Consider the following 71,137-nt stretch of genomic DNA (forward strand, 5'->3'; position numbering starts at 1 on the left):
AAATGAGGGCACTTGCTGTTCTGTTCAGGAGGGGGAGGACTCCTCCACTGCCTCAAAGCCTCCAACAAAACCTCAGGGCTCGTAAGCGATCCCTTGAAGACCAAGAAGACTTGGTATGAAGATCATGTCATTAATATAGTTGGTTAGAGGAAATTGTATAAGAAATTGTTGTTTCAAAATCGGACACTAAAATACCGCAATATACGTATAGAATCTCTGAAGCTCTATTTGATTCATGCCATATGCCAAATTCCCATGATTTAATTGAAAACTAGTCCAATTTGATAGATACTAAGTGCTTGCTTCGTTTGTTTCTTTTTCGCAACTTTCATACTCTATTTTTATTTTCTGCCTTTTTGTTTCAATTTCTGTTTTGTAGTTTTGGAAAATGGGATTGATTGAGTTCTTTGCTTCATTTCCACTAGATTCTGTTCATTTCCAATCACAAGCAGAGCGGGTGAATTTTATTAGATTCCACGCTTTCAGGTCTTCTATCCTCTATCCTGATCAGAGCAGAGTTTCAAAAGAATTTCATATTGACATACATTGCTTGGCAATCTGACTAGAGTTTCTTTAATTTTTCTGTCAATTGTAATTTTGTCTGCATACCTGGTAAAATTATAATAGGCATGTGTTCCACATCATTTGCTCTTTATGTTCTTTTCTCAACCAGTTAAAAATGTGCTTCTCAGACTTGTCAGTGTGTTCCTTGTATATACTTGATTTGATGACCTTGCAGAATATTATTTTTGAAATTGCATTCCAGCTGATTGTTTTTGTTAGTGAAGTATCTGCTGTGTGAATCTATTTGATTGAGTTCCCTGGTTTGCCATATAACTATTTGATGAGATATGTTGTGTAGTCTGCGTTTAAAACTTCACTGGGCATCCGCAAATTGAAGGTGGTCGTTAACTCATGCCATAACACTAGTATAATAAGCAATGGAGCAGCCGCATGGCTTTATCACAATCTGGTATCACCCTGCAGATCTAGCAAATGTAAAGCTTTGTTTGGTTCAATGATTGGAGATAATCCTTCTGCGATTATTTATTAGCATGTAAACTAAGCAGTGCAAGCGCAATTGAAGCCGTGAACCCTGTTACTGTTAGCATAATGGAGCTTAAATATTTGGTCTCAGAACCGTAATTGATACCATCACGTATACGTAGAACTTACCCTGCATCATCAAAGAGCTCGAAAATATGAAAGCAGGGAAGGGAAGGTCAGTTGCCATTTTTCTACGTAACAATGAACAGAATTTGATTGACAACTCATTCCACAAATTTAGTAGGAAAGGGGGCAGCAGCCTTCGTTATTTCAACTCTCCATGTTCACTTCTAAAATAAAAAGACAAGTAAATAACACAACTCCTGCAAATGTCGATTTGAATCATAAAAATATCCATCAAACAATCTGATATCAAAATTATTATTTTACAAATACATTAGTACGATATTTTTCAAAGTACAGAGGAAATTGCTTTTAACTAATCCAAATCAAATTAAATGATCTTCTTCTTCTCAAAGAAAGTCTTCAAGTGCCATAGTTGCAAGCCTGCCACTGATAAGCAAACGACAAGTGAAAGAATACTCAACGTGGCCATCTTTGAGTTTGTAGATCGGTTCAATTCCTGCATTTCGTCTTCCCTGGAACAACCACGAATCACGTTGAAGCAGATTCCAGATCTAAACAATCCTTTTTTGAAAGGACAATTTATTATGTCAGCATAATTCCAAAGAGAAATCTCTCACCTTTCCCGAAGATAGAACATTTCCTCATGGATGGAATTTACAGCGTCGTACAATTTCTTAAGCTCCAACTCCATCACCTGCATTCACGGAAAGAAAAAAGAGGACAATATTAAACAGTACCTTGCCAAATTTCAGTCTTGGCCCTAAACCTCCTCTCATTGTTATTAGTTACAACCAAGATAACATTGTAAAATAATCTAACACAAACACAAAATAAATCATGTAAAAACTAAAAAGGGGTGCAAGAAGGACTTGGTGACGTTATTATGGGTGAGGAAAAAAACTTATACGCAGTTAAAAGGCAGCCAAGTAGTGAGTACAAGCTTATAAGAGCACATGCAAAGAAAAAATGTAGAATTGTCAACTAAGAGACCCAAAAAACTCAGGAGTAAAACTGGATTGCCTTGGGGATTACAGATTACAAATCTTAACATTTGCAAGCATAACATTAATTTTATGAATATGAAACAAAGTTAGAGAATAAAAGAAGCCAAAACAATAACACATATCATATTAACAATGACTAATCTCCAATCATTCCAAACCTCAACTAAACAATGCAGATGATACATATAGTATGCATAAACAGATAGAAATGACTACAAAATTCGTATATGTGATGGCCTATAAAGGAGGGGCTTTATATATATTTTTATATATTTTCCCCTTATTTGAAGTCCTCTTAATTTATCCATGTAAAAGAAATGGTTTTTGAATGCTATGGCAATACCATAAAGCTCTTGCATACGTATCTAATTTACAGTCGAATACTTCAATGCAGATTTGATTTTTGTTTAGGGTTTAGGGTACAATCGTTTATGTGGTGGAGACATGTATTCCTCTCGAGCCAGTAATGCCTACGGTTGTATAAATCAAATCTTTGGTCAAGTTTTTTTCACAGAAATCAGCCCGTTCTCTGATAGTAGGCTTCCACAAACTATAAGGACCGGACCATTGGTTGGGTGTTCTCTTCAAGAGGTCCTGGTTATCACCAAACCAAAGAACTATGAACACCACAATTTCGTAATCCTAACGTTGCATTCCTCCATTATAAGTATAACCATACACCAAAATTTAAGCCCAAAAAAGGGGGAAATATCAATTGAAAACGAGAAATCACAACAAAAATATGAATATTAACAAAAAGAAAAGTGCAACAAGAAAAGAAAAGAGAGGCTTACATCGATTTGGCCTTTCTTGGCAACTTTAGACCAGTCCTTGGCGGCCACACCGGTTCGCCAATCAAATTCAATCGTCACAGTCTCTTGGGGCTTGTGATCAGCCGTCCAAAAGCAGGCCATATAGTCCCCTGCCTCCGCCGCCGTAAAAGCAAACTGCCCCGACTCCACGAGCTCTGCGTAGTGATAGTTGTTCCCGTAAGCCGAAGTCACCTATAGATAAACAAGTAGAATTAGAAAAATTTAATGTGCTCACAAATACAATAAAACTCAAAGAAAAAGACGATTCGATGTTTGTTCCAACCTTGACGGTGACTTTGTGGTTCTCAGGCAGGGGTTGGCCCTCGATCGGATTAACGACGTGGTAGTTGCCGACGGTCATGGAGTTGCTCTTGATGTCCTCCGTTACGCATTTCACGTGGCCCGACTGCAACTCGAAGCGGAGCGATTGAGACAAAGAGAACAGAAACCCCAAGGTTATTGCCACCAAAAGAAAAGAGTTTGGTCTACTCATGGCGACTAATGCACAGAATTTGTGTTGCTTGGTAGCTTTGTTTCGTCTCTGGCAATCGAACGCGATCCAAGGAGAAGGAGAAGGAGAGTGGGCAAGTCCAAGCCAGGTGGATAGTTTTCACTGGCTACGACACGCAATGTTGTGATTTACGTATATGCCATTGCCAAGGCAGTTCGGGGCCCCTGCAGTATCACATCTAATGCAGGCCCTGTATTATTGATCTGGACCGTCGATCAAGGGGAAAAAAATTCAAATGGTCCCAAATTTAAGAAGTCAAAAGTGGAGAGAAATATTTAGGGATAAGTATCACAAAAACCCTCAGACTTACCAAAAAGGATCAATTCAGCCCTCAAGCTTTTTTTCGTGTCAAATGAGCCCTTCGACTTCAACAAATGGTTCACATTTACCCTTCCATCCATTAACCGTTAAAAATCGCTGATGTGGATTCCATTTGCTGACATGTCTTTTAATTTGTTAAACAATAATAATGTGTATTTATTGACATGGCAATATGGCATATTAGAAGAAAAAAAACCTAAAAGAAAATCAAAAATTTCTCGACATCGGCATTGATGGAAAACAACAAAGAAAATCAAAAATCAAACAGAAATAAATCAAAAACCAAAAATCACCACCACTACCACTCTTTGCAAAACCAGCTCTTCTCATCGCAAAACCAGATCTGGACATTGTCGCTCTTACCTCCCTCTCCGACCTCCAAAGCTAGCTCTCCTCCACCGCGTCCCTCTCCTCCTCCTCCAAGTACCGAGCTTCTCTCAGGATCCGATCTGGACGGGAATCTGGGTTTTAGGGCTTTGATTTTTTTATCCCGATCTGGACGGAATCTGGGTTTTAGTTCAACAAGTTGATCTCTCTCTTCAAATCTCTCTCTTCTGCAATTTTATGGACTTCAAATTTCAAGCCCTAACTAATTTCATGACTGATTTGGTGGATATCCTATGAATCTTGATGCTCATCTTCTCGTCAACTAGTGTTTATGAACTTGATCTCTTATGAATCTTGGGCAATTGATTTGGGTGATCGTGAATAAGAATGAATTTTTTTGTGAAAGAGTTTGGGAGATGGGTTAATGATTATTGCCGGAGATGGTGTATTGTCAACGGAGATGGAGTATTATCATAAATTTAAAATGACATGTGTCACCATTTCGTTGGTCGATGCCATGTATGCCACCTCAATAATTATAAAAAAAAAATGAGATATATTTAACAGCCATGTCAGCATCGTTTTAACGGAATGAGTCAAAAGGGCTTGTTTGATCCATTCTTGATATATTAAGGGTTAATTTGACACAAAAAAAAGCTTAAGGGCTGAATTGACCTTTTTTGGTAAGTTCAAGGGCTTCTGTAATACTTATCCCAAATATTTAAGTGTCAACAATTTTTGTTTCCCTCTTTTTTTGCACATTCTTTCTTCCCTCCCTCCCGGCCATTCATCTTCATGTCAAATATCAAAGATCTATTTTTTATTTTCATGCCGAGTAAATTATTTCACCATTACTCATCTATTTTCTATTTTCACATTCAATTTTCAAAGATTGTGGTGAATCTCCAGCAAGTCTCAGGCGACTCTCTACCCTTTTTCTTTTTTGGGATAGGTTGGATTTCGGCAAATGGGTATTTACATGTTTGACATGGGTTTTGTAATTTTATTTTGCATAAGTGTGCACGTGGATTTTGTTGAGAATTGTCTTTCATACATGGCTGAACAATCAGTTGTTGAACCAAAGATTGGAATGATGTTTGCTTCAGTAGATGATGGTTGGAAATTTTGGGAAAAATATGGAAAATGAACAAGTTTTGGTGTTAGAAAACATTACACTAATAAGAATAAGGATGGGTTAATTTCAAATTCTGTATTTGTATGTTCAAAAGAAGGCCACAGGGAAGAAGATAAAAGAGTCTTGGGCAATCATCGATGGGAAGTTAGAACAGGTTCCTTAGCTAAGATCAATGTGGGGTTAAATAAAGAAACTGGAAATTACGTTGTAAAGGCTTTGGAGATGTCACATAATCATGATCTTGAGCCTCCTGAAACTACTCATATGTTGAGGTCATACAGAAAAATGAGTGAAGCTCAAGCCTTTGCAATTATGTTCGCAAATGATTCTGGACTCAAACCAAAAGCAACTTATGAATTAACTAGTAGGGAGGCAGGTGGGAGGTTGAATGTTGGGTATGTCATGGAAGATCAAAAGACATATTTAAGATCAATAAAAAAAATGATGCATGGAGAGCTTGGGAGTATTATGCGGTACTTTGTAGAGCAAAAGAAGAAAAATCCCTCTTTTTTTCATGTAGAGCAATTTGACAGTGAGGGGCTAGTAACTAATATTTTTTGGTGTGATAGTATAATGACTGTTGATTATATAGCTTTTGGTGATGTCGTGGTTTTTGACACTACGTATGGCAGCAACAAAGAATTGAGACCTGTGGCTGTTTTCACTGGATCTAATCATCATAGAGGGATGGTGATTTTTGGGGCTGCATTGTTATATGATGAGACTGTAGAATCATTTATGTGGTTGTTTGATACATTTGTGCAGGCACATGGGGGCAAGAAGCCTAGGACAATCTTTACAAATCAAGATATTGCAATGGCAAAATGGTTGGCTTGTATGTGGCGAGAAACATATCATGGATTATGCACATGGCATTATGCAAAATGGGATCAAGCATCTGGGTTATCGAATGAAGGATGATGGTTCCATGTTACTTAAAGATTTCAAGAAATGTATGTTTGAATATTTGGATGAGGTTGAATTTGAAATGCAATGGAAAATGATGCTTCAGGCTCATGGCTTAGAGGACGACAATTGGTTGAAGAGGACGTACGACTTGAAGAGAAAATGGGCTAAATGTTATATGAAGAATGCTTTCACGTTGGGCATACGAAGCACGCAACTAAGCGAGAGCCTAAATAGTTATTTGAAAGATCACTTAAATTGTCAATTAGACATTACTGACTTTTTCAACAACTTTGATTGAGTAGTAGATGACAAGCGATATAAAGAGTTAGAAGCTGAATTTAAAGCAAGGCAAAAAATTCCTCCATTGGGATTTTATGATTCTCCTTTATTGCATCAAGCACTAAAGAGGTATACCCCTGCAATTTTTACCATCTTCCAAAAAGAACTTAGTCTTTCTATGAGAGTGATGATAAAGAATCAAGCCAAGTGTGAAAACAAAGATGAATATGTTGTAGGAGTTTATGGGGTGATGAATAAGGAGTTTAAGGTGCCTTTTGATCCCAATGATAAATCAATATCTTGTAGTTTCATGAAGTTTGAATCAATGGGAGTTTTATGTTGTCATGCCTCGAAGATTTTGATTAGACTTTATATCATGAAAATCTCTGAAAGTTATATTATTAATCGATGGACAAGAGAAGTAAAAACTTCGTATATTTTGAATGAATGGAGACCTACTATAAGAGAGGATAATACTCAATGGGTTAAGAGAATTCAGTCTCAATTATTGAGGATGACATATCAAGCTTCACTAAATGATGATACAAGAGCTTGTATGGAGAGGGTGATTGAAGAATGAAATAATAAATTGTTTGAATTGAGGTGGAAAATATGAAGGGGCTCAAGAAAAAAGCAGGAAGAAAGGTCACAAGAAGATTCAAACCTGCACATGAGTTGCGTAGAGGAAAGGCTAAGCAACCTTTACGTAAAGGAAGTGTTGCCCTTGATCAAACGGTCCAGATCAATAATGCAGGGCCTACATTAGATGTGATACTGCAAGGGCACTGAACTGTTGCCAAGGTTCAAGCCGAGGAATGGCGTTTGAAACTCTATGGTTTTTTAATACCAAAGTGCCCTGTTTGAACTCTGTTTTTTTTACTAAATACACATCAAATTGGATAAACTCCAACTAAAAATATAACAATATCAAATGCACTCCACTTTCTCCTTCTTCAAGTAGAGAAGCATGGTTGTGACTACCTTGCTGCCTTTTCACCAAACTTATCAACAATCACACAATTATCCATTGGCTATGCCCTTGCTCATGGTTGTTGTTGATGCAAGAATTCAACAACCGAATTGTTGTGAGTAATTTGGAGAAAGTAAAGCAAGACATAAAGGTTTACGTGGTTCAGCGTTGAGCCTAGGTCCACGATGCAGAACTATCCAATGTTCTTATTATTTCGTCCTGGTTGTAAAGTGTACATGAATCAAGTACATAACAGTAAATCTGATTCCACCCCCTTTCTCTGTTGCTAATGACTTTTTTTATACTTATCTTGTGCAGTTATCAGTAGTTTGTAACGGTTGAGGAAGTTGGTAGCAGTTGAAGAAGTTTTTTGTCAGTTTCAGACATACCTGTTGGTGTGGAACTATCTTATCCTTCGCTTCATCCTTCGGTAGCCTGATCGGCCTTCGTGTATCGGTCTTTTGTATTCGTATCGGCTTTGTATTGTCTTGTTTAACCAAGTCCTTTTGGACCGTTTGTTTTGGTCTCAAATATGTTGGGCTTTGTTAACCTTGTCTCTGTGGACTTATGTTTTAGTTTGACCCATTTGTATTTGGATTGGGTTGAACATGACCCTTATTTGAATGGGGTTGAACTTGACCCCTACAATTGCCAAACCCCACTTCATTACAGAACCACTGTTTGCTATCGAACCTCCTCCACTGGATATGTTGTTCTGCCAGGAGCACATTCTCCATCTCAATTGACCATTCCACATATCCATCTTAGTAGAAGAGACAGTTGAGCATAAAAAATTTAGAATTATGGGGGGTGTTGTTCAGATTGTCAATGTTAACTTTCCTTCTCACCATTCTTTCAAATAGAGCATAATCTATCTCGATTTTGTTAGGTTGACAAACACATATCTAATGGTTAGAGTTTCTTCTCCGATGTGACCCCATACCGTTGGGGCAACGCTATGTGGTGAGTATGGTAGGGTAAGTGGGGTGTTGAAAAAATTACGTTTTTGCAATGTTAATAGAGTGTACTTAATAAAACCGTTGAGGTAACATTCTGTGGTGGGTATTTGAAACGCTTTGTGGTGAGTATCTGAAACGCTCTGCGATGAGTAGCTGAGGATGGGAATGATAGGGTCAATGAAGTGTTTAAAGATTAAGTTTTTTGCAACGTTAATAGAGTGTACTTAATAAAATACGGTGTGAAGCTAATTATATTTATATCTATCCATTTGATGGCTTTTCTACTCATTTATTTACATCTATCCATTTGATCGCTTTTCTACTCATTTTTTAAGGAAGTATTGTTCTTCTAGTTAGTTAGCTAGATTGTGGAAAAACAATATAGATAGATGAATACCTTCTTAGATTTATCATGACCATTTAAAATATATGTTTTTGATTGAAATCGAATATTAGACACACATATACCTACCTAATCGATTGGCAATCGAGCCACCTATCTATTAATTACTTTGTGTTTTGACATTCGCTTTAAAAAAAAACATCATTTGCGATATTATCAATTGGATAGAAAAATAATTAATTTATGATTATCTATCATCAACCAATACCACCTTTTTAATATCTAAAAATAATTAATTTATTATAAATAATAAAAGTAAAAGCCCCTCCCAGTCCCAGTCCCTGATATGATCTCCCTCCATTTCATGGCTATGCATCTACAACAAATCAACCAAAGTCATTCAATTCCAGATTTTTTTCTATCTAAAAATAAGCAAAAACCAGAAGAAAATTTCAGTTTTAGCTGAGAAAGAAAGTAATCCATTTAATCTTACTCTACCTCTCTTTTTCCTCTCACAATCCTCTTTACTTTTTCCTTGTCCGATCCCTAAAAAAAATTAAAATTTTTTTACCTCGTCAATGCTCCTTCGGATCAGAGTCTACAATGTGGATGTGTTTTTGGGGATATTGAAGCGCCATATTGGATTTCATGACTGCAATTTTCGATGAAGCGTCAACGAAATGTGCGGGAGAGACATGGAGGTTAGATCTGAGGGTATACAGGTAAAGTGCGACAAGCTTGCAGGGGCTCCAAGGACTCGCTTGCAGGTATGGTTAATACGAGTTTGCGCCAGCATTCTGCTTTGGACCTGTCTGGTACAGCTCGTCGCGGTTGCGGAGCTTTGGCGGACTGGTCAACCTCCTCTTCGATTGCAGGCGGTTGTTCCATCAGCATCGTCTCTACTTCCTGCGAGTAAGTAGTTCCTTTTTAATTGTTTTTCTTAGGTGAAAAGACGATATTGATATTGAGGCAGAGAATTGTATTATTTTGTGGATGGAGGTGAAAGGCTGTTGTATGCATTCTTAGAGTGGTGGACATCATGACATGGTTTAGGGATGCTGGATGCATGTGTTACATTCCATTGTGTGATTTTGATAGATAAATATTTTTATGAATAGTTTGATTTTGATATAAGGATAACTGGGAGCGCATGTAATAAAATTCTGTTACAAAATTCAGTTTAGAATTCTCGTTGTTGGTTTGATGATTTTAGCTTAATTGTAGTACAGCTTAATAGTACTTATATATTCCTACAGTCTACTTGCTAAAAATGCTTTGGTGGGGGTAACTGCTTTAAAAGTATGTAACTTTAAGTTGATTTGGTATGCATTGCTTGTAAGTTGTAACATTTGCCTCTCAGTTCACATGAAGAAGAAATGAGTGGACATTAAATGTCAGTTCATGGAAACATGAACGACTCTTCTAGTTTCTTTCAAGTTGCAACTTCACTTGAGTCATTCAAAGAATCCGATAAATAGTGTAGGATCATGTTTGTATGAAAATGTTCGTTTTGGGATATCACCATGTCAATCTCGAGGCCTCTAAATCTTGGACTTTCAATGCTACGGAACTGCATCTGTCTGCTGTTTATAATCTGGGACCTATAAGATAGAAATTATTCCAATCTATTTGAAGCTTTATCTTCATCAGCTGCAAGAATGCAATTGATGATTAATGTACCTTAAATAAGACTTATTTAGTGCTAGTCCTACCTTATTCTGCAATGAAGTGAGACCTTAACAGGTGAAATTTTGCAGGAAACTATACAAGTAATGGTTTTTTAATTGTGTCATGCAATGGTGGCTTGAATCAGATGCGAGCAGCAGTATGTACTTCTTATTCTGCTTTAATTTTCTTTCCTATATAGAGTTACTTACTCAGCTACTTTGGCTTTTCAGATTTGTGATATGGTGACCATTGCTCGTCTTCTAAATTTAACTCTGGTTGTTCCAGAGCTTGACAAGAGATCCTTCTGGGCCGACCTGAGGTATATTTTTTACTCTCGGAAACTGACTTGAGTTTTTTTGATACTTGCTCGAATGTCTTAACTGTTTATCTTCCGTTCTTCAGTAATTTTGAGGATATCTTTGATGTGAGGCATTTCATTGATTCTCTAAGAGATGAAGTCCAAATCATCAAAAGGCTGCCAAAGAAATTTCAGCGGAAATATGGGTTCCAACCCTTTGAAATGCGTCCGGTTAGCTGGTCAAATGAAAAGTACTACCAGGAGCAGGTTTGTTTTTTCCATGTAGATTTTTTTTGAATGCTCCAAGTAAAGTTTTGTTGAAAGAAAGGCCGGAGGAAAATTCTAGTAAATTATCAGCTTATACAGGAATAAAATCATTTATCCAACAACAAATGCTGAACATTAAAGGTAATGCCAATAACAAAAGATTTGTCGACAAAATGTATCTCAGCTTCCAAAGACTGATCTTTTTCCATCAAAAGATATTTATTTTTCTCACTCTCTAAAATCCAACAATTTACCAAAATACTGAATCAAAAGTTCTTCCTTGGTTTTGTGGTTAAAGCAACCCGACTAGCACTCAAGATATGCCCATAATGTTTGAAGAGAAATTAAAAGAAGACTCTTCTTCCAGCAACAAGGAAGGTAAGATGAGTTACCAATGATCATTTCCAAGAAAGCATACATGGGCTTGTTCATTGCTTCATTCCCCTACATTTAAAATAAGTCAAAAGGGTTACTTTTGAAGTAATGTTCAGTGATTTCAATGAAAATCTCTTTCCTTCCATGACACTAATTCAGAAGAACCCTATTTTGCCCTCATTTCTAAACCCTTACGTGAAGACTATCTTCTGGATTCATTTCTGTAGACTGCACACTTCACTGGGGAGGCTCAAGATTGGAATATTAGCTCTCTCAATAATAAGATCTGACATTAAACACTTTATTCTTCGATAGGGTCCAGCAGATCTGATCTTCTTCAGTGCAAATATTCTGTTCATAAAGACATTTTCAGAATCCCGTGAAAGTCTCCACTTCTCAATCATAAGCATTTCTGGGGAAGCTGATGAAATTCCTCGACTAGATTTGCTAAGGTAGTTAGTCACTGAAGCATCTTTGTTGACAGCTAACCTGTAAAGGCCTGGATACCGGCTTCTTAGAGGTGTATTGCCCATCCAAGAATCATGTCAGAATCTTTTTTTTATTTCCCTTGTCCAACTTGATGGTTGTGAACCGATTCCAATGCTGCCAGCACTTTTGCTAATTTAGTTCCAAAGCTCTGTGCCATATGCCTCTCTTTTGTAGTCACTAGTCAGTAATCCCACTCGGAGGCAATATTCGTCGACTCTGAGCCTTCTCCATAGTCCATATGTGGTCTTTCTTTGTGTAAAATTTCCAGATTCATTTGCCTAGGAGAGCTCTATTGAACTTGAGGAGAGAAATAATACCTGATTCTTCAATATTTTAGGGGAGTTTAACAGTTTCCCAGTTTTTCATTGGTTTTTCCTCGTTATCACCCAAAGAAAACTTTTTGGGGTATACTCAACATTACTTGCAATAGAAGAAGGCTAGGGACAAAGGGACATGTAGTAAATAGGAAAGGATAGAGAAAGTGCTTTTAATGATGGTTAGCCTACCTGCCTTTAAGAGCAAATTTCTTTTCTAACCAGCTAATCTTTTCTCAAATTTCTCTGCTACAGGGTTCCAAATATAGCTGTCCTTGAATTTAGCTTCTAGAGGAAGACTCAGGTAGAAAGTGGGTAAAGAAGTTGTTCTACCACCCATCAGCGAAGCAATTAGCATTTTGTTTTGGGCCGAAAGAAATGATGTGGCTTTTGCTAGGTTGACTTTTAACCCCAAGACAACTTCAAAACCCCTATAAGATGGTCATGGCCCTAAGATTTATAACTTGATCAAGATATCAGCACCACACATTATCGGGTCATCATCTGCATCTAAAAGATTAGAGATACTAACTTGCTCTTCACCCTGACCTATCTTTGTCCCCTGTAGAAAACCAGCCTCCACACCCTTTTCAATAATGTAGATGAGAGAGTTCTTCCACGAAATGAAAAGAATATGAGATAGAGAGTCTCCTTGCTAATCCCTTCATGGGTTTGTAAAAGTCTGGGCCTGCACCATTGATTATTGAGAAAGAGGGATAGGCTACACATCTACTGATCCAGTTGATTCACTTTTGTGCAAAACCTTCCCTTTCTATACAGTAAACAGGTAGAATAATAACTGGAGATTTTATAGTTCACAGACTGAGAAGTGTGCATATTGTATGAGAAATCAGAGAAATGGGGATAATTTCAAGTATCTCAGGATTCTTTGTATTGCATGCTGCTAATTGTTTAAAATTTCTGTGTACGACTTCGGCTACATTGTTGCATTGCCAAAAATGTTAACAGAAGACTATGGAATTTGGATGTCAATTTTTCGGATAATGAAAACATTCTGATATGAAGATATGAGTTATCTCGTCTTTGCATTTTCTTCTAGAGATAAACTGATATTGTGGCCTTATTCTTACTGCGCAGATTCTGCCACTTTTTCAAGAGTATAAGGTTTTGCATTTCAACAGAACAGATGCACGCCTGGCAAACAATGGGATTCCCCTATATCTTCAGAAATTCAGGTGCCGTGTTAATTTCCAGGCGCTGAAATTCTCTCCTGAGATTGAAACTCTGGGGTATAAATTGGTTCACATTCTTCAAGAAAAGGGCCCTTTTGCTGCTTTGCATCTGAGATACGAGATGGACATGTTGGCTTTCTCAGGTTGTACCCATGGTTGCACTAATGAAGAAGCTGAGGAGCTCAAGAACCTTAGGTATGTCGAAAGATGACAACCTCCCCCACTGTGTTGCAGTGTGTAAGGATCTAAAGCAATCCTCATCTATTTTTAATTACACAGTGTATAAGGATCTGAAGCAATCCTTATTCATTCTTAATCTGCCTTCCGGCAGTATTATTGTGTGTGTGTGTATATATTCCAAGCGAAGGATGAAATTATTATATCTGGCTTCTACCGCCTGCACCTTTGGAAACAATGCCAAATGCAAGATGGTTCAGACTTCAGAGGTTAATTTGTGGTAGCCCAATACATCATATAAAATTCCATGCAATGGGGGCTTGATTTCTGCCTCTGCTATTTAGGACATATGATGGGTGGATGCATTTGATGTGGGCAATACTTACTATTTCCCAGTTATATTGATCTTGGTGTATTTGTTTCCTCCTGTCTGTTCTGTCATTCACATGGTCCAAGAAAGAAGGATTGTGCTATACCTTTTGCTCATTCATGCAGGTATGCATATCCATGGTGGAGGGAGAAAGAGATAGTGTCTGAAGAAAGGAGATCACAAGGGTTGTGTCCTTTGACGCCTGAAGAGACAGCACTAGTCTTGCAAGCATTGGGTTTTGACAAGGAAACACAGATTTATATTGCAGCGGGTGAGATCTATGGTAGCGAAGTAAGGCTTGCGGCTCTAAGAGCTGCATTCCCAAATATTGTAAGTTCAGTTATACATGTTTTTCCATTAGCATTTTCATTTATGAATGTTCCTAGTTTGATAGGAGGAGCTTGCTAAAAGCTTTTGGAGATGCTTGTTTCTTCCAAACGCTGAAAAAATCTGTTATCTGGCATATTATTGACGTGAGAAAGCTCTACTGACTTTGTTGGTTTGTTGTCCTTTGTGGTGCTTGGGTCAGGGTCAGGGTCAGGGTCAGGGTCAGGGTCAGTTATGCCACCTTTAAGTGTGCACGTGGATGACTGCTGCCAGTTAAGTTGTTTTTAGGAAATGAATGGTAACATATGTTTTTAAGAATATCAAATAGCGTGGATTTTGTTCCCATTTTCTTGTACATATTAGGTTTACAGAATCTCATTGAGGCTTTGTTTTGAGTGATTTTATAGGACTTCAGAATGTGCTTGCCAATTTGGCAATATCATTATTTTTCAGCTATTCACTATAAACTCCTTTGTGGTGGCGTCTTGCTATCTTGCATGGTGTTTGGTTGATTGCATTGTTTTTCAAGATCTTAGAACCAATCGAAATTTCAGGTGAAAAAGGAAATGCTGTTAGATCCAGATGAACTGAAGCAATTTCAGAATCATTCATCCCAAATGGCTGCTTTGGATTTTATGGTTTCAATAGCAAGTAACACTTTCATTCCTACATACGATGGAAACATGGCAAAACTTGTGGAAGGTCACCGTAGGTATTTTAACCCACTCCACCCCACTCCACTCCACCCTTAACAGAAGGAATTATAGTCTTACTACCTCATAAAGAAAGGGAAAAAAAAAGCTGTTCATATCAGAAGTGTGTTGAAAATAGTAGTGATCTCATGCAGGTATTTGGGTTTCAAAAAAACTGTCCTACTGGACCGAAAGAGACTTGTAGAGTTGTTGGATTTGCATCAGAATGGGACATTTTCGTGGAATGAGTTCGCTGTTGCTGTTCGACTGGCACACGAGAAAAGGATGGGACAGCCAAATGGTAGAAAGGTCGTTGCAGAGAAGCCAAAGGAAGAAGATTACTTTTACGCCAATCCTGGGGAGTGCCTTTGTGAGGGAAGGAACTGCGATGACTTAAGTTCTGTCGCAGCGAGCAATCATAGCTAATCACGACTTAAGTGGCGTTCAACACGAACGTTTTTAGAGTGCCCGCGGCTCTCGTCAAAAGTGGTATTTACAAGTTCACACACACCCATAAGTTCTTTGCCCATTTGGGCATATAAAAAATACCTTTATCCTTTTTTTTTTCATGTTTATATATATGAATATATGTGTGTGTATATATATATATATATATATATATGTATGTATGTATGTATGTATGTATGTATGTATTGATTTGATTTATAGTTGTTGATTAGGTACAAATTTGTTGTTGCACAAGTTCACTGTTGGATAAAATTAGCACCATATAGTTCGACAAAAGGTTGATCCTTAATCATTTATTAGTTCACTAATTTTCAGCAGTTCGGTGTCACATTATTTCTTGCTGCCACTTCCAGAATTCCATCATCCATGACTTACTTATAAAATCCTTTCAAGAATGCACAACCTTCAAATCCACAATGCCAAATGAACACCTGCCACAATTAATCCACACCTTTCACATGATGGTCCGAAACAGAAATAGCAAATGCAATATTGGTAACCCTATCAAAATATATTTACAATGCTTAAAATGGGAAGGGCTAAAACCCATACACAAAACAAAACGAAATAACGCAAAGGCCCTGCATGAGGATCAACTTAAGAAGAGTTGTAAAAGCAAGCAATGATTAACACTATTTCTATACCTCAGCCCAATCTTTCATATTTTCTCTTTTGTGGAATGGATACTTGAATATTTTATTACAGTACAGAATCTGCAGCTTATAACTGATATCCATCACAAAGGAAGATCTCCTAAGCCTCATTTGGCATGATGAATAGTTGAATACTGTAAAAATTTTCTTCTTTTCACCAGAAACAGAACTACAAGATAATGCATCCAGCACAAAGCAAGCCCATTTCTTGAAAGATTAAAAATTCCATGGTTATGTTCAAATGTACAGAAAAAACTCAACGGTCAAAATCACAGAAAAATATAGTTTAAAGTTGAAGCCCCAAACCAAATCTAACATAACAAGCAACTGAAAAAAAAATCATATTCTTACGGGTTGTGGTATTTTTTAGGTTCAGCATCATATCACTAACCAACTTAAACATGCAAATTTCTTCAGCAGACGATGTAAGCATGGCTGATATTTCAATTTATCATTGCGCATCACAAATGAACCTGTACAAGAGAGGCACTAGAGATGCAATTTTCAGCTGCCCTGAAGTGCTTTTCGAGGGTCATGTTGCCCACTACAATAACTGGAGGGAACAGCAGACAGCAGACAGCAGACAGCTCCTGTCTTCCTCTCCACTCTTCACCAGGTTTCAAAGTAATTGGCTTCTCCACGCAAGCAGCCTCTACACAGAGCATATGTTTGTATTCCTCATCTCCAAAATCAGGAATTGACTTGGCCCTTTTATCCCAGGGACTCCAAACCACTACAGATGAAAAGACCTTTGTAAATAACCATTCAGTGCAGTTGTTCACTGTATAGTATGAAATATTAAAAATGCAAACATGCGTTATTGTATATAGGCTGAACTTAAGATTAGACATCGATGTCAAATTTGACAGATAGATATGGTCAACCATTAAGAGAAGAGACGGAACAGAGCAAAAGAGAAATAAATAATCATACGAATATATCCAAATGAGATTTCAGTGAAAGCCATCAGGAGAGAACATGCAAATGAGCTCTTCATGGTAAGTTCAGAAAGTCAGAGTGAAGCAGTCCTTTCCTTCAGGTGGATATGCTGACAAAACCTTGATGCTCATAGCAACATCAAGAAGTATACCCATTATTCAGGTTTTTGTCAATATTCTGAAAAGAAACTATGACTCCCATGAGTGCAACTGAGGGCGCTAAAGTTCTTGAAACTACCATAGATTGTGTAGGTGTTCTTTCTCTATTCAGTATCTTGGTTTACCTGTTGGTGTGAAACATTAAGACCGTTCCATTTCGAATCCCGTTGCAACTAAGTTTGTTAGTAAGTGGAAAAGATCTTGTCTCTATTTCCCAAGCCTAAATCAGTTGCACCAAAATTCAAAACTATTTCATCGCAAATTCTTATGGGTCATTCAAAGGAGAAAACAGAAAATTTCGCTGCATAGGATTAGATAAAGCTTTCAGACAAGATTAGGGGCCTTGTCGTCACTTCACCTTCCTTACAACTTTTAGCAAAGCTCTTCTCAGAAAGTGACTACAGAAATTCAATCACAAGAAGGAACATTAGAGGAAGGCCACAGTTACAAATTATGGAAGTTGAGAAAATGGATGGACTTCAAATCTGATATGGAAATCATGTGGCAGAAGTTTGTAGATTTACGTTAGCAAGGGTTGGGACAAATGGTATAATGATATGCAGTTCAAAGTCAATAATGGGAGGTGTAGAAGGTTCTAGAAGGACCAATGAATAGGCACCTGTATGATACCTGGACTCGGTACCAGGTATGGGTACATATCCGTGGGTCTGGTTCTTCAAATTGAAAGCTTCCATATACGGAGGCAAGGTAAAGTGAAGAGTCCAGGTATCATACCAATACCCATGTCATGCATACCCGACATTGGTACGGCAGGGTAAAGTGAAGAGTTCGAGTATATATACCTGTGGTCTCAGGGAACTTTTTCGTGGTCTACAGCCTCGCTACTCAAAAAAAAGCTTAGCACCTCACCTACTACTGTTTGCTGGAACAACTCTTTAAGTGGAGCTCCTCAAAACTAGGAAATAGACTCACTGATCAATTTATAGGAGATTATCTACAAATTAGAGGATCGGGAAAGTGCTGAAGATAATCATCTGGAGACGTTCTAAGGCATAATTTTTTACGGTTGGGTCTCACCATGAAGAGCTGATCAAAACCAACTACCACCCTTCTTCCCTGGATCTGTAATTTGACCTCAAAAGTACCTCCACTCCACATGTGGCATACTTCTGAGGGGAAGAGTTTTGGGGTGAGCTTCTGACAGTGGAAAATCTACAGAAAAGGGGTTACTGTATTGTTAACAGCGTATTTTCTATGAAGTTGATGACGAATCCATTAGCCCCATCCTCCTTCACTATAAGTGGGCTAGAAAAGTACATTTGACGGTTAGGAATCTTATGGGGATTAATTGGGTGATCAATGGTCATGTGTTGCAAGAGGTCAAAACCTGGAGTCCTCTTTATGGCAACAAAGCTTCAGGGAAATCTTTTCAGACTCTCCCTGTGGATACTATACGTGGCTGATCCGGAAGGAAAGAAACAACAGACTTTCAATAACATATTATCCTTTATAGACACTTTTTTCCAGTAAATTTGCTTAATAGCATGACACTATGGTGCTCTAACATTCGTAAAACTTTATTGAATACTATATATCTCTTCACCCTAATACATCAGTATCATGCAAAGCAAAAGAATCGATAAGCATACCAGCATCTGGGAGTCCATCCTTCCGTAGTACAAGTGTTCTCTTTCTCTCATGGTCCAGAATAGCGAGTTTAGTTGGGGTATTAAGATATATCTTATCCACCTTTACCATCAAAAGATAGTTATGATGGTTATACAATACAAGTTCATATTAAAGCTAACAACAGTGAAACAACCATAAACATATGAATGGGAACAGATAGTAACCTCTGATTCAAATGTTATTGCGTCCCCTTGTTCAGTAAATCGTTCTCTGCTCTTCAGGTTATCTAGATAGTCCAGAGTCTCTAGTCCTTCTACACGAACTTCACTGTAAAAAAAGTATGCGAGAAAATTGGTAATGAATATATACAACGATTTTTGTAAGTCATCTATTGTACACAAAAAGACAAGCCAAAAACATTAGTCAATGACTATATGAAAGTCATGAAAATATATCGGGAAATGAGTGAACGAACCAAATAGAGCTTACTAACTTCAAACTTTCAGTGTTGGAGATGTAATATTTAATATGAAAATGTCATCTCTGTTTAAAAATATAATGCATCATAAACTGTGTGCTGATTGTGCAGTCACACATGGCATGCATGATAGAAAACAAACTATTCAAACTTGCTACCACAGTACTACTGCTTAAAACTTTGGATGATGGTCCATATTCGAAGCCTACGTCTACAAAAAAAGTTGTAGACCCAACATGGCTGGCAGATAAGTCGACGTTAATAGCGGGTCTAATTCCACGATAAAAGAGCTCTGTTTCCAAACAAGTTTGTCCATTAGTAATAGAGATTAGTTTAGACACCTGGAACGCTGCAAGACGCAGAAAAAATTCAAAAGGCAGCTCAAGTATATAAACTTCACGTAAAACCTGATATCTGACACCGCAAAATAGGTGTGATAGGCAAATGTGAATGTAAGTGACTTTCCGCCTGTATTTGTATTTCGAATTCGAGATGTCAACATCAAATTTCCTCCCGGTCCTAGGGTTACCCTTAAGCGACATTCATAGCTGCAAACAATTTTAAAACAAATTCAGTTAATTCTAATTTCTTGAAACCATGAAATTCAAAGATCATCATCATCCGAGCCTTTATCCCAAAAGTTTGGGGTCGGCTACACGAGTCTATGAGAACATCATTGGAAATCCACCACATATATTTGTTTTCTCCATTCATTTCCATCATGGATCATACATTCATCCACTCCTATTAAATTCATATCATTTCTTATAACTTCAAGCCATGTCTTTTTATGTCTACCTCGCTGCCTCCTACTCTCTCCTATAAAAATTCTCTCATTCCTCCTCACTGCCACACCGCTATCTCTACATTGGACATGTTCATACCATCTTACCGATTTTCTCGTAACTTATCTTCAATAGGTGCTACTCCTACCTTAGATCTAATAATCTCATTTCTTATCCTATCTTTCCTAGTGTGACCACACATCCAACGAAGCAATCGCATTTCTACTACATGCATTTTTTGGATATGTTGTCTCTTGATAGCCCAACACTCAAAACCATACATCATTGCAAGGCGAATAGTTGACCTTTGGACTCTAATGCTTGCCTCCATATTTCAAGTTTGGAGTTAACTCCTGATATTGTCTTATCCACTAGAACTATATCATCCGCAAACAACATACACCAAGGTATCTCACCTTGGATATAGTCCTTTTCCTTTTGTCTATATTTTTCTACAAGTCCCCTTAGTAGAAATATCGCATCCGTTGTGGACCGTCTTGGCATGAAATTCAAAGATATGCTACAAAAACATTAGAATAATTAATTGTCTTTTCAACTGAATTAAACACGTCATAATTTGGTAGGGTACCTAGGAGGCCAGAATTTAACATCCTCTTCAGAAGGATTAAGAATTCAATCAACGATTGCCCCGTTGGAACTACTTGTTGGAAAAGGGGGTGGATCAGGATCAAGGCTCCAAAATCTGTTCCTTGCAAATCCATGTTGTTCAAGGGAACCATGACTTCCAAACTGCATAAGCCAAAAATTTTATTTTCAAAATTGGAAAAGAAATCCTACCAGCTTAGAGAGGTGAATCACAAACCTGAGGAAAACAAATTGGAATACCACCACGAATAGCCTTCGGAGGCTTAAAATGAGCTTGCATAAATCATAGGAAATTTAGAAAATATGTTAAGCTTCTGCATATCCAAACCCCGTACATCAAGCATAGACACTGCGAGCATCATCTGTAAAAACAGAATATCATTATCATATTCAGAGATGCAATATGTATGTAAAAGGAAATGCAGCCTGCTTCATGCTAACTTCAACAAGCAACGGCACAAGACTAAATATGTCTTAACAATCTAGGTCATGTACAAAAGGTATTACATGAGGTTTTTATGGTGTCATCCGTTTTTAGTTTTACAGCATAGAAGCCATTTGGTTCCTGAAACACTGGACACTTTACTGGAAAAAAATCTCCAGGAAAATTAATCACTTCACTCAGTAGGATGCAAAATAAAAAATCCTAACGAGGACATTAGTACCAGAAGAGCTAAGGGAAAACTTAGCAATTTTTTAAAAATTAGTAAGTTCTAGACACACAATTTGGTCAACAAAAACTTTTCCATAAAATCTAGAAATCTACTCTTCCCCTTCCTTAGGATAAAGTGACTCCCCCATTTTCAGGGGTACATTCTTGATGTAAAACAAGGGCTCAAATCCAAGGGCCCAAGGCTCTAGTTGTCTCACAATGGCCTAGTCACCTAGAGGGTAGCCTTTTGCATGTGAGTTGTTTACCTGTTACTCTTAATTCTTGAAGCAAAACCTTTTCTGAGCCAGATAACCAAGCATGGAAAAAACTTTCCCAAACAACAGCCATAAGTTTTGATATCAAAAAGGCTCAGAAGAAAAAACTTAAAATCTTTCTTGCAAACTTGTAAGCGAATTTAATACAAATATCTGGAAGGCCCACGATTGAAAAGTAGTTCCCAAAAGAAGCGGAATGAAAATTACAGCACCGAGCAAGGCTATCTGGCTCAGAAAGGGTTGAAATTTTCATTAAACGTGTGAGATAAAGAACCAGGCAAGGCTCTACATACACACAAGTGACTACTGCAGGCTCAAAATGTATGCCTGGTAATTCCCGGGTTTAAAATTAATGAAGTGGGATACATGCATAGCAATTATAACTGGACAAAAACAGAAGCCTCATTTTAGCATATTGAATATAAATGCATGTAAAAATTCGAAGAAAATAGTTCAGCATGCTTATGTACATGAATGGTTTCCCCAAACAAAATTCTACAAACAATGCTATTCAAAACTTCAATTAACATCCATGTACAAAAGTTATACCAATTCTTATTTTGTTTCACATATAATGACAGAAAAAGATATACCCAATTAGAAAATAGTCACAACACGACATTCACGACTATTTTCTGGTGAAAAACATGATTTTGAAAAAGAAAGATAATAAGTCCGTTAAGATTCTTCAGCTAGAACCTTCATACAGTGGAAAATTTCAACTTGGTACCTTACTGCTTACGAAAAGCAATTCTTCGCCATATTCATTCTTCCAAGATGTCACTTGACCCCCATAAAGGTATACCTGCTTAAAGAAAAGTAATGTAATCATGATCAGAAGAAATCTAGCCACTAATTTATGGTTCATAAGACCTAAATATCCAACTTGAAGAATGCACGAAATTGGAATTTCAACTAGGTGGAAAGGCAAAGCTGGAGGGTCTAGCAAGTGTCAACTTTCACACTCCAGCCCAGAAAAAAAAAAGGAAAAAAGAAACAGGAACAAGATGGTACAAAATGGTGCACTTGATTCCGCAAAAAACAACTCAGTATTTCATGACTTACTTTTGCAATTATACTAACCGATGACAGTCAACAGAATACTTCTAGTTACGAGACCAATCATATGCCAAAGTTCATTCATTGAAGCGTAACACAAAACACGCGTGAAAGGAAGTCTTCTTTATCTTAATATACAATTTAATACAATGCATATAACAGCAGAAGAAGTGCTGTACCAAAAAAAAAATTTCTCTACAATTTATTCAAACAATCAAATGAAAGCACTCGATAGAGTAGTTCACACTGGACAAAAGCGTTCAAGAGCAGAATTAACAAATGTGAATCATACAGTTGCAAAATAGTATCAGATCTTGAAAGCTAGAGCAATTTAAACTACAAAGCAGCTTAGAAAATGGGATGATCGCATCACCGAATCTGTCATTTCTCAGTTAAACAGAAACGATTGAATGAATGATCCAGAAAGTGTAGGAAATCACAGGAGATAAGAAGAATTACCTCAGCAGAGCAGCCGCGGACCTCCCTGAGAGTGACCTTGTCGAAGCCATTAACGCCCTTGCTGTACTCCACGTATGCTGTCTTCTCTGACATCCCTCTTCGCATCCTGTGTTCTCTTTTCTGTCACTCAATTTATTATTATCGTTTGGAAGAGTGTTTTGATGAATTTTCAATGCTAGTCGAAATCTTTTGGAAAAAAACTAAATTGAAATAAGTTAGGTGTTGGGGAATTAAAAATTGAGGTTAGCAGATAAACAATTAAATAAAAATATTAATTTAAACTTTATAATATTATATTTAATGACTTTATAGCAAATTACTTTATTAAATTTAATCTAATAAATTTATTTATTATTAGATTAATTTTAAGCATAAATTATAAATATCAAATTTGTATTTAAATTATTTATCATTATATTATATCTTATATGAGCTTTTATTATATTTAATGTGTATTTTCATTTTTTATAAATATTAAATTTAATTTTATAATATTAATTAGAACAATAAAATAAAAGTTAAACTAACAGTATATTATTATTGGTAAAATATTAACTGTGTCTCCAAAAATTGTTTTTAAACTAAATACTGTATTAAATATATATCATTAAAACTGTGGGGTCCACATTAATTTATGAAAAAAAAAAGACATAATGATAACGTGAGCCCCACAATTTAAAAAATGAAAAAAAAAATCTGCCTTCAGAAGTTCCGTGGCCGACGCCTTGCCAAACAGGCGGTATGTATATCATCTTTATCAGTTTAACCTGTGATAAGCATATTTATGAACATAACAAATTAAATAATTAAGTCATTGGTTAGTTATATTTTTCGTAATCCAAAGATAGACGTTGTTCACTTTTAACACTGAAATATTTTTTTTTTACAAAATAGTCACCCATTAATTCAAAATGAGACAATTAAAGAATTCGGTCAGAGTTTTACTAACGTGGCATTAAGTTCGGTCAAGAGTTTCGTTCATGTGGCATTAAGTTAAAACTCATTGATCAATATATGCTTGTGTGGAAAAAAATAATAATAAATCCTTACACATTGCCACATAAAATCTCTAAAATTCCCAACATACCCCTTCCTTCTTCTCATCTTCTTCCTCAGCGAACACCACTCCCTCCTTCAAAACCCCAACCCCCACATTTCACCATTTTCGTTGTACCGACTTCCATTTTTTTACGTTTCCATTACATCTGTTCAAGAGCCTTAAAGACCCAATATTCAATATCTTTTTATGTAAGCCTCCATTGATGGGTATTTCATGATATATTCAAGATCTCTTCATTGATGGGTTTTCAAATGTTCTTGGAATACACCACACAGTGAGGAGGCAAATCTCAACAAGTCGTCGAAGTTCCAGCTCGATTTCAACAAGAACCAACTAGTGGAATTGGAGAGTAGTTGAACCCCTCTAATCTTACATTTGAAGTTAGGGTTTTTGATTTATGGCAGTGGTGGGTTACCAGACATGAAACCTTAGCACAATATGAGTTCAATTCATCTCCTATTTGAGTCCTAGGCTCTAGCACAATATGATAATATGAGTGCCTTCTTCTCATAGAGATTTGGCCGGAGAAAATGGAGATACGCCTGGAGCAGGTGTTGAATGGTGACAAGGAGAGAGAAGTTGCATATAAGGAGAGAGAGGAGAGCTATGAGTTGCCCTAAGAGAGTAGCATGTTAGGATTTTTTTTAAGTTCATTCTAATGACATGTCTTTAGTGGGATGTCAAATAAGCATACACATCAACACTTCTAATGTTATAAAAGTTGACCATATATCCAATCAGTTTTGACTTTATCATATTTCGGTGTTAAATGTAAACAACGCCAATCTTTTAACTTTAGGTGACTAAAGGTATAATTAACCCGTAAGTTATAAAAAAAATTAATTAATTAATTTTCTTATCAATAAACTCTAAATTATTTGATAAAAAGTAAATATCACTTTTTTGTAGCTGAAAAATTAGGATTTTTAGTTTTTACAACTCAAAAAAAAAAAAAACACAATACTGGATACACATTTTATACAGGTCCAAAAACGCAATCTCTCTGTCGTTTTTAGATGGTCTTTTTGTTTGTTCGTTTCTTCTCTGCAACGTACAGATCTTCGGTCACGCTCTCCAATTCCTCCTCCGCTAGTCCGCTTTCTCCTTCTTTGAGACATTCACTCACTATTATAATTCAATCCCCAATCAACGTCCTTTATGGGATTTCATTGCATTTCTTGTCGTCTCTAGATGAACATTGGCTCTCCATATAATACAAGTACGTTATATTCTTCTTCAATTTTGGGCGATTTATTTGCAGATCTGTCAACGCCCAATCGATTTGTATGTATTTTACGATTTGGTTATTTCTGCGGTATACATCTTTTTACAAGAATATTGAATCGTGTGATTTTTCTGTCTATGATTCTAGAATTGATTTTCTTGGTGGATTTCGTCTGGTTAGAACAATATGTAGGATATTCCATAATTTGAGAAAAAGGTATAATTTTGTCTACTGTATGTATGAATGCAAAAGGAATTTATTGAGGAGCACCTGTTACAAGAGATAGTTAAGCTAATACTGTCAAAGAAGTTGCTATGTTAATGATTAAGCTGAAGCCTTACATCATCAGGCCTATTGTCCATAAAGATAGGAGACCAAGATAAGTTTCATCTGTTCTTCCTCTTTTTCCACACAAGTCTTGGTCAGAGGCTTGGATCGTTGCTTATAACCCTGTTGATACCCATCAAATTCCAAACTATGCGTGAAACTACGTTGAACTGCCAAGGGAGAGACTCCTCGGATTGCTTCTCTTGTCTCTCTGATGGAGTATATGTTCTTATAAGAAATAAGTGATCTCTAGTGAAAATTAAACAAGAATTGGATTAGCTTGACTTACTAGTAGTGTCCTATTAACTCTTGAGACCAGTTAATGGAATGCAAATTATTCTTGGAGACTTTGAATAGCTTGTGTCTCTTTCTTTTACTTGTGTTTGCCCCTGGATTAGGAAAGTTTGGGAATCAGTTTGTTATCAGTTGAGAATAAGCTGGGCTATGAATGATAATTTTGTTTCCCTCTCAATGAGTAGGTGAATGCATATTTTATTTTATGATTGGCTACTTGCGATCTTCCATTCTGTCCTCTCACTTGAGCAAATTGATGATCGAAGACTTAAGATCACTTTAATAAAGCTAGCTATGAAGGGATACATTTTCTTACACCCAGTCCTTTATTTTAAGTCTAATAATATGTTTTTTTGATTAACTGTACCTTTAGGCCTGTGCTTATTCACACATTGGTGAGATATCAAATCTATTTAGGACAAGCCATGGTTCTTGATGGCATCATTTCTTCTCCCCATCGGAGGTCGCCATCATTCAGAAAGCAATTTCCACGAGATGAGTTGGCTAGCTGGTCAACACTTGTTCGGAGGCACCGATTCCTTTTAACAGCTTTAGCCCTTTTGGCTGTTCTCTGCACTATATATCTCTACTTTGCTGTTACTCTGGGATCTTCCGGATCTTGTTCTGGCCTCACTGGAACTAAAAAGGCCTTGTGCAATATAGAACTGGCAAAAAATTCTGTGTCCAAGGGAAAGTTAAAAAAATCTTAGATGGGTGACATTAATTCTATGAAAATAGTTTTATTGGTTTTGTTGCTGAATTGGAAAGGGGATTTTATTGAACCTTTAATTATTGTAAGTACGCCTAGCACGACTTGTCTTACAAAAAGATGTGTCATCTGGCTTTTACATGTCTTTTAGGTTCTTTTGAAGACTTTTTAGCAGAAAAAAGACAATATCTTTGCATGTAACGTTCGAAGGTTGTTTAAATAAGCCTGGGTCCGGTAACCCCATCTTTGACAGTTTTGTCGGGTTATTTCACTATGCCAAAGTGGCAAAACATGCGAGATTGCTGACAAGATTAAGATTGTTAACCGATTACTTTATGTGCTTATTATACCTGTACGTGCCAACAAGTTTGTACTTAACGAATATAACTATTAATTGACTGGAAGAATTCTTGCTTTGATAGAGTAATTTTGCATTCTTGAGTCAATTATGTGAATCTAGCAAGTTTGTGCTCGTGCGCAATAAATTTTGCAAAGACAGTACAGGGCTCATGAAGCAGAGTTGTCCTGGTAGTAGGAAACCCTTAGATCCTTTCCAGCTTGGGTAGGAACATCTGCCATAACCTGCTCATGACCTTTCGGATAATAAATTCCAGTTCGGTCATCAGGAATCCAGCAGTTGGTGTCAGCAACATCTCCGTGGAGGCTCTTCATTGCTTCCTCAGAATCCATCCTAATAGTCTCCTTCATCGCATCAGTGGTGGCTGTTGATGAGCTCTTTCTATGGTAGCTTCTCCATACCATTGGCCTGTTTGAATATGGTTTTAGCCAAGTTGTTAATCGAGGTGACCTGAGCCGTTATAAGCTCAAACTCGTCTCAAATTCGAATGCATGTTGGAAACACAAATTAAACTTAAATTTACGTACCTACTTGAAAAACATGGCTCCTCTTGCAAATGCGCCTGACATTGTCACTCTTCCCTTGATAACGTGGATGAGGCAGTCATGTTGTTAAGCTTATATAAGCGTTAGAAAAACTGAAGAAGGAACAAAAAGAGGATGGAGTGTGTTATCCGTTTCTCTCATTCCCATGCAGATTTGGTATGGGAACGCTTCTGGAGTTTCGTCATTGCTCTAGAACATGCCCAAATATGGTTGAGCATATATACATGTGAGGCTTTACAACTTTGGTCCCGTTGCGGACAAACTTGAGTGATCCGATCGGTCACATTTTCCCATTAAGTAGTCGTATTTCTGAGTAAACGTGTTTACGAACTTAGTAAGTCAAAACATTTTAATTGTGAAAATAGTAATCATTTACAAAATTAAGTGACATGTTTAGATTAAATGAACATATAACGTAACAGTGAGGAGTCGTCTTATTTGATTGTTATGCAAGTCATGGATTGAGCACGTGTAAGAGCGTGTCCTCCGCACTAGTAAAGACACTTGACACCAGTTGATCATCTAACCCTTCCCACTAAAAGCACATACACTCAGTTCCAGTCCATCTCCAAACAAACATTTATTCATCTCTCTGCCATACATAATTACACATGCTACAAAAAGATCCTTCTTGAATCTTGCCCCCTCACATGGTATGGACTATGGAGCCTCCTCACATGGTATGGATCAGGTAAACCATATACCATTACAGATTAATCTTCGGTAATTTTGCCGAGGCATGCACAATGTTACAGTAACTAAGATGCAGATATACATGTACCAGCCTTGAGGCAACATAAAAATAAGTGTACAGTCATTGTTGTCCTACACACAGCCTTGATCCGTCATAGCTTGCGCTACAGAAAGAAAGGCAGAGATCACTGCTCCATGCACCAAAGCCCTAACACAATAAGAACGAAGAAGAAGAAGAAGATGAAGAAAGAGGAGTTAAGAGGTTTGTGGCACGAGGCAGGCAATTAGATAAATAAATAAATGTTAAACATGCTCTGTAACTTTCTTGATCCCCCTTTGTTTCCCGCCCTCTACTTTGAAATGTCCTGAAATATCCTCCACATTTCGACAACAAACGAGTGACATCAGATTTCCGAAGTTATGCTTCAGAGTTATTGTGATTATAATTAATTCAGAAAATGCAACATATGTAATTTTTCCAATGTTCGCCTTTTATTTGAATAAATTTTGAAATGTCCCCTTCAAAATTTATAGTTGAAAGGAAAATTCTATAGGGCAGCTATTCGCCCTGCAATGATGTATGGTTCACAGTGTCGGGCTATCAAGAGACAACATATCCAAAAAATACATGTAGCAGAAATGTGAATACTTCGTTGGATGTGTGATCACACCAGGAAAGATAAGATAAGAAATGAGATTATTAGATCTGAGGTAGGAGTTACACTTATTGAAGATAAGTTATGAGAAAATGGATTAAGATGGTATGAGCATGTCCAACGTAGAGATAGCGGTGCGACAGTGAGGAGGAATAAGATAATTTTTATAGGAGAGAGTAAGAGGTAGCGAGGTAGACCTAAAAAGACATGGTTTGAAGTTATAAGAAATGATATGAATTTAATAGGATTTAATAGGAGTGAATGAGTGTATAATCCATGAGAGAAATGAATAGGGAAAACAAATACATGTAATAGATTTCTAATGATGTTCTCATAGACTCGTGTAACCGAACCGCAAACTTTTGGGATAAAGATTCGGATGATGATGATGATGTCCCCTTCAAAATTTATAAATAAGAAACACGAGCAACTTAGACAGGGAGTAACATTAAAGAGTAACGCTGTCTAAAAAACATGCATGCTAAGGGATGAAAAGCAGCCATAAAGATGATGTTTTGATTCCCATTGTAGGCGTCTCAGACAGAAGTGCAAACTAAAGAGGAGACAGAGAAGGCAGCATGCGGATGGGATAACAAACGAGACTACTAGATCCAAGGTAGGAGTAGATGACATTGAATAAAATAAGATGAGACAACATCATTTAAGATGGTATGAGCATGTAAAACATAGAGAGAATAATACAAAATAATATTGGCTTTATGGTACAGCTAGAAATTTAGTGGAGTATGTACCACTACATAAGAATAAATGGTGAAAGACAATCCACTATTGATATTTCTAATGGATTCATGTAGCCAACCCCAATTGTTTGTGACAAAAGCTTTAATAATGATGATTATTGTTTCCTTGGCAACCTTCCCCTCGCCCTTGCCCCTTCCTTTCCCCAACTCAAAAAATATATATAATAATTAATAACCTCCCATTTTATCCCCTTTTTTTCAATTAGAAAAAACAGTGAAGCACGGATGGTCGCATACATAGAATGGAAGGCACTTACTCAGGACTCTCTTTCTGATAACCAATGTCTGCTGCCGCCTTAAGGGCCCTCTGGTATATCTGTTTCATTGCTTCCTACCAGTTAAAATACAGAATGACGAGCACCCGAGTCAAATTTGGTCACAAAAAAATGGCCAACGTACCAATTCATTGTCAAGTTCGTATTAAAAATGTGAAGCGTTACATCAAATTAAGACCAAGAACAAGACCAATCAAATATAAATAGCCATCATTAGCAGAAGCATTTGGAGGAACTTTATGCTTTTGAAAAACTATAGGCTTTTCAAAGCTGATTTGATTTAACTTGAATAATGACCATGTTGAATATTCAGTAACTCCTATACAGGTAGATAAGTATGTCAGAAGGTCCCAGGGCCTAGGATAATACAAAGTTGCTGCCTGCTAATGAAAAAACAGTCTAGAAGCTTTTCGCAGTATAGGAATTAATTCATAAACAAGGAAAAATGGAAACAAAATGTAAGAAGCCTAACCTGTAGCTTAGATTCAAAATCTTCGGGTGACCACTGCATCTCATTACACTCGTGATTTCGTTCAAGTTCTCCAGCAACAACCTGCAACTTAGTTCCTTATAAACCCATTACATACACGATTAAATAAAAATAAAGATTCATATCAATATGGATAATAAGAGCATGATGATTGAATAAGTCCTCTTATCTTAGCTAATAATCATTAAGTTGACAATGAGTAGTATGCTTATGATTGCCACTACTTATACTGCCAAAGAGGGTCAAGATAAGAATATTCGCTCCTCATTGAATGTCTTACCTGTTTCATTAAAGGTATATCAGATTCTTCAAAAAATAATGTACATATCCAAAAGATTATTCACATTCTGAGATTTTGAAGCAGAACTTATGCAATGAAGAATAAAACCACAATGACAACATGGAAAAAAAATCTGTAATTGTCAAGTAAGAACAAATTATATTTCAGAATAAACCGAACAATGACGATTCAACAATAAATACAAGCTCTATGATGGGCTTGTACAAATACGAAAAATACAAATATGACAATAGAGCATATCTCTAATTCTCTGTCTGAGAATATTTCAATATGACATTATCTTCACATATGCTAAAGAGCCCTATATATATGAATTTAGAACTAAGAAAGTGATCACACCCAAATAGCACCAGCAGCCAAAATTGTCTTGTATTTAACAAAAACATATCTTACACCGAGTATAATTTCAATATGGCATTCTTCTAGCATCTGCTAAAAATGCATATACTTAGCATATACGCCATGTGTTGAGTATCCCACATCGGTTGGAAAGAGGGCTGGTGTGTGGTTTAAATGAGGGTTTCCTCCTACCTCCTAATAGGCCTTTTAAGGGGTTGGACAAGGGACCCAATATGTTAACATGGTATCGGAGCCAGTCCAACGCGATGGGCTTTCACGTGGTGGGCTTCTCGGAGTTGGACCAACCCACACGGTGAGGGGGATGTTGAGTATCCCACATCGGTTGGAAAGAGGGCTGGTGTGTGGTTTAAATGAGGGTTTCCTCCTACCTCCTAATAGGCCTTTTAAGGGGTTGGACAAGGGGCCCAATATGTTAACACCATGCATAGGTGTAACAAAAACAAAATCATACCCCTCCAGCACCAGCAGCCATTGCAGGAGCTACAAGAACATTGGCTTTTCTTAGAACATCGACAGCTTTAGGGGTGCAGGGCATATTTGAACCTAAGAAAAATAATCATATTCAATATCAAGAAACAAAGTTTCTTCAAGGTATAATGGGATGACATTGAAAAACTATGCATTATGTCAAGAAGACAAGAACTACTACCTTCTACCAATATACGACAACCTGAATTAACCAAATTAATAGCATCAGATTGATCGATTTCATTGTGGGAAGCACATGGAAATGCAACGTCACACCTTTCATTCCAAGGTCTTGCTTCATCGTAGTATTTAGACCGAGCATAAGTCTTCGAATACTCCCTGGAAATATTACAAGCACCGACAAGGACATTCTAAATTATTTAAGGAACCACGTGACTGGATCTAAGAGGAAAGTGAAAAACACACCTCAGACTTCTCTGCTGGGATTTAATCTCTCAGAAATGATATTTTCAGGTAGTCAAACCCGTCCTCATCCACTAAATATCCCTTTGAATCTGCGCAGCAGTTTGCAGGTAAAAGGCACATTAAATTTAGTTGTTCATACCATGGTACCATTTCACTGACATAATCCAAATCATATTAATGAATCCCAAGTGTATGTGAAAATTGTTAATCTATAGCAAAAGCTACAGAATGAGAGAAAGAGGGTTTGCAACGAACAATACAATTCGGCAAAACCTTAAAAAGTTGAAACAACTCCAGTGTCCAAAACTATTTGAAAGATGTCTTTCTCTTAACCTTTACCATTTTTAAGACGCAGTTACATTAAATGTTCCTATCATATCAACTTAAACGGGACCATACTGTCAAAATACACTATAGGTTGAGGAAAAGATAAAATGTTATCTCTCCTTTGGAGTCCTTCATTAAATATGACTTTACAGAGCTGATTATTAGAAATCAAATGACTAATTTACAGGACTGTAATATTATAATATACCTAAAAAGGAAATATAAGTTCTATTTGATCCATCTAATAACTGTACCTATTTAGCAATGATTATACAGCTAATATGAATAACAGTCAACCCTACTTTAGTGCATTAATATCCCTAAATTTATGCCATTAACACATACATGCAAACCATATTCAATATTGTATACGAAGAAGCAATATGGATTCAGGTAAAGAAAGATTCCAATGGCAACCAATATTAAATGTGCAAAGGTTATTAACAGAAAACGAATGTGCATGTAAATTTCGATCTTGCAAACCATATTCAATCTTGTGTATACAAAAGCTGTCCTGACTAATCCAAAGAGCACATACATCATTTTAATGACAACCAATATCAAAAGTGCTAAGATCATTAACAAAAATTAAATGCACCAGCAAGTTTTGATAGTTTGATCTTTGCTTGGCTGCTACTATACATCACCAACATCCCTACCAGTTGCATTGAAAACTACTCAAATTTTCAGGACAACAGAACCATATTGTAATTGACTAGAAAGTAAAAACATCCAAAAATAACAAGTCCCTTTATATCAATTTTCTAAAGCAGCCACACTTGGAGGACTAGTAAGTAAGCTTCAAAAAATACACAATGAAATTCAAATAACGATGCAACACCTCTTTCTCCACCCAAAAGAGGGGTTCAAAGCAAAAGATTCCAAGCGTGCCAATCTGGCAATCTTGATGAACTACAAACAAGAACGATCACGTGAAAAAGAGGAAGAACAACAAGATTATATGGAAGAACCAACAATCATGACCAGAATACCTTAGAAAGAAGATATGATATCAAGTAATGACCTTAACTTAATAACCAAGTAAACATATGTGTGCCCATGGAATATAACATTTGTTCATATATTAAGAGGTTAAGAGTCCAAAACAGATAAAGCCGAAACCAAAAGGAGAACCATAACCTCACAAACAATGTACAAGGGAGAAAGTGCTCAAGAAATGGACAGATCATTACCAGATACCGTAATTGGAAGAGCGCCATAGGCAATAAGCTTCTCTAGAACATGCATACCGATCTTTCCAGAACCACTTACAACACATCTGGATCAAAATTCATAGAGAAATTATCAGCTCCTAAGCGAATAATAAAATTCCAATTGTGCTGAAGCCTGAAGCTCCATTTTGGAATATAAAACAACCAATAAAGTTGAACCTAACACATCATGACAAAAATGTTACCATTTAAAGACTCCGTTACCCTTTAATCACATGAAACTAAATCCAGAAAATTTATATCTTAAAAACTGGTCTCAAATCAGTGAGTACAGGCATGCTCTACTTTAATTACTGTAGCAAAATATTCTACGTAGTTTAATTTTTTTAAGAATCTAGTTATCTTCTTTTAATACTTTCAAGAATAAGTGCAGAACCTTAGTCCTTTGAGTTCTTTATTCATTTCTGCAAGCATAAGATGGGCAAAGAAAACCTGAAAATTTGGGGGAAATTGTAAGATCATGAATTAAACAATAAATTGGTGGAACTCATAAACGAAAAGACACTGATGAAACAAAAAGAGATTCAGTATACACAAAGCAGACATGGTGATTAAACTCACAAGCATCTCAAAGTGGAGATAAGCCAATACTTACAAGTCCATATCCAGTAGCTTCAGTTCGAAGGCTAGAGCCAGACCAGAATATCCTTGGCCCTGTAAAACTTACTTGCATGAGTGAGGTATCCATATGAAAACATAAAGACAAATCTCTTAATCCTCTCCAGCTATAGATACTCACATTAGTAACTTGAGAATGATATAATGGATGAGATATAATACAATGCCAAGGATGTGTACTAGAAAAAAGAAGATTTGGGATACACGTGTATTTAGAATCGTCATCCGAGCCTTTATCCCAAAACTTTGGGGCTGGTTACATGAGTCTATGAGAAAATAAATGGGAATTCACTACATGTATTCGCTTCCGTCATTCATTTCCATCTAGGATCATAATTTCAACAATTGTTATCGAATCCATATATTTTCTTACTACTTCTTTTAGGTCGTCTTCTTCGCTTCATACAGACTCTCTCCAATATATATTCTCTCGATTCTCTTCACCGTCGCAGAAGGGCACACATGCGAAGTTCAAAGAAACTATGTCTAACAAAGTACTTGTGGCAAGTAAGTACAAAGGCACACACAAACAAGGAGATGATCACAAACACATCTAGGAAATATGCAGACAAAAAGAAAGGGGACAAGAAAGTACATGTTAAGAAACACAGTTACAAGCTAAAACTCATCTTAAGGAACTAACTGGCAGAACAAATTTCATAACATATCATGGAAATAACAAACAAAGAAAAAAGACTGATGAGTTTCAATTACCTGAAGATGGCCAGTTAGACATCTATACTGCCCAAAGAGATAACCCATTTCTCTAGTACCAACGCCCATATCTTCTGAAGGAAGGTCCTAAACGGCACACAACATATGACCAGGCACCTAGCCTCAGCATTGAAAGAAAACTTTAGAAGGAAGAAGGACTATAGATCTCTCTATTTACCTTGTCAGGTCCCAAGTACTGGCAGATCTCATTCATGAAACTTTGGCAAAAGCGCAAAATCTGCCAGCATAAATTTGAGAATCATTAGTAAAAGAAAGCATTGCTACCATAATTCACATTTTAAAAATAAAACCATGAGAAATTTTACCTCATTATCACTTTTTCCTTCAGGATCAAAATCGCTACCACCTGCCGCCCCTCCTAGCTTGTAAGGTGATAATGCATTCTTTAATGTCTGCGCCAAACGTAAAACAAGGTCATCACATAGTATTACGCAGACCTAGATGTAGAATAAACGACTTCTATACAATATATGAGTGGCAGTCCGGGATCAAATTTAATTGCCATCCTTCTTAAAGCAAATATTCTATGCCATTGCATGTAAACAGTTATTTTTCCATAACCTTTTTTCTTTTTTTCTCCTTCTCAACACCAGTTTTGGAACTGGCCAGCACTAATAATCATAAAATTCTTTTATTTTCCTGTCAACACAAATTTAGGAGATGGCCAGCAATAATAATCATAAAATTCTTCACGAGCCACTATAACACAGTTGTGCACATCAACTTCGAATGGAAAAACAGGATAACATTGGTCTATTTTCGACCCGAGATACAAAGGCACACTTCGTGTTTGAAGGCAACAAAAATACCTGCTCAAAACCAAGAAATTTGGCTATACTTAAGTTCATTGAGGATTGAAAACGGAGGCCACCCCTACATGGGCCCAATGTCTGGTTAAATTGTACCCGAAAGCCTCGATTGACATGTGTCTTGCCCCTGTCATCTACCCAAGGAACTCGAAAGAGAATCATACGCTCAAGTTCTAACAACTGCTCCATGATGTTGACATAACTGAAGCAAATTTAAGACAATGAGATGTACAATAAAGTTGACAACGGAGAGGTTCTTCTTTCACACACACACACACAAAAAAGAGGCAAATATTTCATTTCAGGAGAAACTCACTGATTATTTTTTGCAATCACTCTTTCTAAAGCATGAACAGCTTCTTGCACTGATTGTATAAACTCAGCCTCATGAGGATCCCTTTTTAAGGCAGCTTCAACAATAGATCCGGCATTTTTTGACATGCGAGCTGAAGGGAATTTTCCGTGGAATTAGTATTAAATATTTCAAAAATCAAAGGGACAAAAGGTACCATATCACATAGGCATGAGTATGGCTTAAATATCTATACAAATATTGCAATCATTAATAAAATGGGACAACTGACAATTTACAACTGGATTGTAGTTCAGAAGAAAAGGATAGGGATAAGTCTTCCGATTCATTTTATAACAGTAAAAAAGACAGATGCAAAAAAGAGATGTTTCTGTCTCAAATTATGAAGTCAGCACCATTGTTTATTGACATTCAGAAGTTCTTAAAGAGAGAAGAAAAGTAAGTGGTATCCGCCAAGATGCGTGACTAATTCAGAATTAGTAAGCTCAGCCGCTGCACACATACATGGTTGGTAGTAAAGTGTTTCAGTTCATAACTTCATATCAAGGACTCTCTAACTTGGGGAGGGATGGAAAGAAGAAGTCAGAGACGGTGCTTATTTTGAGTGATTTAGATCATTAAGTTCTAATCCTATCAATTGATATGTGCAAGTTTTCTACCAAATATTCAAAGAAATGACACTGCACATATAACGTATGTTGAACACTCACTTGATGTCCCAATCACTAACATTAACTTTATTTACAGGCCACTGGATAGAGAGATCGAAGATTCTTGACACATGTTGGCTTTTTACAGGGTGGAAAAGTGATTGTTCTTTCACAATATGACCACTTGGGGATCATTCAGCCTTTACCATGCTACATTCTAAGAAGTAAATAATAAAAAAGTTTCAAGTCTCTGTGCATGTTTCCAATCAAAAAATAATAATAATGATGATAATGTATCATTTGAGGATCTCCATAGAATATTAAAGTAAAAAGACTTATTTTTAATCAAATTATCTTACTCAATCAAAATTGCAAAATTGATGACTTGTGTTGAATACTTGAGGAAGTGTAAAAAAAAAAAGTAAGACCAACCTTTTTCAAAAATGGGTTTATCAACATTTGTCTTATCTTTGGAAGCCATCTGAAGACGAAGAGCCTCTTTGTGAAGCAAACTATTGTTGTGTTCTTCCAAGGCACTCATCTGCATGTTTCTACTGCCTTCATTGCCATAAGGATTCCTTCTATGCTTTCTACCATATTCCTTACAAACAGAGCAAAAAATCCTGGCTGTGCCTTCTTTTACGTCAACATACGCCCATTTGTAAGTATCAACCCATTCTTCTCTCCATCTTTTTACCACCTTCTTCTTCCTTTTTACCAGTTGTGACTTTGACAAATCTTGATCATCATGTGGGAGTTGAGACATGATTACCATTTGCTTAGTTTCGTCATGCTCTTGAGCAGAGGGTTCTCGGGGAGGGCCACCAAGCAGAGATGAGTTGGCAAAAGAAGGGTCATCATCTCCAGGTTCGATTTCCAAATCAATCTCTTCTCCAATCTCCCTGACCACCAGGTGATGCCTCTGTGCCTGCTGAATCAAGTTCATTTCGTCCATTTTGGAATTCATCCCCAACCCACCAACAGGTAGCAACATTCAGCACGGCAGTTTATCTTGCACCATAAACCCCTTTGCTGTCTGTTAGCATAAACAATGGAAAACCTATTTTGGCTTTTCCTCCACGATTCCAACTGAAATAAATTAGTGCAACTTAATTTTTGAAGAACTGATAGAAAACAAGGAAAAAATTATAACACTACAATCTTACATATTATCTGCATTCAAAAATATTGTATATTCTCTGTACAAGGACCTAAAACGGTGGAAAATTGACACATGCCTACTAAAACTATCTACCTGGAGTATAATAGCAATGAGAGGCAAAGAAATTGCTACATGAATGGACAAAAGCACTAATTATGACCAGCACTAGACCCAAAATCTTGTTTCCACCACCACCTAAATTTTGTTTGGCGTAATCACCAAGCTTCCAGCAAACCACATAACGAAAACCCACGTGACAAACCCTGCTTCAGCAACAAGGAAGTTTTAGTTACAGATTGAATTCTTAGGGACCAGAACCACCACAAGTGACAAGACCAATGCGCTCAATTGTCATTATTTAATAGTCTCCTTCTCACTTTTCTCAAAAAGCAATACAACCAAGGCTCAATGCACAAACACTTGGAAAACTCAATTTCAACAAACACCCTGTCAATCAAACTCTAAAATATTATCAAAACCCAAAAATTCCAACAAAAATGTCAAGAAGTTAAAGAGAAACGTCAGTACATAAGAGAAAATTTTCAATTTTGTGAGTTACCCATATGCCAATACTTACAAAGAATATAGAGTACAGAATCAGAAAGCAAGGAAAGTACCTTTTATACCCAAAGCTCGAAAGATGTTCTCTCAAAGTGGTTCTTTCCGTTCCTTATTTCCAACTCCAAATTGATCCTTTCTTCGAGCAGAGTAGTGAAGACCCAAACAAGGAGGATTACTTTGAGATCGTGATCACGAGGAGAAATAGGGAGTTAGGGATTCGTGTTTTTGTTGATCAGTAACCGGTCTTTCAACGTCTGATTCTGGCTATGTGTGCTTTTAGGTAGCGAACAAAGAAGAATAATTTATACTCCTTTTTCGTTTTCGTGAATTTTAACTTAGCTTTGCCTTTGCCCCAAGAAAAATGAAACTTACACGTAGTTATTAATTGGAATGATGTGTCACCATGATGATTTCAAATCTCACTGTTTTAAAAAAAAATTAAAACTTTTAAAAAAGGATAAAATATGAGAAAGTCTCAGTTAATTCCACATAAGCATTTTTTAGTAATATTTGTTAATTTAATGTCACATGAGCAGCCCATCTAATCGGATTTGAGTGAAAGCTGCCCGAGTGATAATTTTGTCTCATTTTTTCACTTTAAATGATAACTTTGTAACAAATGCAAATCCGTGACCAAATTATAACAACCCCTATCTTTCAGTGTTGTAATGTATAATTAACCCTAAATTCGACGACTCTGTGTGATTGGATGGATCTGTACTGAAGAGTCCATAAGGATACAAATGGGAATCTCACAGTCACAAGGAAGGAGAGAAATTTGGATTTTAGGTTTTTATTTTTTTGGATTTTTTTTATAAAATATCCAAGTCACAATGGTCATATCAATTAACCTACAAATAAATTAATTGTTTATGCAACATACGTAATTTTACTGTCCGAAAGGTCAGAAAATTGCCCATGTGAGTAGTTAGAAACCATTTTAATTTTTCAATACCTAAATTGAAACGTTTAGAAAATGAGTTTCTGAGTTGAACTGGATCAGATTATTCAATATCCAAAAGTGCTATTACAGTATTACCCCTATTTTGAGATTTACTCCATTTTCGACATGAGACATACAAGTGAAAGAGAGTGAGTCAAGTGGACCCCATATTTCCTATGTCACCCAGCCATGTCAACAAGAATGGTTGAGACAGCAAATGCTGGGACTTGGGACTTGGGATTGCCTACCATTTTTACTTTTATACCTCAAAGGAGAATCTGGATCAAATTTGGGCTAGGCACACTAAAAAGTTGAGAATGGATGTTTGTATAGATTTTAAAAGCGAAAAGTCTAAATATCCTAGCACTATTTTGTCCCAACACCATCCTAGTCTAGGTGACAGGGTGAGTCATCATGCCTACATGGCATGAATAAAAAAATATTTTTTTTACACAGTTATTTTTTAGCATATTAATTCCTCTGGATCCAAACAACTCATCCCCACCTCCTACGTTGTCACCGTCTCCTACTCCGGTGGTGTTTCCATTTGAATTTCCGGCGTCCAACACCTGCTTCAGCCATGCCGGAGAGCATGGACGGTGGAAGAGCTCATCAGCGATTGGCGCGTTTCCAAGTGTCTCGCCGTTCTCTTCCTCCTTGACACAGAGGATCTCGATGAGCTCAACCTGACTCTCGACGAAGGACTGTAGCCGTCTCTTCCACTCCCATTGGTTCACATATGGCCTCTGATCCAGCAAAACCATGGAAGCTAATGCTTAAAATTTTCTTCTCTCATACTTCAGAAAATCGAACTTCTATGCCACCAACTTCTACATTTACTTTCATCAATTTCTAAAAAATCATGGTGAGAGCATCTTTGCTTTACAGTCAAAACGACCATCTTTGCTTTACAGTCAAAAAACAACCTTCTCCCTCTCCCTGGTTTTGGTGCTTAAAAAAGAGTCATAGCCTTATTCACTAAACTACAGCTATGCCATTCTTTTATTGTATATATACATATGTAGTTTTTTATTATTTGACTCAAAATATCAGTTATTTGTTTTGGTGCTAATAATGTTTTAGAGATTGTTATTACATTATTTTCAAAAACAATGTAATAACAATCTGTGCGAATAAAAAATAATGTAATTATAGTCTGTGTAATTCAAAAAACAATGTAATTATAGTATGCGTTACACAAAAATAATGTAATTAAGAACAATATATAATAATAGAAAATAACGTAATAAGTATGTCTAACTCTAAAACAATGTAATTAAAGTCGGATAATAAAAAATAGTCTAATTACATTATTTTTTTAAAAAATGTAATTAATAGCAACTCGATAAAACATATCAACAATGAATCTTGTTGGAAAGAGTTTTACAAGTTGATTCCGAATAAGTAATTTTTTTCGAAATCTAACAAGTATCTTGAGAAAGAAAACGTTTTAGATTTTCGTTTAAGAAAAGAAAAGGTAAAAAACAATGATGTCATCATTTGATGTTAGCATAGATAGAAAAAAAAAATTAGACAAAAAAAGAAGGGTATTTTTGTCTCAAAAAAAAACAAGTGGCATACTTTTCATGTCACATGATGATATGTCAATGTCACATAAATTAAAATGTATTTGAGATATATTTTGCTGGGATATGTAGTGTTCCATAGTGCTCCGGTTTTAAAAGCCTGGTATAGGCATATGGTATATTTGTCAACTTTTGGACGAAAGTTGTACAGTGCTACATATATATAAACGGGGTGCCGGGGGTCTGCTGTAGTAAAAATTACAGCAGACCCCACTGTAGCTCTTTTGGAGCCCAAAGAATTTTTTTTTTTAATTTTTAAAATTTGTAAATGTGTAGTATTCGGTCTAACGAACCCAACAACATATTTTTTGATCGAAACAAAAATCAAATTCATCCCTATCGAGACATCGAATGTTTTATGTTTATATCCGACGGTCTAAAATTGTCATGTATTTTTCATGTTTAATATGATTTTTGTTTAGAACAAAAAATATACCGTTGGATTCGTTAGGAAGAATACTACACATTTATTATTTTTAAAAATAAAACTAAAAATTTTTGCTAACTTAAAAATATATTACAGCGGGACCTGTTGTAATAAAAATACAGCAGGTCCCCGCCACCCATATAAACGTGACATCATTGTTACATAATGTCCTAAACCAGGGGACATCATCATTTTTTACCATTATTAAAAACACACACCAATTAAACGAGCTCCCATCCGATCTTCCCAAAAATTGTATCATCACTATAGAAGTGCATGCTTTTCCGGAACTGGAAGTATCTCACGTACAACTTCCGACTTTGATGAAAGAGGCTTCAATTTCGCCTACTTGTGCAGTTGTGCTACTTCAGTCATCAATCTTTTGAGTACGAGAGGGCATAGTCTTTAATCCTTTGCTTGAGATTCTGCAAATGAGAACATGACGAATGAATATGACAGAAAGAAGCTCGAACAGAAGTAAATCATAATAATCATTACTACAAGTTACCATTTTAATTATACGAAACCAAATTCGGATAGTAAGAGTTAATTTGATATGTTACCTTCAGTTCTTCATGAAGCACAATAAATATCTTTTTCAGGCGTTTATGTCTCTGCAAGTTAAATAACGGTTGCAGTCAGCATAGATTCTTCAAAAAGAAAATTCAAGCCAGACAACGTAAAAACAGGAAAGAGGTTATGCTCCTCTTGCAACCAAAATTTTCCATAACCAGCATTCAAAATAATTGAAAACTAAGAACATGCATTAATTCCATCTGTAACACTTAGGTAAGGTTTGACAGTGTGTTTCAACTGTGTTCGGTGCACCTCACAGCACCACAGTTTTTTGTGACACGCCAAACAGTTTTTGCGTTCTAACTCACCTCACAGCACCACAGCTTTTTACCTCACAGCACCTCACCACACCTCACAACACTCCCAAACGCTTACAATATATGCTGAGTTGTCCTACGTAATCAAATTAGGTCAATTATTTTATTTTAAATTAATGTACAATGTAAACGTTAAGTGATTTTATATTAATATTATTAGTCATCTAATATAACCGTAATTTAGATACACCAAACGCACTTCACAACCGTACAGCAGTTGCCAGCACTCCCAAACAGGACCTTAATCTTCCATTCTAGATAATGTAATAAAAAAACTAATTCCATCTTATATGTCGTAAATCTTGTTCAAACCTAGTTATTGATTATTGGATTTGACCATTTGACCACTAATGAACTATATAAAGTATTTGCTTATTTATATGTCGTAAATGCTGTTCAAACACAGATTGATAATTGGACTTGATCGCCAATAAACTATTTAAGTATTTGCTTATCCATAAATTGATTAAATAGTCAAGTAGCAACATAAGCATTAAGCATACAAAAGGCCTTGCAGTCAGCAAGTTATAAACCATACAGCATCCTGGGCCAGACATGCTAAGTATTAGAGGACCAAACATTCACTGAGTTGATGTGTAAAAAGAGATCTATCCTCACTTTATTTGATTGTGTTTTCAGACAGTTTTTTAGTTTTACCATGCTTTTAGCTAAATTTCATACAGCTAAATATAATGAAGTTTAAGGATATTTGTTGAGATAATATTGTATGATTATCATCTATGCTTACCAAAGCAATACATGATTCAGTATAGAAAAGTTTTTGGCTGTTTGAGATGCTTAAGAATACATATAAGGTAATGCATCGTCCAAGTGACATGAACAAGGTGAGATCTATTATGAAGATGGTGTTTACATGCATTTGCATCATACATTGACGTGGAGAAATAGAGGATTGAACACTAAAAGAGTCAAAGGAGAAAGAGAACCAAGAAGGTAGGACAACAGCAGCAGAAGCTGAAAAGTTCTGATATTTTTATCTAAAAATATGCTAATACGAAATCTGAAATCTGATCTGATTCAACTCTACAACTACTACTAATAGACAGAGTCCTTAAACCACTTCAACTTCTAAGACAGTTAAGCTATTAAATCACTAGTTACTTAAACCTAAAACTAGTCAAATTCCTAGAAAGCTCCTTGGATATGTCAACAGACTACACACCATAACATTTCCTCAGATTTTAAAAACAGCTTGACTAATTCTGGAATATAAGAAAGCATATAATATTCTGAAGTTCCTGCCTCACACAAACAGCCCCCTAATGGGAGATTTTCTTATTCAACAAAATATGAAAATAACCCTAAACCATTGACAAAATCCTCCCCCAACCTTTCTGCCAGTCTTTTTGATATACATTTAAGCTGGATTTCTCTATCTAGAAATTGAAGCACTCTGTGCGTTATCTGTTGGGCGGTACCTGTAAATCACCTAAATCATCTACCAATCTAACTTTTCCCTTCACGAAACACTGATAGACTAGCTCATAGTGACTGTAAGTGCGCTCTTATTCCTTCTTACACCAACCAATCACATATTTATAGTGAATTTATATATGTTAGTGTGAGGGTTGTCAGGCTTGGGCCCATGTTAGCTTTTTATGTTGTGCTCATTTGACCTAGAGTAAAAGGATATAAATAAGAGACTCTCAATAGAGAGAGAGTAAGAACTTCTCCTCTCTAAACTCTCCTCTCTTCTCAGCTCTCTCTTCTTCTCAAACAACAATATGAACTACATAGTACAAACATATATACTTCGACAAATCACAAGCACAGGGGTATGAACATGCACATGTATTTGTATATGCATATCTATATGCATGCATACACAAAAAGAAAGCACAAGCCCAACACATGCAAAATCTTACCCACAAGCATACTTGTCATCAGCATCAATCCTTCATCACAAGCATGCATACATGTAAAATAGTAATTAAACCTGATAAAGAACTAGCAGACTAAGCCAGTGGTTTCAATCATTCGAAGACAAATTGCGAAACACACTATGTATAGATACATACCGATTCACATTCACGATAAGATTCTATCAACTGCTCCAAGATCTTATGGTATCTCTCAATATCTCTGCCTTTTTCCGATTCCAGATCCTTTCCCATTTTACAAAACTCAATCCTAAATATAACCAGAAATAAATTAATTAAAACAACATAAACAAGTTGCAACTAATTGCACAACCTTCCAACATTATCGACAAAAATCCCCATAGTACCTGTAGCTCTCAAGGATACTGTTCAAGGAGCAGTAACTATCATATTTATCACGGTACTCCTGGATGTACTCTTTATAACTAACATGAAAAAACAGAACATAGAATGTAAATTAGATGTCACATAATCAGATGGTTTTAAATTCTAAAGCCAAAGATATGATAAGCAACCCTATAATAACCTTTGATAATATTAATAGAAGTACACTCACTGAGCAAAATCTTTGACAGGTCCCTTGAGCTCTGGCTCATCCTTTTCATACTTCAAATAAGAACTGTCTTCATCAAAAGAAGTTCCCCTCCTTTTTTGTCCATTTCTATTATCCTCAGCTCGTATAGTATCTTTATGGGAATCAATCAAGTCTGAAACCACACTAGATTTTTGGACCGTACTTTCCTTTGCGGGTTTGGGACCTCTCCCACCTTTAGACTCATGTTGCAGTGAACTGATGGACACTTTCTTATAGCTCTCTCCATAACCTTCCAGACCATTTCCCAATTTTCCAGCTTCATTCTGCCTGGATTTAGCACTTGAATCTGGAAACATGCTAAACTGCGGTGCAAGTTCTACATTATCAGATCTTGAATGGTGTCGTGTCTGAGTGCTCACCATCCTTTCATGGGATCTAGACGGCTCTTCAATATGATATTCCGACCCTTTATTAAGCTCAGCAGTTAGATTGGGAGGAGATGGCTTTCTTGTATCCAAAGTTATCCTTCCCGCATGCTTGCCCTTACTTAAATTATAATTACTGTTATCTGAAGTGCTTGGCCTGCTCTCTGACTGTTTAAAGGAACCTTTTCTTTCAAATTGCCTCTTAACCACTCCTTCCTCAAGTAATGGCTCGCGAAGTTCCCCTGCCTCCAATTCTGAAGGCTCTCTTTGGAGTTTACTACCTCTTCCATTAGAAACTGGGTATCTTTCAAAAGCTGTACCACTGCCATCCTGAGAGTTTGAAACCTGTGCAGCCTCCTTGAACTCTCCAACCATTTCATCACGTTCCCAGTAATTGGAGTCAAGAGGAGTTGAATTTCTGTCTCCAGCACTGCCTTCTTTCCGATTCTTCGGAATTTTTTTCTCCTTCACGGAAACATCCTCATTTTGAATATGTCTAGAAGTTTTACATGGCAACGCTGCTGCATCAGAAGCTTTGAGAGGTACACTTTGATCATGATACTTCTGACCTAAGTGATGAAGGTCTGAGTTAAATCTTCCAGGAAACACCTGGTTGTTCCCCTTTTGCAAGTCATAATTCCTATTCTGTTCCTTGTCAGCTCTAAAACCCATTTGAGCGGTGGGACAATGATAGGGAGCTTCATTAACACTATTAGGGGGCAATCTACGAGGACTCTCAGAGACTTGCACCTCCCTAACCCCAGAAACCGGCGTCTGAGAGAAGCTTTCAGACTTCGGTCTTTTACTTTGTCCAGCTTTGTCATAAAAGTGCTTCAAATCAGGGCCCCTTTTGTGTTTACTTTTCCGCTCAGTGCTGTCAGATTGCTCATGCTTGAGATTGTCCCTCAAAGTCTCTTCCTTGTCATCAAACAAACTTCCTATAAGTGTATGGTGTTCTAGGGGCTCAGAGTTATATGGTGACAAGGATTTTGTTCCTTCCCCAATTATTTCAACCTCTCTGGTGGGAACTATACGAGCACTTTTACCCATTACACTTTCCTGTTCATCATCAGCAAATTCTTGCTCATTGTCAACAGCATCAGATCCAGGACCCTCAACATTAACTGCATCAGATCCATGGCCATCTATCTCAACTGCATCTAGTCCTTGCCTGTCAATATAAGTCATGTAAGATGTGTGACCTTCATTATCAATGGCATCCAAACCATCAACATCTTGATGCCCAGCCACTCCACTTTGCACAGGCCTGCCATTATTGGTTTTCCAAGGATCAGTTATTTGTGGCTTATTCTTGGGCTCATCATCACTCAACATTATGTCAACAACCTCATCAGAACCCTCCTTGCTGTTGGAAGAAGAATCACCATCACCATCACTGTCACTGCTACTCCCACTCCCACTTCTGGCTGGACTTCGGCTCCTACTGTGGCTACCACTGTCACTTCCACTATCACTGCTTTCACTATCACTGTCAGTATCGCTTCCACTATCACTAGAGCTGCCTGCCTGCTCCTCACTACTGTAAGAGACCTTTTTCTCACCATGCATATCAGGTGAAGTCCGTTCGATTTCGATACTTCCTAATGCATTTGACTCTTCTTGGAGTTTAGAGTCGGACTGGGTCAGTTCCTCTAAATCACAACCAGGGACTTTCTCCGCAAGGCCTGCCTCTGGAGCAGATCTCTGATCAGGAGCTTCATCATGATTGTCTAAAGGAGCCACTGGTTGCTGATGGTTGTCTTCAGGAGAACTGAAAAACAAGATTATACACAATAACTACATGCTGCAGGCATAAATAAAACCCATGTACTTCATATGGGACTTGGAAAAGGATTTTCCATGGATAAAACACCTATTTTGAAGTTTTATTAAGATGCACCAAAAGTTAAACCAAACAAATTGTACAGGAAACAGAAAGCCAGCAGCGGTACCAAATGGACCCGAATAAAAGAACCTATCTGATATTTTGTGGATCATAGAAAACACTAACGAAATACACAACGGTAATCCAAATCAATCCCACTATCATCACACTATCACAGAGAAAAAAAGGCAGGTACCTTCCACTTTCGGATGACGGTTTCTTGAAGCTTTCCCACTCCATTCCTGGTTTCAAAAAATATCTTCCCGGAGCTTGTAAAGTTGCAATCTGATTTTCAAATTTAAAGGGAAACACATAAGATCATGTTATTATTTTCAGAAATTACATCAAGCATCTTCACCACTTACTTTCTTTATAATAGGATCAATCTTCCTACCAGCATTGTGAGTTTTATCTCCGACAGCTTTCTCCAATGCCTGTATTCAAAAACAAAATTTAAGAGAAAGCATATAGCAATTAAAGAAATCAATAAGTAGTTGGTACCATAACAAAATTTTAACTTAGGAGTACATATAACTAAGACAGCGGCAACAATGATGCTGATGAATTCAGTAATTGACACAACAAAAAAAAACCAACGAGCTTAATAACTAAATTACTCCGACTAAGAAATGCATCAGCAGCAAATCGGTGAACTGAGAACTTTCAAGGTCTCCCGTGCACCTACCTTAAAGCTCATCCCTTTTGGATTCTCTGTCAGCAGAGTAATCAACATACTCTGCAAATCAAGGTTTCCTTTGCGCTCTGGTGTCTCCTTGACTGCATTACTGGCCTTGGCAGGGTCTTCCTTGTCGGAGCTGGCAACATTCTCTTTAGTCTTTGTTGGGATGGGTGTTAGATCTTCAACAACCACACGACTCCTTGAAATATTTCCACTTCCAAATGGAGAGGCTGGAACACCATATTGCTCATCAAGTGGGACTGATAGTGGTGAAGCTGAGCGCCTAACCTTTGCAGTAGTAGAAGCCAATCCAGATTTATAGCTAGATTTAGAGGGACCCGCAACTGGTACTGGTGCAAGTAAAACTTGGCATAAGAACATCTCAAAATTATTATTTCCTTGGATCATCGGAGACATATATGGTAAACTGAGCTACTACCATATCATAAAATTCCTTTAGCTTACCTTGAGACGGTTCTACTTTCCGCTTCTTGAAAGGTGCCTCTTTCTTTTGCTTGAAGGGCATCCTCCACGGGTTAGCTGGAGAGAATTAGACAAGCTAGATCAAACCTTGCACAATCAACACTACATTCCAGCACTAAATGTTTCTCACCCAAAATCACATATAATGAAAACTTTTTAGAGAAACAGTTCATGAACATGTAATTTTTTTGAATGGAAATTTTTTTATTGAAGCACCAAGGGGATGCAACCCACAAAGATTACAAGGGAGAGAGATTCATATGATAAAAAAAACATTCCCTGAGAAAGACAAACTCCAAAACTTAAAGCACTCAAACCAACTATCTATAAAAGTATCTATGGAGGATTCCTTGTTGTTGAAGACTTTGTTATTCCCTCCAATCCAGATCATCCACGTCATAGACATTGGAACCAGTAACCAGTTGACAGAAGCTCCTTTGATGCTTGTCCCCGCCTATAGATTTCCAAGCTATCAATTCCTTGTCCACTTGGGAGTTTCGTGACCGAGGTTCATTGAGACTAAGAATTATGTAGACTTTGATAAGGACTCTCTCTCAAACGATATGTTTATATTGATGATTTCAAGATAATCCCAATACAACTCCTTAAACAGATCAAGCAAGCAGGAAATAAAATGAAAGGAAACCTAGCAATTCGAGGAGCTAGTGACCTCCAACAACATACGTCTCAAGATCTGACCAAACCCTAGACCCAAAACAGAACTTAATAGCAAACAGGGCAAACAAAAGAACCAAACAGGGGGAAACAAGTGTCCTCTCACTCTTGCGCCACGTGTCCACTTTGTTGTTTATTCTTTCTTCTCTTATATTGTATTACCCTGGGCCTATCAGACTTTAACGTAACTTTTTAGTAGTTTATACGGGTAAATACCACCACTTGAGTGTAACCACCAAGCTTCGCCCAGTGGCTACAGATACAGACCTTAACAAAATGTTCATGACCACATGCTAAACCCAGCACGAGATTATCACTTCTAAGTTATTACTTATGGAGGCATCAGGTCATACTCTCGTCGATAAAATAAACATAAGGGGTTAAATTTAAAAGAGTATACATTGGCAACATTATCCTCACCAAACAGAGAATATAACCTAAAATTATCATCCGAAACCGTACACATGATAACCTAAAGTTACTCAACATTAAGGACATAGTACTATTGATTTTCATCAGCATACTTCTGAACAAGCCCAATCAGTTCATACAATAAATGAGCCTTATCTGCACCAATTTTTTGCCTTCAAGTGTTTTGAGTGTTAAGAGTAACAAAAAATCTAAAACTCACCCTCGACAGCAGCTAATTGCTTCATTTGACTCTTCATAGAGGGGTTCCCATGATCTAACACTATGGCTCTGTCATCAAGATAAAAGTGAAATTATAATTATCTTTAGAAGGGAAAAATGCAAAACAGCCAAAAGACAAACATACACCAATGTTATGCCTGCAAGTCAGGCTTCCGACAACTTTTCACACTGAAATCTTGAAGAGAACAAAAAATATAAAATAATTTATACCAAATTACTCTAAAGATCATTTAAAGTGGCAGCACAAAACAGGGCCAACTTTTTGCATTCAGTAGAGTCGGGAAGAGTATTTCAAACTTTGTATACATGCAGATTTTCTTAGAAGCAAATAGTACAATGGTCCTATTCATGAAAAAAAAAATAGTAGAAGGCTCCCCTGATTCAATAGTGCTTTGAATGAGATCCAAACTACAACACGTCAATCACATCATCATCAATAGTGAACTAATAATAAAATAATAAGGCCCAACTAACAACAGGAACAAGCTATACAGCATAACTTCACAACTACAAGATAACATAATTGAAGTAACGATTTCACAAGAAATCCTCCAAACAACCTGTGCGAACTTGTAAATGCCTAACTTTGTGCCCCTGGAATAAAATTTCTCTTTTGCCCTCAAAAACAGGAAAAAAATATTCTGCAAATGGTTTTGTGTTTGTGTGTGTGTTGAATTGTTACATCAAATTTAGCTAACCCAATTACCTAGTACCTAATGAACCATTTCATCCCTTTCAGTACATATGCAGTGAACATTAACAGAAGCTAAAAACAGGGAGTATAGGAAAGTTCAAGAATGAAACAAATAACCAGATTTAGGCTTGACACATCATAACATACTTGCGTGATTTCTGTTTCCGCTCAGCTTCCTCCGACCTCATCTTCAATTGGTTTGTAGTAGACTCATCTAAGACACGCCGTACAGAGAGCTTGCGCCATGCACATCCAGATTCAACGAGCAAACCATTCCCATCTTCACCACTTCGACGCTCTTCGTATATATCACACAGATCACCAACTTCACGTGACCATGTAAACCTAAACTGTTTACCACCTACATCAATAACCTGATGCAATGGGGAGCATTTTCAGTAAATCTGTTATTGAATGGGTAGAAAACAACTATACTTCAAAAGGGGAAAAAAGAAGCAGATTGAGGTGCCACAGATGTAATGCAAGATGGGGGAATGACAAGAATACAGCCTCATGAATAAGTGAAAAGGAATACCAAACAATGTGCAAAAGGCACGCCTCGAGCAACATGAGGGGCACCCATAACACCTGGTGAACCTCCCACTAAGGCAAATTCACTCAAGCGTCACCTAGGTAACCTTCGTGTTTTTTTTTGGAGCTTGAAAACATTGGGGGCATTTTTAAAAAGACTGCAGTTGCACTGGGTCCATCTAATAAATCCAAAACATAACTAATTTAGCTGTTCTAGCCGCCTAGGCACATGCAACGATTCAAAATCCAATGGATTTGGAGCTAACCATCTTCAGGTCTTTATTTTAAACAAAGGAAAAAAAAAAAAGTTCAAAAAGTAGCAGACGCTCAACAGAACCTTGCCGACAGAAGTAACTTAAAACCGAAAAAAATTCATAGCCATAAGAAACCTAGAGCTTTGCTGGTTAACTAGGGCATTATTGGGATTTCGGACCATTGTGAAGAATGAAGAAGGAAGAACAAGGCCATTATGTCGGTAGTGAAGAAAAAAGGGAGTATGCTACAATATACCCATGGGAGAACCCACATTTAGAATGACTCGTCAAACTCAATCATCTAACTGGTGATGATTTCCGCACAACTTCACAAAATGAACATCTAAACGAACAAATATGTTGTAAAGTAGAAAATATACCAACCCAAAGTTCCTTCAACAAAATAACAAAACAATAGAATTTATAAACATCATACCTTGAACAAAATTATTACTTATAGATGAGCAAACAAGTAGTCCTTTGCTCGGTAGGAGTTACATCAAACCCACATTTAAACCATAAGACCATAATTCAAAGAACACAAGCCATGCCCAACCCCAAACAAATCAAGAACCAACAGAGGTAACCACTAGAACCCTAAATCAAAGGAAATCTCTACTGTCCAAAGGCATACATAAAAGAGATTAGGATCCCATGGTTCAACCGGAAAACAGGCTTCTTTCCATTATATGTGCATAAGAGAATCAATTTCACCCAATTACCAAGCCAAAGAAGGGATGCCAATGGAAGAAAAATCTATCAGTTCACATACCATATCCAAACTTGCCAAAATTCCTCAATTAAACTGATTTTCACGAGATAAATTGCGCCTACACAGCTAAATAATAGAAGAAGACAAACCTAAAAGCAACCTAGTCTAGTGACTCAAGTCTTAGCATTACATAATTTCTCTAGTAAACTCAGATGTTTCATGAATTAATGTGCAAAGGATCTTTCATTGATAAAACCACATCACAAGCAAAAAGAAACTCACGTTTCCACTAGGATTATTGACGCCGTCGAACTTTATTCTGGCAGCACCTCCCTGCGCCTCGACACGCCTGATCTCATCCACTAGGTCAGGCACGAGCCTGATGATCATGGCGAAAGCGGGAGGTTTGTTACCTGGTACGAGGCTGAATGTCTCTTCAACCGCTGGGGCGGAGGTGGTTGGACCCCCTGCAGAGGGATTACGACTGTGGAGATTGGAAGACGAGCCCCCAAGGGAAAGGCGTCCAGCGGAGAGAGGGCGTTGGGCAGGCGGCGGAGGGAAAGACGTCCGCTTAGCTCCGCCCATGCCCCCTCCGCCGCCACGGCCACCCCCGCGGCCGACTTTCGAGGAGCCTCCGTACATTTTTCCTTTCAAGCTTCTCAGAGGTAGACTGCCGGAAAGGGATAGGGAGAACAAAACCGGACAAAGCTTTTTTTTATTCCTCCTATTTATTTATTCTCTCCATTCAAAACTTAAACCGTCCAATTAAACCCACCTAGAGGTAGACTAAGCCCACACGATGAGGTGAGATTATAACCTATGACCTCAGTTAGGGATATGTAAAGTCATTGTCACTCAACCAATGACTCATTTGCTAACCCGTACAATGTTATTTGATTGTTATTAATTACTTTTTTTTTTTTAGTACAAATACAACATACGACACACCACCAGATCAAGCCGTTATTAATTACTTAATTATACTGAAAAACTTTATAGTTTACTTTAAGATCTCGTATTTTAAATTTTTATTTTTCTTTATTTATAAATAATATAAATTTTGTTTGACATAGTCTTCTTCATAATAAAGCCATTTAGAAAGGTCCTCCTCACATTCACTGGAAACTATTTAAATCCTTTAAAACATTCAAAAACTAATTTAATAGCCTCCCATCTTGCCTATGGGGTTAGGGGTCTTATGAGGTTTGGGGGTTTATAGGGTTTGAGGATTATGGGGTTTGGGGTTTATGGGATTTTGGGGTATGTGGGATTTTGGGGTTTATGGGTTTTGGGGTTTATGAGAATTTGGGGTTTAGGGTTTGTGAGTCTTCTGATTGCTGATTTTGTGAACCATCTACATGCGGTAGGGAATTTTCATGATTGTCTCTGGATACTTTAGGCTTCCAAAGGACATACCCAAGCCAGTATGGCGTTACCCAATGTCATACATTAGTTTTCACTTTTGGGTCCACAGGTAAATATCATGTTCCGAAAACAATATAATCATAATGGGGGAGGTGGTGGTGGTTAAAGAATCATTTGAATTCGTGAAGATATGCATACTTGCAGGGGCAATACCAAAACGATTTGAAGGGTTTGCTGTTTGACAATCAATCACCGGATCTACTGAAGATCCCTGGTGAGTATATCCTGGAGAGCATGTTCCAAATTGATGTGAACCGATCAAAATGGGTGGATCTCAGTGTTATCTTTAGCATGATCGTCATCTATTGTATCTTCTTTTTCATCATGATCAAGATCAGTGAAGATGTTACCCCATGGATCAGAGGTTACATAGCAAGAAGAATAATACAACAGAAGAATGGAACAAATAATTTAACTGTTGCTTCTGATGGCCTAACTCAATTCCCTTCCTTGAAGACCTACTCTGCCCAACGGTCTATTGGAACTACCAATAGGTAGAGGAATGATACCGCAAATTGAATTGCCACGGATCATATTATTAGAACGTAATCTTTTCCACACCAAAAATATACGCTTTCATGCTTTCAATTAAATTATATTGACGTGCTCTTGCTGTCCTGCACAAATATGCACCAAAAGATAGGTATGCAATTCCTTCAAATCATGAGACATTCAGTATTATACTGTCAAATTGTGGTTATCACTTTCGTTTGTCTGCATATATCGGACATAAGATGGTCCAGATCTATTGTCATCAGCTTATCAAACCAACAATTATCTTTGTGAAAGGAAAAGATAAGTTCATAGACAAGGACCTTGAACAAGCTCAATATGCCATTTGATCAAAATATCATCAATCATATTTTAATAATTCAATTGTTTGAATCCGATTTGTAGGATAGGTCGATTCGTGTTGCTGTCCTTTTTATGTATAGTTATATAATATTTCTTAGTATTTTAAATATGAAGAAAAAATAAAAAGCATTTCAAGTATTGCAAACTAGGAAAACAAAACAATTTCCTAACACATGATTACTGTCAACGTGCCATGATGAATTAAATGGATTATGGATTGCACATCAAAAAGGTGTTAGCAACATAGTACACTTCAGGAGACACATGAGAAATTTGGTCAACCTAATCAAGGATCAAACTTCTGATTATGAAAAACTTCAGAATACATGTATTCGGCTCGTTAGTACAATGTGTTGAAATTGGGAATTTTCTTTTGATCAGATTAACAATTATCTGAAAATTGCAGATCTCTTGGCACAAGAAGATTTTCAGAGCGACAATTTCGAACAAAGTAAAAGAATATGTTATGCAGATTTGTGTGGCGAAAAAAGATTGAGCTCGATGTTGTATGAGGAGTGTGATTTCTCAGTCAGGTCAGTAAACCAAAACACAGTCCAAATGCCTAAGTCAAGATATTTCTTAAATTTCAGCCCAAGTCCAATAAACCAAAGCCCAAGCCCAAATATAGCTTCTGCTCAGAGAGAACAGGACAAATACAGCCATTGGACAGGGCCTATCTCCAAGCTCAATGCAAGTGAAGTAACTCTAACACGCCAAGAATTTGTAGCCCAGAAAACCAGTTTGACCTATAAGATAGGCTACCAACCCAAAGCCAAAACCATGCAATCCAAAACATAGCAAATTTCAGTCCAATCAAGGCTCAACATATTAACCCATCCAAAACAAGCCGAATACAACCCTTGTATATGGCCTGTAGTAAACAGCCTAACTCACCAACAATTTGTAGCCCAGAAAACCAGTCTGACCCATACTATAGCCTACCAACCCAAAGCCAAAACCATGCTATCCAGTACATCAGCCCAAAGAGCCTCCAGCTTGCCAATTACAGGCCCAACTAAAGAGACAGACATAAAGATAGGCATAAGTGACCGCCCATAAAGATATGCTCTGTTTGTTTATAAGAAAATACATCTCTTGAAATACTCACTCAGTAATATATACTCAAATTCTACTATTTTTTATCATTTTGGGTGAAAACAATACTTGCTAATTCACTCATTTTTCTTATGCATTTGTATTGCAATTTCAGGGTCCTAATGGATCAACACTCAGTACGATGTGATGGCCCTGCTGTGAGTCACAAAATCATATTGAAAAAATAAATTGAGACCAATAATGATCTCACAAATTCAGTTATTTACAGTTTTTTTAATCCGGTTTATTATGTTCTCCATGAGCTCTCACTTAGAGAACACACAAGGTGTACAACTCTCAGATTAGGAAAACAAATAATTTATATAACCATCAATTGATTTAATGCAAAATGTCCAATCACATTGTTTTACATACTTTCTTTTTTTTCTATAAAACACGTTGGTAAAAAGTGGTTGAACATCACGAACACAATGCCAATCAACATGTTGTTGAAGTAGTCCTGCAAATTGCAATTGTCAACTCGTTGTTGTTAAAATTGTTGGAATATATATACTTGCTAATGATCATACATGTACACAGACTGCATGCATTTTTTCCATTTCATCGAATCAAGTATTGAAAGCATATACAAGCACATGAAACAATAATCAGTTTCGTCCATCAGAGTATCCTGAAAACTGCCCCAAAACCGTGATGTAAATCTGGGATCCCGATCAGATACAATACTCAACGGTACCCCATGCAATCGGACTATCTCTCGTACATATAATCTCGTCAACGACTCAATCGAATCTGTCTGACAAATAGGCATAAAATGAGCTGTCTTTGTCAACCGATCCACAACAACCCAAACCGCATCATGTCTCCGCGGAGTCATAGGTAAACCCATCACAAAATCCATAGTGATATGCTCCCACTTCCATTCAGGTAATGGAAGCGATTGCAATAATCCAGTAGGTCGTCGATGCTCTGCCTTTACCTGCTGACAGGTAAGACATGGAGTCACAGTCTGTGCCACATCTCTCTTCATGCCACTCCACCAATACTGCCTCCGTAAATCTCGATACATCTTAGTAGCACCAGGATAGACACCATAGGGACCCTTCTCATATATTAGATTGGTCTACTTTGGAGATTGGTGAGGACGCTACTTTCGAGACAAGTCCTATTAGGATTACGGATAGACAGGAGAGGCGACTACGGTCGAAGACCATACCTTTGGTTAAGGTGATATGGCAACATTATGGAGTGGAGGAGACGACTTGGGAGTTGGAGTCGGATATGCGGACTAGATTTCCGGATTTATTTACTACCTACGTATGATTTAATTTCGGGGACGAAATTTTCTTAAGGGGGGAAGGATGTAATATCCTGATCAAATTTTACACTATTCATAGTATCTTATCGTGGTGGTTGAGGTGGAGTGAACCTCTGTGTTGGTGAATCGGTATTTGAAGAGAATAAAATTAAATTGTGATAAAATTTTTAAAAAAAAAATATTTTTAATAAATGGGGAATTTTAAAAGAAAATTGTTAAAGTAAAAATTACTCAAATCAGATTTAAATTTGATTTGTTATGAATTTTGAAGTAAATTGTAACAATTTAGTTGGGGGTGTTTTTGACAGGTGGGTGTTTTTGGTAAGTCAAAGTTATTATAAAAGAAAACTTAAAATGAAAAAACCTTACTTACGCAGTTTTTTTTTCTCTTTTTCCTTTTCTCTCCGTATATCTATTTTTTTACTATTCATTTTCTGAGTCCGACGACGGTGAGTGACACCACCGGTGTCAAACGAAGCGTATTGACGAGACGAGTCTAACCCAACTAGAATCACGCTGATCGGAGTTGTCGTTTGGGAGATATCGGAGTTTGAAGTTCCGATTTACTCGGATTTCTTTTGGTCGATCCGGCCGATTCCGGCGACGGTTTGGTTTGTTTCAGGTACCTATGAGTTCATCTCATCGAGTTCTTTAATTTGATATAAGATTTGGCAGGTTTGGGTGGTCGGATCGCCGGCGATGGGGTTAAATGGGTTTCCGGCGAGTTGACCGAGTCAGGCCGAGTTGACTCAGTTGACCGGCGAGTTGACTCGGTTGACCGTCGACTGGGTACTATTTGACCCGGTTCGGTACTATTTGACCCGGTTACTATTTGATTGTTGACTTTGACTCGGTTACTATTTATACGTTGACTTTGACCAGTACTATTTGGCCGTTGACCATAGTTGACCGACCGTATTTTTACAGTATTTACATATATCGTGTTTTTCGGTGTAGACGGTGGTCACGGTTAAGATTCGGAGCGGGTTAACTTTTGGAGTTAGGGGTTTATCTGGGACGCGTGCTTGGTTTTAGCACTCTGATTTCCAGGTAGGGGTTTCGTTTCTCTTGCATGTGACTTTAGAGTTCCGGTTTTACGGACTCTGGTGATATTATGGTTTTGTCGGTTTCTGGGGGTGGAAATACGACCTGTTTGTATGTTGATTTATATTCTCTGTTATATATATAACTGTTGGTATGTTTTTTGAGAGTGAGGTGATTGGAGGTGTTGGATGTGGATGTGGATGTGGATGCGGATGTGGATATGGATGTGGATGTGGATGTGGATTTTGGGCCCATATAGGCGCCCAAATGATCAGATATGGATTTCTGATGGATGATATATATACATATACAGACCGGATATATATACCGGTGGACCGTCTGAGATGGGGTGCATCACAAGGGACGCCCTCTGGTGTAGGCTATGCTATCGGGATACCTGATCCTCATCCAGTTTCGGTGTGGACCTGGACTGGGAGACACCCTACGGGGATTAGGGTGGGTCCAGGGGTGTGATGGATTGTTGGAGATTGATGTGGTGATTACAGTGTTGGATAGCCTTATCGGCTACCATTTCACTTGATTGGATTGGTGTATGGATTTCTGGAGACCAGTGTGGGTGGTTCCAGTGTTGCTTAGCCTTATCGGCTATTGTGCTATTTGGTTGACTTACTGATGGATGTATATTTCCTGTATTGCATACTATGCATTTCATTTCTGGATTTATCATTATTATTTATGGATATTGGCGTTTCCTCTCTACGCCCTACTGAGCTTTGTGGCTCACCCCTCTTCTTTATCCCCTTTCAGGTGAGTTGGATGTAGGTGATGGCGGTCAGCAGCGGGATGCGTGAGCTGGTGTGTAGCCTTGGGCTGACTCTTAGTGGGTGTGAGAACTTTTTGTATTGTATTTGTATATACTATACGGTTTGGTATCGGGTAGATATGTTTTATTATTTCGCTGTTGTATATGTACACAGGTGGATGTACTTTGTGGATAGTATGGTAGTTCTTATTATTATTATTATTATGTCTGTTGGGTTTAGCAGAGATTTGGGATCTGGTTGGGATCTGGTTCGGGGGATGGGGTGTCCCCTGCCGGTCACGTCCCTGTGGTATAGATACACCTCGGTGTATCTTAGGAGAGAGGGGCGTGACTAGGGCTGTGCAAATGAAACCGAAAACCGGACCAAAACCGGTAACCGGACCGGTCGGTCCGGTTTGGATCGGTTAGTTGACCGAGATTGGTCAAACGGTTTCAAAAACCGAAACCAACCGAGTTAAGTCGGTCCGGATATGGTTTGGAATTTTTGTAACCACCGGTTAACCGGACCGGACCGGTATATATAATATATAATATTTAATACTATAATGTCTTTAAATTTGGACCATTGAGATATAATATATAATTACTAATGTTATGTACCATTAGATTAAGTGATTAACTATGAAATATTAATATAATATATATCATTCCTTGAGATTTTTTTTGAAACATTTTTATCAATCCTTTAAGATTTGCTTACAAAATAGATATTTATGAAAAACCATAACCGGACCGAAACCGAACCGGTTAGTCGGTTAACCGTAGTAACGGGTTTTGATGGTTTTGGATTGGTTTTGGTTTCAAAAAATACAAATCCGTAATTTCTGGATTGGTAACGGTTTGGCCTCCACGGTCCGGTTAACCGGACCGTGCACAGCCCTAGGCGTGACAGTTTGGTATCGGAGCTGTAGGTTTAGAAACTTACAGTGGTTAGGTTACCTAGGTTATTTTGTTGGCTACACATTATGCGTTTCCCGGCTGACCTGGTGAGTTTTTATTTTTGGTGTTTCCTGCTTTAGATTTATGTATACATGTGTTATATTTTCCAGCTATGGTTGACACACGTAGTACTCGGGTGCGAGGATATGGACGGGGTAGAGGAGAACATGAGGCGGATGAGCCTCAGGAGGTAGATGAGGTGGGTATGCCTGAGGTGGCTCCATTAGAGCAGGGGCGAGGACGGAGAGGTAGGGGTGCGAGACGTGGTAAAATAATATAACCACAACTAATAACTCAACGATAAACTACCAGACCCTTTTGGTAAAATAATAACTCAACGATATTTAGAGAAAAAGGATCAAAAAAGACCACAACTAAACAACGTATTCTACAAAGCAAGATTTATAATGGAATGTCTAGTAGAAAAGTGTTTTGATATATACATAACAAGCCAAATAAAAGGAGATTATGGGTTCTGTAAGAAATTATATTTACCTCAAGGATACGGAAATAAAGAAAGGACTCATAAAAAGAAATATAGAAGACCAGAAAAATCTTATAATAAGAAAAAATATTATTTAGCTAAAAGTGGAGCCAAAAATCCCTTTTTGTCAAAAGATAAACATGTTAGAAAATTTGATAAAAACAGAGATTACAGGAACAAATTAAGTTGTTTTGTTTGTGGAAAACAAGATCACTGAGTTAAAGAATGCCCTAAAAGATATAATGCTAACACAATGGAATCAGTACTAGTAGAATGTGTTAATGAAGATCTACTAAAAGTAGACGAGTACGTAAGTGATAATGAATCTATCTATAGTATTAAAGAAATAATCACAAATGAACAAAATGATTCCTCCGAGGAAGAAAGTACAGGAGAGTTAGTAGACCATGTCTGTGCAATGACTGAACCAAAATTTTTGAAAAGAAATCAACACATACAAATATTTGATAACCCATATTTAACAACAGAAGCATTAAATGCCTTTAGGTAAGTGCTTAGCTTGTCAATGGGTTAATCAAAAGGGAAGTAATGACCACCCATGTATAAAATGTAACTTATGTCCTTCCCTAAACCTAAGATACCAATGTGAAAACTGTTTAACAGAAACATGTAAATTTTGTCTAGAAGAAAGTGGGGTAGAATTAGCTGAAACACCCACTATTAATAAGAAAAATGAAAGAGAACAAATACTTGAATTACGAATAATAAGTCTTGAAAATGAAATGGAAGAATTACAAAAACAGATAGAAATGTTAAAAGAACTTATTAAAACCAATGGTAATAAGGGCAAGATAGAATTATTCGAAGGGGCAAATATAAGCATGATTGCTCCAGGCATTAACCAATCTACTAGAATCACAACAATACAGATTCCTTGCCAAATAAAAATAAAGAATAGGGAATTAAAAGTAACGGCCTTAATAGACAGTGGCAGCTCCAATTCTATAATATCAGCTGATTTGATTCCAAAAGAATATCATTATCCTATACCTATAGAAAAACAATGTACTGCAGAATCAATGACCGGAGATGTATATACATACACAACCAGACTAGCACCATACCGCATAGGTTTCTATCCAGAAGAAAAAGATATACAAGAATATTTAAAACCAACAACAGATATTAACATAAGGCCATTAAATCTAAAAACAACAAAATTTATACTAGGATTAGACTTTCTATTAAATTATGCATATGGATGTACTATTACAAGAAAAAATATAAATTTCCTACTAACATCACCATATCCATATAAACAGAAACAAACGAACTCTATCAACATAAAAGAGCTGTCTGACAACAAAGAAGAAGATACCGATAAAAGCTGTCAATGCAGACTTAAAGGATCATGCAAAACGTTTATCAAACCTAATTTATTAATAAGCATGATTGAAATAGGAGTTTTAGAACTGGATGACATAATATCCAGGGCCGAAAAACAAGGCATATTTGGGGAAAATCCCCAAGCACATTGGGATAGAAATAAATTAGAATGTAAATTAACACTAAAAAACCCCAACTTTAGAATAACAAACAAGAAAATTGAGGCAACTAATGATAATAAAAAAGAATTTGAAATGCATATAAATGACCTCTTAAAATTAAAGGTAATTAGGAAATCTGACTCTCCACATAGAAGTCCAGCATTTATAGTCAACAAACATTCTGAGCAAGCTAGGGGAAAAACAAGAATGGTAATTGACTATAGAAGACTGAATGATAATACTATAGATGATGGATATGATATCCCAGATAAAACAGAATTGATAAACTCTATACAAGGAAGCAAAATATTCAGTAAATTTGATTGTAAGAGCGGCTTCTGGCAAATACGAATGGAGAAAGATTCTATACCATGGACTGCATTTACTTGTCCCTTAGGACATTATGAATGGCTAGTAATGCCTTTCGGTCTAAAAAATGCTCCAAGCATTTTTCAACGTAAGATGGATGATATATTCAAAAACTATAAAGAATTTGTATGTGTATATATTGATGATATACTAGTACATAGCAAAAACAAACAGGAACATACTGGACATTTAAAAAAGATTCTGCTCGAATTTATTAAGCATGGACTAGTGATCTCAACTTCAAAAGCAGAATTCTTTAAACAAAACATTTCCTTCTTAGGAGTGGAACTAGGATAAGGAAAAATCAAACTCCAACCTCATATTACCCAAAAGGTAATAGATACAAACGATATTAAAACAACCAAAGATTTACAACGATTTTTAGGTTTATTAAATTACGCCAGACCATTTATTAAAGATTTAGTAAAACTCACTGGGCCCTTATATTCCAAGTTATCAAAAACAGGAAGAAAGGACTTTAGCCCAGAAGATTATAAATTGATTCAACAAATTAAAGAAAGAGTAAAAGAATTACCTTTACTAACATTACCTGTAATATCCTGATCTAATTTTACACTATTCATAGTATTTTATCGTGGTGGTTGAGGTGGAGGGAACCTCTGTGTTGGTGAACCGCTATTTGAAGAGAATAAAAATTAAATTAAGATAAAAATCTGGAAATATTTTTCATAAGTGGAGGATTTTAAAAGAAAATTTTAGACGCAAGAATCACTCAAATCAGATTTAAATTGGATTTATTATGTTTTTTTTTAGTTAGTTGGATTTTTACATTTGGTGAGTGGCATTTTCGTAAAATTTCAGGGACTACAGTGAAGTTTTAAGTAAATAAGTTAAATACCCAGATTTCTCACTATTTACAAATACACCCTCTTCCTCACAACTCTTCTCTCTCCCGTACACCTTTCTCTCTCCTGGCGATTTTCCGATTCCGGTGACGATGATGGCTGTGATTGGTACCAAAAGAAGCGTATTGACGAGACGAGTGTAACCCAACTTGAATCACGTCGATCGGAGCTACGGTTAGGGAGATATCGGAGTTTGAAGTTCCGGTCACCTTGAATTTCTTTTGGTCGATCCGGTCGATTCCGGCGACGGTTTGACTTCTTTCAGGTACCTATGAGTTCATCTCATCGAGCTCTTCGATTTGATATAAGATTTGACATGTTTGGATGGCCGGATCTCCGGCGGTAGTGTTGATTGGGTTTCAGCCGAGTTGACCGAGTCAGGCCGAGTTGACTCGGTTGACTGGTCTGTTGACTGGTCTGACCCGGTTTGACCCGGTTTTACACTGTTTGACCCGGTTTGCCACTGTTTGACCCGGTTCGATACTGTTTGACCGTTGACCGACCGTATTTTAATTGTATTTTCGTATGTCGTGTTTTTCGGTGTAGACGGTAATCTCAGTTGAGATTTGAAGCGGGTTGACTTTCGGAGTCAGGGCTTGACGGGGACGTTTGCGTGGTATTTGCTTTCCGATTTCCAGGTAGGGGTTTCGTTTCTCTTGCATGTGACTTTAGAGTTCCAGTTTTACGGACTCTGGTGATATTATGGTTTTGTCAGTTTCCGGGGGTGGAAATACGACCTGTTTGCATGTTGATTTATATTCCCTGTTATATATATCATTGTTGGTATGTTTTCGGAGAGTGAGGTGATTGGAGGTGTTGGATGTGGATGTGGACGTGGATTGTGGGCCCATATAGGCGCCCAAATGATCGGATATGGATTTCTGATGGATGATATATATACATATACAGACCGGATATATACCGGTGGACCGTCTGAGATGGGGTGCATCACAGGGGACGCCCTCTGGTGTAGGCTATGCTATCGGGATACCCGATCCTCATCCAGTTTCGGTGTGGACCTGGACTGGGAGACACCCTACGGGGATTAGGGTGGGTCCAGGGGTGTGATGGATTCTTGGAGATTGACGTGGTGTTTACAGTGTTGTTTAGCATTATCGGCTATTGTGCTATTTGGTTGACTTACTGATGGATGTATATTTACTGTATTGCATACTATGCATTACATTTCTAGATTTATTACTATTATTTATGGATATTGGCGTTTCCTCTCTACGCCCTACTGAGCTTTGTGGCTCACCCCTCTTCTTTATCCCCTTTCAGGTGAGTTGGATGTAGGTGATGGCGGTCGACAGCGGGATGCGTGAGCTGGTGTGTAGCCTTGGGCTGACTCTTTAGTGGGTGTGAGAACTTATTGTATTGTATTTGTAGATGCTATACGGTTTGGTATCGGGTAGATATATTTTATTATTCCGCTGTTGTATATGTACAGAGGTGGATGTACTTTGTGGATATTATGGTAGTTTTTATTATTATTATGATTATGTCTGTTGGGTTTAGTTGTAGATTTGGGATCTGGTTCGGGGGATGGGGTGTCCCCTGCCGGTCACGTTCCTGTGGTATAGGTATACTTCGGTATATCTTAGGAGAGAGGGGCGTGACAGTTTGGTATCGGAGCTGTAGGTTTAAAAACTTACAGTGGTTGGGTTACCTAGGTTATTTTGTTGGCTACACATCATGCGTTTCCCGGCTGACCTGGTGAGTTTTTACTTTTGGTGTTTCCTGCTTTAGATTTATGTATATGTGTGTTATATTTTCCAGATATGGTTGACACACGTAGTACTCGGGTGCGAGGATATGGACGGGGTAGAGGAGAACATGAGGCGGATGAGCCTCAGGGGGTAGATGAGGTGGGTATGCCTGAGGTGACTCCATTAGAGCGGGGGCGAGGACGGAGAGGTAGGGGTGCGAGACGTGGTAGGGGCGAAAGACGTGGGAGAGGTGGGGGCAGGCGGCGAGTGAATATAGATCCAGTGGATGATATTGGGGAGGATCAGGAGGGATATCTAGCACCACAGGGGGTAGAGGCAGTTGTTACTACTTTACGACAGGAGGTTCGGGATGTTACTGAATTGGTACGAGCTCTTGGGCAGACTGTTACAGGACTTGTGACACAGATGACTGATCCAGTGCCAGATGCATTACAGGCTCCTGTTGAGGTTTCAGAGCAGGTTCTGACTTTAGGTGAGTTACAGGAGGGTGCAGGACAGATTGTGGAGGCACATGTAGCTCCTTTGGCGATTGATACGTCGATCAAAGAGCTAGCCGAGTTACGGAAGACGAATCCTCCGGTATATAGGGGAGTGATAGATCCAGTGGCAGCAGAGGAGTGGGTTCGCCAGTTACGTAGGAAGATGACTACCTTACGGATTCCTGAGGAGAGGAGCGCTTTATTAGCTGCTGAGTTTCTAGAGGGAGATGCTTTCACTTGGTGGGAGGTGATGACAGTTAGTCGGGGCAGAGAGAGTATGCCGTGGGCAGAGTTTGAGACTACTTTTCTGGCACAGTATGTACCACAGACAGTGCGTGTTGCTAAAGCTAAGGAGTTTCTTGAGTTGATTCAGTCTCCGGACATGACAGTGACACAGTATCAGGCTCGTTTTGAGGAGTTAGGGCGATATGGGGAGGAGTATATTTGCACAGAGGAAAAGAAGATACTGAGATTTAGGAGAGGGTTGTCGCCAAAGATTTCACCTCATTTGGCGGCTCAGACTATCACCACCTATCGTGAGTGTATTGATAAGGCACTCGGAGTGGAGAGGACTTTAGTGGAGATTAAGGATTACTGGGAGATTCATAAGAGGAAGCTTGAGAGTTCTACATCTGCTACTGGCGAGAGTAGTCAGCACAGACAAAGGACTGATACTCGGGGGCAGCAGCAGAGTCAGGGACAGGGTTCTCAGAGTCGGAGGCAGGGTTACCGAGGACCCAGACAGGGACAGCAGGGTCCTAGACAGGTACAGCAGGGGCAGAGACATGGTCAACAGGGGCAGAGATCAGACCAGCAGGGACAGGCTCCGAGGCGGGATCAGCAGCCGCAACATTGCTATGCTTGTGGTCATGTGGGCCACATGAGTTGGGATTGTCCTATGGCAAACAACCCGTTATGTTTCCAGTGTGGATTGCCAGGACATACCAGGAGAGATTGTCCACAGGGTGGAGGATTTGCACCGCCAGTATTTGGAGGTCAGAGAGCTCCAGCTCCAGCACCAGTTCCGATACAGAGGGGTCCTGCAGGACGGGGTAGGTCACTAGTTCAGCAGCAGCAGGTTCAGAGAGGTGGAGTGTATGCACTTAGGCCTGATGTGGTTCTAGCAGAGCGAGATCACTTGGGAGGTAGGTTTCTCTTATTCAGTTCTTGGGCACGTGTTTTGTTTGACACTGGTGCTACGCATTCATTTATTTCTGCATCATTTGCTGAGACATTGGGTTTGGAGATTTTGGGAGTGGCGAGGAGATTTATAGTTGATTCACCACTAGGACCCGGTACCGTGATTAGTGGTATCTGTAGGGACTGTGTATTTAGCTTCTCAGACCATGAGTTTAGAGCGGATCTGTTTGTGACGCCATTTACTGATTTTGATGTTATTCTTGGATTGGATTGGTTGACTGAGTATGAGGCGATTATAGAGTGTGCTGAGAGGAGGATTACACTGACCACACCTACGGGGAGGGTTAGATTTCGTGGAACGAGATTTCTTCCGTGTCCACATTTTCTAGATAATCCTCAGTACGCCGATTGTGTTATAGCGGGTTTGATTACTTCAGCGTTTAGGGGAGATTCTTCGAACCCTATACCGGTTGTGGAGCATTATATGGATGTTTTTCCCAATGATTTACCGGGGTTGCCACCGCAGAGGGAGATTGAGTTTGTGATTGAGTTGTACCCGGGTACAGATCCGATTTCTATACCACCGTATAGGATGGCACCAGCAGAGCTGAAGGAGTTGGACACTCAGTTGACAGATTTACAGAAGTTGGGATTTATCAGACCGAGCACTTCACCTTGGGGAGCACCTGTTTTGTTTGTGAAAAAGAAGGATGGTACGATGCGTATGTGTGTGGACTACCGGCAGCTGAACAGGGTGACAGTAAAGAACAAATATCCATTGCCGAGGATTAATGATTTGTTTGATCAGTTGAGAGGTAGTCATTATTACTCCAAGATTGATCTCAGATCGGGGTACCATCAGTTGAGGATCAGAGAGGAGGATATTCCAAAGACAGCATTTCGCACACGGTTTGGCCATTATGAGTACTTGGTTATGCCATTTGGGTTAACCAATGCACCTGCAGCGTTTATGGATTTGATGCACAGGGTGTTTAGACCATATCTGGATCAGTTTGTGATTGTGTTCATTGATGATATATTGGTTTATTCAGCCACTGAGGAAGATCACATTAGACACTTGGAGATTGTGTTGCAGACGCTCAGAGAGCATAGATTGTATGCCAAGCTGAGTAAATGTGAATTTTGGGTAACTCAGGTGAGATTTTTAGGGCATGTGATTTCTCAGGAGGGTATAGCGGTGGATCCAGCAAAAGTAGAGGCAGTGGTGGCATGGAGGAGACCGAAAAATGTAGGAGAGATTCGCAGTTTCCTGGGATTAGCAGGTTACTATCGGCGTTTTATTGAGGGATTCTCGCGGATTGCAGCACCGATGACACAGTTGACTCGGAAGGATACTCCATTTGTGTGGACAGATGTGTGTGAGCAGGCTTTCCAGGAGTTGAAGACTCGACTCACTTCACCTCCAGTGTTGGTGATACCCGACAGGGGTATTGGTTATCAGGTATATTGTGATGCTTCAGGAGTTGGTTTGGGTTGTGTGTTGATGCAGCAGGAGGGAGTGGTTGAGTATGCTTCACGTTTGTTGAAGCCGCACGAGAGGAATTATCCTGTGCATGATTTGGAGTTGGCTGCAGTAGTGTTCGCACTTAAGCAGTGGAGATATTATCTTTATGGAGAGAGGTTTGAGGTATTCTCGGATCACAGGAGTCTTCGGTACTTGTTTACTCAGAGAGATTTAAACCAAAGACAGCGTAGATGGATGGAGTATCTTGGGGACTTTGATTTTACTTTACAGTATCATCAGGGCAAGGCCAATGTGGTGGCTGACGCCTTGAGTAGGAGATTGATTGCAGCTCGGTTGGCTATTCAGGAGTTTGGGTTGGTGGATACACTTAGTCAGTATCGACTAGATGTGGAGGAGCGTAGAGATGTACTGAGTTTACGGAGTTTGATTGCTCGTCCGACCCTGGTACAGAGGGTGTTGGATGCACAGTTGGGGGATGCATTATTTGATGACATTGAGGATATGGAGGAATGGGTTAGAGGCACTGATGGTGGAGTCAGATTCAGGGGCAGATTAGTGGTTCCAGAGGACACCGAGTTACGCGAGGAGATACTTCAGGAGGGACATTACTCACGATTTGCGATGCATCCAGGTGCTACTAAGATGTATCGAGATTTACGGAGGCAGTATTGGTGGAGTGGCATGAAGAGAGATGTGGCACAGATTGTGACTCCATGTCTTACCTGTCAGTAGGTAAAGGCAGAGCATCGACGACCTGCTGGATTATTGCAACCGCTTCCATTACCTGAATGGAAGTGGGAGCATATCACTATGGATTTTGTGATGGGTTTACCTATGACTCCGCGGAGACATGATGCGGTTTGGGTTGTTGTGGATCGGTTGACAAAGACAGCCCATTTTATGCCTATTTGTCAGACAATTCGATTGAGTCGTTGACGAGATTATATGTACGAGAGATAGTTCGATTGCATGGGGTACCGTTGAGTATTGTATCTGATCGAGATCCCAGGTTTACTTCACGGTTTTGGGGCAGTTTTCAGGATACTCTGGGGACGAAACTGAACTTCGGTACGGCTTTTCATCCGCAGACTGATGGACAGAGTGAGCGGACTATTCAGATTCTAGAGGATATGCTTCGGGCTTGTTCGATAGACTTTCGAGGAGATCGGGAGACTCGTATTCCTTTAGTGGAGTTTGTGTACAATAATAGCTATCAGAGTAGTATTCAGATGGCACCGTTTGAGGCATTATATGGGAGACCTTGTAGATCACCGTTATGTTGGTCAGAGGTTGGAGATAGACCATTATTGGGTCCAGTGATGGTGCAGCAGACTACTGAGGTGGTGACAGTGATTCGACAGCGGCTTCTGACAGCTCAGTCACGTCAGAAGAGTTACGCGGATAGGAGACGTAGACCTCTAGAGTTTCAGGTGGGGGATCATGTTTTCCTGAGGGTTAGTCCTCGTAGAGGAGTACAGAGGTTTGGGAGAGCGAGGAAGTTAGCCCCTAGATTTATAGGGCCATTTGAGATTTTGGAGAGGGTGGGGATGGTAGCTTATCGATTAGCATTACCCCCACAGTTGTCAGGAGTACATGGGGTATTTCATGTGTCTATGTTACGGAGGTACCATAGGGACCCTTCTCATATATTAGATTGGTTTACCCTGGAGATTGGTGAGAACGCTACTTTCGAGACACGTCCTAATAGCGGATTCCTCGAGCTCAGACAATCCTCGCCACAATAGTGTGGGGTATGTTGTAGCTTTATATATTTATAAGTATAGAGATAGAGTATTAGTCCATTTTTTGTTTTGGTTATTTCCTGATTCTTGTAGTATTCGTGAAAGGTAGTCAGCAGCTGTATTGTCTGATCCTTTTATATGTTCAAAGATTACTTTATAATTTTGATTAATAAGTTTATCTTGGAAATTTAACCATCTGCGTTGACTTATTCGTTTGTCATTTCTTTTATTATGATATTTTACAATTGCTTCGCAATCAGTTCTTACCATTATTTCCTTTTTATCTATTAAAAATAACCTGAAAGAGTTTAGGGCATATATTACTGCTAATAATTCTTGGTCTATACTGGATGTCACATTTAACTCTTTAAATGTGCCACTAGCATACCTGCTTATTTGTTCATTTTGTTTAAGGGAGTATTTATGAGGTTTACAGTATAATATAGCTCCCCATCCTAATTCACTACCATCAGTTTCTATTATTAAATAGTCAGAGTCTAATGGTAATGTTAGTAAAGGTAATTCTTTTACTCTTTCTTTAATTTGTTGAATCAATTTATAATCTTCTGGGCTAAAGTCCTTTCTTCCTGTTTTTGATAACTTGGAATATAAGGGCCCAGTGAGTTTTACTAAATCTTTAATAAATGGTCTGGCGTAATTTAATAAACCTAAAAATCGTTGTAAATCTTTGATTGTTTTAATATCGTTTGTATCTATTACCTTTTGGGTAATATGAGGTTGGAGTTTGATTTTTCCTTCTCCTAGTTCCACTCCTAAGAAGGAAATGTTTTGTTTAAAGAATTCTGCTTTTGAAGTTGAGATCACTAGTCCATGCTTAATAAATTCGAGCAGAATCTTTTTTAAATGTCCAGTATGTTCCTGTTTGTTTTTGCTATGTACTAGTATATCATCAATATATACACATACAAATTCTTTATAGTTTTTGAATATATCATCCATCTTACGTTGAAAAATGCTTGGAGCATTTTTTAGACCGAAAGGCATTACTAGCCATTCATAATGTCCTAAGGGACAAGTAAATGCAGTCCATGGTATAGAATCTTTCTCCATTCGTATTTGCCAGAAGCCGCTCTTACAATCAAATTTACTGAATATTTTGCTTCCTTGTATAGAGTTTATCAATTCTGTTTTATCTGGGATATCATATCCATCATCTATAGTATTATCATTCAGTCTTCTATAGTCAATTACCATTCTTGTTTTTCCCCTAGCTTGCTCAGAATGTTTGTTGACTATAAATGCTGGACTTCTATGTGGAGAGTCAGATTTCCTAATTACCTTTAATTTTAAGAGGTCATTTATATGCATTTCAAATTCTTTTTTATTATCATTAGTTGCCTCAATTTTCTTGTTTGTTATTCTAAAGTTGGGGTTTTTTAGTGTTAATTTACATTCTAATTTATTTCTATCCCAATGTGCTTGGGGATTTTCCCCAAATATGCCTTGTTTTTCGGCCCTGGATATTATGTCATCCAGTTCTAAAACTCCTATTTCAATCATGCTTATTAATAAATTAGGTTTGATAAACGTTTTGCATGATCCTTTAAGTCTGCATTGACAGCTTTTATCGGTATCTTCTTCTTTGTTGTCAGACAGCTCTTTTATGTTGATAGAGTTCGTTTGTTTCTGTTTATATGGATATGGTGATGTTAGTAGGAAATTTATATTTTTTCTTGTAATAGTACATCCATATGCATAATTTAATAGAAAGTCTAATCCTAGTATAAATTTTGTTGTTTTTAGATTTAATGGCCTTATGTTAATATCTGTTGTTGGTTTTAAATATTCTTGTATATCTTTTTCTTCTGGATAGAAACCTATGCGGTATGGTGCTAGTCTGGTTGTGTATGTATATACATCTCCGGTCATTGATTCTGCAGTACATTGTTTTTCTATAGGTATAGGATAATGATATTCTTTTGGAATCAAATCAGCTGATATTATAGAATTGGAGCTGCCACTGTCTATTAAGGCCGTTACTTTTAATTCCCAATTCTTTATTTTTATTTGGCAAGGAATCTGTATTGTTGTGATTCTAGTAGATTGGTTAATGCCTGGAGCAATCATGCTTATATTTGCCCCTTCGAATAATTCTATCTTGCCCTTATTACCATTGGTTTTAATAAGTTCTTTTAACATTTCTATCTGTTTTTGTAATTCTTCCATTTTATTTTCAAGACTTATTATTCGTAATTCAAGTATTTGTTCTCTTTCATTTTTCTTATTAATAGTGGGTGTTTCAGCTAATTCTACCCCACTTTCTTCT

The 71,137-nt window shown here is 37.8% G+C and overlaps 7 protein-coding genes and 2 pseudogenes across 11 annotated transcripts in view; 4 read left to right on the forward strand and 5 right to left on the reverse strand.

Moving 5' to 3' along the window:
- LOC120016382 overlaps positions 1–787 on the forward strand; it is a 2,904-nt gene extending 2,117 nt beyond the window's left edge. For 2 of the 3 annotated variants that reach the window (XM_038869122.1, XM_038869138.1), the window contains exons 5-6: positions 1–113; positions 380–787. The exon at positions 1–113 is cut by the window's left edge and continues 19 nt beyond it. In XM_038869122.1, the coding sequence (XP_038725050.1) occupies positions 1–113; positions 380–562 (296 nt within the window). In that variant the 3' untranslated portion in view covers positions 563–787. The remainder of the gene's footprint in view (positions 114–379) is intronic. The other variant, XM_038869129.1, reaches the window with a different exon arrangement.
- A 572-nt stretch (positions 788–1,359) lies between these two features.
- Positions 1,360–3,635, reverse strand: LOC120016415 (transmembrane emp24 domain-containing protein p24delta9-like). Its single transcript, XM_038869183.1, has 4 exons — positions 3,234–3,635; positions 2,933–3,142; positions 1,752–1,828; positions 1,360–1,646 (listed from the first exon to the last, which is right to left on the reverse strand). The coding sequence occupies exons 1-4, from the start codon at positions 3,441–3,443 to the stop codon at positions 1,502–1,504; spliced, it is 642 nt and encodes a 213-aa protein (XP_038725111.1). The 5' UTR covers positions 3,444–3,635; the 3' UTR covers positions 1,360–1,501.
- A 1,441-nt stretch (positions 3,636–5,076) lies between these two features.
- Positions 5,077–7,012, forward strand: LOC120011384 (protein FAR1-RELATED SEQUENCE 5-like). Its single transcript, XM_038862494.1, has 5 exons — positions 5,077–5,224; positions 5,339–5,717; positions 5,814–5,954; positions 6,010–6,323; positions 6,456–7,012. The coding sequence occupies exons 1-5, from the start codon at positions 5,077–5,079 to the stop codon at positions 7,010–7,012; spliced, it is 1,539 nt and encodes a 512-aa protein (XP_038718422.1).
- A 2,027-nt stretch (positions 7,013–9,039) lies between these two features.
- Positions 9,040–15,445, forward strand: LOC120014393 (rhamnogalacturonan I rhamnosyltransferase 1-like). Of its 2 annotated transcripts, none has more exons than XM_038866338.1 (8): positions 9,040–9,616; positions 10,462–10,529; positions 10,603–10,691; positions 10,775–10,937; positions 13,214–13,503; positions 13,981–14,185; positions 14,737–14,894; positions 15,030–15,445. In XM_038866338.1, exons 1-8 carry the CDS (start codon positions 9,385–9,387, stop codon positions 15,298–15,300), a joined length of 1,476 nt encoding a protein of 491 aa, XP_038722266.1. In that variant the 5' UTR covers positions 9,040–9,384; the 3' UTR covers positions 15,301–15,445. The 2 variants fall into 2 exon arrangements, with proteins under 2 accessions (XP_038722266.1, XP_038722274.1); XM_038866346.1 differs by having other exon boundaries at positions 10,823–10,937.
- A 195-nt stretch (positions 15,446–15,640) lies between these two features.
- Positions 15,641–23,181, reverse strand: LOC120014408 (annotated as a pseudogene).
- Positions 23,182–25,049: 1,868 nt separating this feature from the next.
- Positions 25,050–26,920, forward strand: LOC120014426. Its single transcript, XM_038866380.1, has 2 exons — positions 25,050–25,275; positions 26,276–26,920. The coding sequence occupies exon 2, from the start codon at positions 26,328–26,330 to the stop codon at positions 26,610–26,612; it is 285 nt and encodes a 94-aa protein (XP_038722308.1). The 5' UTR covers positions 25,050–25,275; positions 26,276–26,327; the 3' UTR covers positions 26,613–26,920.
- A 143-nt stretch (positions 26,921–27,063) lies between these two features.
- Positions 27,064–27,807, reverse strand: LOC120014417. The gene is made up of 2 exons (XM_038866367.1): positions 27,501–27,807; positions 27,064–27,377 (listed from the first exon to the last, which is right to left on the reverse strand). Exons 1-2 carry the CDS (start codon positions 27,536–27,538, stop codon positions 27,119–27,121), a joined length of 297 nt encoding a protein of 98 aa, XP_038722295.1. The 5' UTR covers positions 27,539–27,807; the 3' UTR covers positions 27,064–27,118.
- Positions 27,808–28,028: 221 nt separating this feature from the next.
- Positions 28,029–38,695, reverse strand: LOC120014435 (annotated as a pseudogene).
- Positions 38,696–41,350: 2,655 nt separating this feature from the next.
- Positions 41,351–52,334, reverse strand: LOC120013451 (dentin sialophosphoprotein). Of its 2 annotated transcripts, none has more exons than XM_038865259.1 (12): positions 51,908–52,334; positions 50,276–50,502; positions 49,415–49,482; positions 48,091–48,165; positions 47,632–47,990; positions 47,312–47,380; positions 47,143–47,231; positions 44,658–46,832; positions 44,449–44,526; positions 44,240–44,351; positions 41,871–41,921; positions 41,351–41,732 (listed from the first exon to the last, which is right to left on the reverse strand). In XM_038865259.1, exons 1-12 carry the CDS (start codon positions 52,265–52,267, stop codon positions 41,682–41,684), a joined length of 3,714 nt encoding a protein of 1,237 aa, XP_038721187.1. In that variant the 5' UTR covers positions 52,268–52,334; the 3' UTR covers positions 41,351–41,681. The 2 variants fall into 2 exon arrangements, with proteins under 2 accessions (XP_038721187.1, XP_038721196.1); XM_038865268.1 differs by having other exon boundaries at positions 47,632–47,975; positions 51,908–52,267.
- Between the last annotated feature and the right edge of the window lie 18,803 nt (positions 52,335–71,137).

The sequence above is a fragment of the Tripterygium wilfordii genome, chromosome 2, assembly GCF_013401445.1.
Source record: "Tripterygium wilfordii isolate XIE 37 chromosome 2, ASM1340144v1, whole genome shotgun sequence".
NCBI lineage: Eukaryota > Viridiplantae > Streptophyta > Magnoliopsida > Celastrales > Celastraceae > Tripterygium > Tripterygium wilfordii.

Bases quoted from the DNA above. Each gene is read 5' to 3' on its own strand.
- LOC120013451 (XM_038865259.1), bottom strand. From the start codon at position 52,267: ATGTACGGAGGCTCCTCGAAAGTCGGCCGCGGGGGTGGCCGTGGCGGC. The intron at 46,833-47,142 runs GTACCTGCCTTT...CTTGTTTTTCAG, and splicing joins CCGTCATCCGAAAGTGGAAG to TTCTCCTGAAGACAACCATC. The intron at 44,527-44,657 runs GTGAGTGTACTT...TTTTCATGTTAG, and splicing joins CCTGTCAAAGATTTTGCTCA to TTATAAAGAGTACATCCAGG.
- LOC120014417 (XM_038866367.1), bottom strand. From the start codon at position 27,538: ATGTCAGGCGCATTTGCAAGAGGAGCCATGTTTTTCAA. The intron at 27,378-27,500 runs GTAGGTACGTAA...ATATTCAAACAG, and splicing joins AGAGGAGCCATGTTTTTCAA to GCCAATGGTATGGAGAAGCT.
- LOC120011384 (XM_038862494.1), top strand. From the start codon at position 5,077: ATGGGTATTTACATGTTTGACATGGGTTTTGTAATTTTATTTTGCATA. The intron at 5,225-5,338 runs GTTGGAAATTTT...TATGTTCAAAAG, and splicing joins GTTTGCTTCAGTAGATGATG to AAGGCCACAGGGAAGAAGAT. The intron at 6,324-6,455 runs GTTATATGAAGA...TTGATTGAGTAG, and splicing joins GAAGAGAAAATGGGCTAAAT to TAGATGACAAGCGATATAAA.
- LOC120014426 (XM_038866380.1), top strand. From the start codon at position 26,328: ATGGTTCTTGATGGCATCATTTCTTCTCCCCATCGGAGGTCGCCATCA.
- LOC120016415 (XM_038869183.1), bottom strand. From the start codon at position 3,443: ATGAGTAGACCAAACTCTTTTCTTTTGGTGGCAATAACCTTGGGGTTT. The intron at 3,143-3,233 runs GTTGGAACAAAC...GTTTATCTATAG, and splicing joins ACCACAAAGTCACCGTCAAG to GTGACTTCGGCTTACGGGAA. The intron at 1,829-2,932 runs GTAAGCCTCTCT...CCGTGAATGCAG, and splicing joins CCAAGAAAGGCCAAATCGAT to GTGATGGAGTTGGAGCTTAA.
- LOC120014393 (XM_038866338.1), top strand. From the start codon at position 9,385: ATGTGCGGGAGAGACATGGAGGTTAGATCTGAGGGTATACAGGTAAAG. The intron at 9,617-10,461 runs GTAAGTAGTTCC...GAAATTTTGCAG, and splicing joins ATCGTCTCTACTTCCTGCGA to GAAACTATACAAGTAATGGT. The intron at 10,530-10,602 runs GTATGTACTTCT...TTGGCTTTTCAG, and splicing joins TGAATCAGATGCGAGCAGCA to ATTTGTGATATGGTGACCAT.